The sequence below is a fragment of the Glycine max genome, chromosome 19, assembly GCF_000004515.6.
Source record: "Glycine max cultivar Williams 82 chromosome 19, Glycine_max_v4.0, whole genome shotgun sequence".
NCBI classification, from domain to species: Eukaryota; Viridiplantae; Streptophyta; class Magnoliopsida; order Fabales; family Fabaceae; genus Glycine; species Glycine max.
Genome location: NC_038255.2, coordinates 45812619 through 45883972, shown reverse-complemented (window position 1 = coordinate 45883972; position 71354 = coordinate 45812619). Strand labels below are relative to the sequence as shown.

General features: G+C 32.6%; 6 protein-coding genes, 1 non-coding gene and 2 pseudogenes across 14 annotated transcripts; 5 read left to right on the top strand and 4 right to left on the bottom strand.

Annotated features, from left to right (window-relative positions):
- Positions 1-171: 171 nt before the first annotated feature.
- LOC100780612 (probable F-box protein At2g36090) lies at positions 172-3098 on the top strand. Its single transcript, XM_014771410.2, has 2 exons — positions 172-994; positions 2998-3098. The coding sequence occupies exons 1-2, from the start codon at positions 172-174 to the stop codon at positions 3096-3098; spliced, it is 924 nt and encodes a 307-aa protein (XP_014626896.2).
- A 5303-nt stretch (positions 3099-8401) lies between these two features.
- Positions 8402-12232, bottom strand: LOC100780081 (mRNA-decapping enzyme-like protein). 2 transcript variants are annotated; one of them, XM_003553558.4, is made up of 8 exons: positions 11802-12210; positions 11689-11729; positions 11464-11513; positions 10900-11041; positions 10612-10668; positions 10124-10241; positions 9542-9997; positions 8402-9058 (listed from the first exon to the last, which is right to left on the bottom strand). In XM_003553558.4, the coding sequence occupies exons 1-8, from the start codon at positions 11958-11960 to the stop codon at positions 9002-9004; spliced, it is 1080 nt and encodes a 359-aa protein (XP_003553606.1). In that variant the 5' UTR covers positions 11961-12210; the 3' UTR covers positions 8402-9001. The 2 variants fall into 2 exon arrangements, with proteins under 2 accessions (XP_003553606.1, XP_040868608.1); XM_041012674.1 differs by having other exon boundaries at positions 9542-10241; positions 11802-12232.
- Positions 12233-13445: 1213 nt separating this feature from the next.
- On the bottom strand, positions 13446-17022 carry LOC100779543 (mitochondrial fission protein ELM1-like; annotated as a pseudogene).
- Positions 17023-17226: 204 nt separating this feature from the next.
- On the top strand, positions 17227-19720 carry CYP15 (peptidyl-prolyl cis-trans isomerase CYP15). The gene is made up of 6 exons (NM_001250633.3): positions 17227-17327; positions 17459-17554; positions 17642-17703; positions 17790-17923; positions 18951-19035; positions 19487-19720. Exons 1-6 carry the CDS (start codon positions 17253-17255, stop codon positions 19530-19532), a joined length of 498 nt encoding a protein of 165 aa, NP_001237562.1. The 5' UTR covers positions 17227-17252; the 3' UTR covers positions 19533-19720.
- An 832-nt stretch (positions 19721-20552) lies between these two features.
- LOC100779014 (probable UDP-N-acetylglucosamine--peptide N-acetylglucosaminyltransferase SPINDLY) lies at positions 20553-37932 on the bottom strand. 3 transcript variants are annotated; one of them, XM_006604582.4, is made up of 18 exons: positions 37577-37928; positions 37054-37475; positions 36061-36222; positions 35781-35956; positions 35579-35654; positions 34762-34890; positions 34520-34639; positions 34366-34434; positions 34206-34287; positions 33337-33431; positions 26903-26967; positions 25868-26066; positions 24826-25020; positions 24088-24182; positions 23842-23977; positions 23530-23747; positions 22867-22994; positions 20553-21495 (listed from the first exon to the last, which is right to left on the bottom strand). In XM_006604582.4, the coding sequence occupies exons 1-18, from the start codon at positions 37698-37700 to the stop codon at positions 21071-21073; spliced, it is 2916 nt and encodes a 971-aa protein (XP_006604645.1). In that variant the 5' UTR covers positions 37701-37928; the 3' UTR covers positions 20553-21070. The 3 variants fall into 3 exon arrangements, with proteins under 3 accessions (XP_006604645.1, XP_003553604.1, XP_006604646.1); XM_003553556.5 differs by having other exon boundaries at positions 37054-37437; positions 37577-37712; XM_006604583.3 differs by lacking the exons at positions 20553-21495; positions 22867-22994 and adding an exon at positions 23008-23165 and having other exon boundaries at positions 37577-37932.
- Positions 37933-44047: 6115 nt separating this feature from the next.
- LOC100778480 (WD repeat-containing protein LWD2-like) lies at positions 44048-45321 on the top strand (annotated as a pseudogene).
- Positions 45322-46953: 1632 nt separating this feature from the next.
- LOC100306519 (vps55 superfamily protein) lies at positions 46954-49946 on the top strand. 5 transcript variants are annotated; one of them, NM_001398485.1, is made up of 5 exons: positions 46954-47080; positions 48031-48082; positions 48958-48997; positions 49076-49160; positions 49386-49946. In NM_001398485.1, the coding sequence occupies exons 2-5, from the start codon at positions 48050-48052 to the stop codon at positions 49567-49569; spliced, it is 342 nt and encodes a 113-aa protein (NP_001385414.1). In that variant the 5' UTR covers positions 46954-47080; positions 48031-48049; the 3' UTR covers positions 49570-49946. The 5 variants fall into 5 exon arrangements, with proteins under 5 accessions (NP_001385414.1, NP_001385415.1, NP_001385417.1 ...); NM_001398486.1 differs by lacking the exon at positions 48031-48082 and adding an exon at positions 47931-47991; NM_001398488.1 differs by having other exon boundaries at positions 47931-48082.
- Positions 49947-57686: 7740 nt separating this feature from the next.
- LOC100777948 (NAC domain-containing protein) lies at positions 57687-60054 on the bottom strand. Its single transcript, XM_003553554.4, has 3 exons — positions 59726-60054; positions 59007-59284; positions 57687-58421 (listed from the first exon to the last, which is right to left on the bottom strand). The coding sequence occupies exons 1-3, from the start codon at positions 59877-59879 to the stop codon at positions 58089-58091; spliced, it is 765 nt and encodes a 254-aa protein (XP_003553602.1). The 5' UTR covers positions 59880-60054; the 3' UTR covers positions 57687-58088.
- A 10560-nt stretch (positions 60055-70614) lies between these two features.
- On the top strand, positions 70615-70715 carry LOC113000601 (small nucleolar RNA Z266). Its single transcript, XR_003265933.1, has one exon. It is a non-coding gene; the product is annotated as a small nucleolar RNA Z266 (small nucleolar RNA).
- The last annotated feature ends 639 nt before the right edge of the window (positions 70716-71354 follow it).

Genomic DNA, 71354 nt, shown 5'->3' with positions numbered 1-71354 from the left:
GTCAACGGTGGTAGTAGGGTAGTATTGTAAATAACTCAAAATGGAATGGAAGGGGCATTTGAAATCTGATTTTGACTCCTCAATCGTCCTTCTTATTACCGATTGTCCTTCTCTATATATAAGAAGTGGCAACCAAAATCTGCCACTTCAAGGCTTCAAGCTAAGCACACTATGGCTTGCATCGATAACACGGCCACCACCTCTACTGACGAAGCAGGCGGAGCCACCACCATCACCGCCGTGCATCCCGACATAATTCAAACCCACATCCTCACGTGCCTGGACGGCCCGTCGCTCGCCTCCGTCGCCAGCACGTGCTCCCAACTCCACGCTCTCTCAGCGCGCGAGCCTCTCTGGGAGAACATTTGCCACTCCACGTGGCCCTCCACGAGCTCGCCACGCGTCCGCCACGTCATGTCCACGTTCCCACGCGCGTCTCTGTCCTTTTTCTCCGACTCGTTCCCTTCGTTCGCCGCGGCGCGCGAAGGTTCTTCTTCGCGCGCACCGGAGCTGATTTCCGCTGTGGACATCTTCCACCGGCGGCGGGCGGTGCTGTCGAGAGTGGTGGAGACGGAGACGGAGTCCGACTGGTTCCGGTGCTCGCCGTTTCGAATCGATGTTCTTGATCAGAAGGAGGCAGTGGCGACGGCGATGGAGTATCCACGGAGCGAGGAAGCGTGTGAGATTCTGGGCGAGGATTTGAGGTTGAGTTGGATAGTGGTGGATCCGAATGGAAAGCGTGCGGTGAATGTGTCGAGTGGGAGAGTGGTGTCGGTGGAGCGGCACTGGCTGAGCGGGGAGGTGAAGGCGCGGTTCGCGACGGTGGTGGGCGGAGGGGAGAGGGGGACGGCGGTGGAGGTGGCGCTGTGCAGCGTGACTGTGACTTTCGGGGGTGAGATGCAGGTGAGGGAAGCGTGTCTGCAGATGGAGGACATGGATGGAATGTTCCTGAATGGTAGGGACAGTTTGGGGATTTTGCAGCGGGCATTGGAGGGTATAAGGGGAACATTACTGAAGGACGGAAAGGAGGAAGAAGGGAGGAATAGATACTTGGAATTCATAAAGAGAAAGATGGAGAGAAAAGATAAAAAAGAAAGAGATGAGAGGAGGTTGGATATGCTCTGCGTGCCTCTCGCGCTTTTGTCCTTTGCGGCTTTTTCTACACTCTTTCTCTTCTGAATCAATATACACTATCACTTCAAATTCAATAAACACAACACGGAAAAATTGTACAAAATTAATTTAACAAACTAAGTGTCAGTCGATGCTGTAATGTCGCATACTAGTTTATTTATTTAAAACAGTAATGAATAGTGAATGGGTTCTTCTACCAGCTGCAAATATTTTGGCATCATCACTGAATCTTTTGTTTTATATAGTGATAGTGATAAAAAAAAATACTATTATTGTTTTGTTTTTCTTTTGCTAATCTTCCATCACGAAACATGAACATGGCTGTCGTGAATTTTGTGCACGATAACATTTTTCAAGTGGGTTTGTTACTGATATAAAAAATATGAATTATGTTAGATGTTTTTAAGTGATCTTCTTCCTTAGCCAAGTTCCTTCTCCAATGACTGGGTGTACTATCACTATTGAAAAGGATCAAGCACGTCTTTGATATCTGAATACCACCTTCATTTGCACCGTCCACCCCTCATAGTTGGTTCCATCAAAGATTGGTAGTTTCGCTAGGATTTGGTTGTTGTTCTTCAACATCGCCATTGTTCACTGTCGTACGCCGCCATGGATCGTATAGCTTTGGTGTCAATTGTTGGAAAGGATCAAGATTTCTTGGTAGTATTTTGGAAAAGATTGAACAAGGGAGAAATAGAGTGAATAATAAAAAAATAGCAACTTCTGGAAAACAGGAATTAAGTGCCAAAAAAATCACACACACATGACAAGGGTTTACACGTTGTTTTTATATACTAAGTAAAGTTTAACCATAGTTAATTAACAACTCAATTATTATGGCTAACCTCTAATGCATTTCACAAACTAACAAAATTGGACAATTACATTTGAATTACACTACTTTTAACAATCAGAAAAGGAATCTCGATGCTTAAGTGAATGTATGTAAAGGATGTGTGTAATGGATGAATGTCACTTACTTCTACTTCTGTTGCTCTTTTTCCATTAATAATTGAGAATAACAATCGAATTGGTAACTGTCCATGTTATCTACTAAGAACAATGTGTGATCGTGGTGGTCGTCCCTGTGGATCTGTACAGTACAATTTAGAAGCTAGGACGAGTATTTTTAAACGCTGGAAAGTATAAGAATCAAGTGCACTCCATTCTTGGGTTTCGGGGTTCAAACTTTGTTTCGAGATTTAATGAATTGTACAACTCAAGTTTGTTAAAGGAAACAAACAGAGGCCTAGATGTCCCAACGCCAACGCGACACTTTATTTGTCATTGAATAGTAAATAAGTAATAAATTTGAAACTTGGGTAGACGGTGACTTTACTTGGGGTGCATGCAACCCACGTTATATTTAATATTATATTGAATGATTTAGGTTGCTTAGATAAATTTCTTTATCAATATTTATAGAAAAAATAAAGAGATAAAATCAATTAAAATTTTAAAATCAACATAATTGGTTTTTATTTATAAAAAAACATTTATTTTATTTTCTTTTAGTAAAAAATTAAAATTTTAAGATCAACTTTAGTTCATTTTAATTTACACAAAATATATAATTTATTTCACCTTTTTATTTTCATCATTTATAAATTTATAGACAAGTTACGTTAGATTTAATGCGTTGCCTAAAACTATTGAGAAAGTAAATCTGACTACCTTCATGAAAAATGTTTTGGCTATTCAACTCAGTGGCAACACGTCCTCCGTGTTCATAAACCTTTTGCAATACTCCAAAAAAAACATAAGAATAACGAGGTACATTTGCAGATCTATAAATTCTCAAATGGATTGGAAGTTGAAAGCTTTAAGCCCTCTTGAATTTCTCAATTTGCCATGCACCAGTGAAGGAGGAGGAGGTCCAGTTTCCATCCAGTTCAACTTTTTTCAAGCCATGCATGCTTCCTTCCCTGGTTATGGCTGAGCACCATAATCAGAATGCTTGAGGTCGATCGGGTATTTGTCAACTTGGTACCGAGTTTCTCGACTATATATCATTAATTCATTATATTTGGTTATCAACCTAATACCAAGGTGACAAATTTGATAGTTGAGAACAGTAATAAAGGACAAAATTATGTTTGGGATTCTCCCACAAAGTGAGTAATTGTCTCCTAACACAAGGGTTTAACGTCCAATACTAAGCAAAAATGAAAAACACACATTCAAATGGTCCAGCGATAAACAATTTTTAGATCGATTTTCTGAAGTTATATGTGACCGAAACATTTATGTATCTTTTTTTAATTATATTTTTCATTTTTTATCTATCTTTTTAATTCATTTTATATATTCTGAAAGAATGATAATATATGGACATTTTTACATGTCATTCACGCTGTCAAGTTTACTTGTATTTAATTATCAAGTTTCTTACATTAGAGTTGTACTTGTACGTAATGTACCTTAAAAACTCACTTTTGATTTTCCAAAATGTTAGGCACATACTCAAATTTAGGTGAATTTAGGTGCTATTAATTGGCATGCGGTTTCTCTAATCTCTAAGCAGCAGTGCCGCTTGTTGGGTAGTAATAGTATAGAAGTTGATTCAGGGTGTTTTTGTTGAATGCTGTATTTTTTTATTTTTTTTTTGGACAGAGAATGCTGTATTTTCTTAGTAGGATACATCTTGTACTCTATTTGTTTATTAATATAGTTTGCCTTTTTTTATATATAAAAAAAAGGTACACACTGATCAAATAATTCTAGTAGACAAATAAAGAGAGAAGAGAAAGATAAATGTATATAAGATATAATAGGGAGATAAAGATAGACAAAAATTATGAGTATTAATAAAATGTTTAGAGTAATAAAGTGTTAATATATAATCACTGTTTACGTTTACATTATTCCTTTTGTATAATAAAATGATATACGAATACTTATCCAGGAGGCAGAGAGAATGATGGTGTACCTTAGAATTCACTTTTGATGCTTTTAATCTTACATTTGACATTATTACTTTTATTTAGTCAAAGTACGTGTTAGGCAACAAATTCTCACTAGAAGAATTAATCTTATTATATTGCACATGTTTAATTAGAATAACATTATTTCTCTAAGAAGATTCATGTATCCATAGAGGAAAATAAAGTACAAAATCATTGGATTAGTTATATTTAAATGTATCAAAAATAGATTAATGAATTTTAACAAATGGTAATGATTTAAAAAACGTAAAACATTAAAAAAATAAAATGTTACCTTATTTTTTTAATATAGATTATTTTATTATATGACCAAATTAAATACTCTGTCATTTTCGATGATGGTGAGGTAATTGATTCTATGATAGTTTTGATGTAGCAAAAAAGGGTAGAAAAGTATTAAGTCAAATTTATAAACAATTTGCATAAATTACAAGTAGCCGTCTTAGCTCAGTGGTTGAGAGCGCGTGACTTTTTTTCAATTGGAAATATAGATCTGAATCATTTAGCTTTAGTTCTATTACTCTACTCGCATTTTTCTTGAATAAAAATATTTTTAAGAGTCATAAGAACTTATTCTATACACTCAGCATTTTTTTTATTTATTATTCCTTTCAAATAAAATTTTTAATTTAAATTTAAGTATTTAAATTTTAACATATTATATCGATAAAAGTGATGTGTTTTCACTTTAATAATTTATTTTCATAACCATCTCACCTATTGAATTTTATCTCTTTAAGCTTTTATTAATAAATTTAATATATATTATTAATAATACAATATTTATTATTCTAGTTAACTTTTATTTTATACATTTTATTTTAATTTCAAAATAACTATACAATGCTTCTTTAATTTTTATATAAAAATTGTATTCAAATTCAAAAATACTTGAGCAGTGTATAGAAAACATGCTAAATTAATACATTGAGTAGATGAAAATTAATTTTCACATATGATTAAAATAAAATTATGAATTTAGTTAGAATATATCAATAATATAAAAGTTTTATAGAGTCCTCCAATAATGGATTGTCATCTACGGTATGATTATTTTTTATAATATATATTTTAAATGAAATATCTAAGTTGATATTGAATTAATTAACAATGTAAAAAATATTATTGCTACATTCAATCGAAATCAAACTCTTAAAATATTCATATTTATATCTATATAATAAATTAGAATGCACAGAAAAATGACACTCTTGGTCTGTCTATTTTTTCATTAATAGAAATTATCAATAGTTTAAAATAACTTTATATCACAATTTAAATGGTTTATTATAATTAAATTTAAAATATAATTTATATATAAGTAATTTATATATTATTAATTTTAATAATATAAAAAACATTTAGTCTGTACTTTACAAACTAAAATATTAATATGCATTGAAAGAAAGAAAAAAAAATTAAAATACTTAATACATTTAGTATTTTCATTTTCTTCGTTCACTGAAGAAATAGTTTAATGTTTACATTACAGTTTTTCAGTGATTAATACCTTGTAGTAAACTAGTAATTATTAATATATATTGAAGGACAAAAAACTCATTTCGTATTTTCAATCTCTTCCTTAACAAAAAAAAATAAATAAATAAAAAAAAAAAATAAAAAAAAATATATATATATATATATATATATATATATATATATATATATATATATATATATATATATATATATTAGTTTTCAGTCTCTAAGAAATAAGAAATGTGATTGAATATCATTTAGTCCTTGTGAGATTAAATTGTTGCCCATTTTTAGTGACTCTCAGGGACTAATTATTTAGCAATAAAAATAATCGGAGACTAAAAATGACAATTTTTAAAGGGACTATAACTCAATTTAAAATTCATCAAAGACTTGAAACTTATTTAATCCTACTTTAAAATACCTTTTACTACACCGATTATTTATGTTTTTTTATTGGTATAATACTTTTTATTTACACGGACAATTTATGGAAAAAAAATAGTTGAGTCAGAATTTTTGCCACAAAGATGTGGCCTGAACAACCAGCATTTAGTTGTCATAATTCGGGCTTGTGTAACTTCTTACTCTTAGGCTCTTGGCACAAACACCCTATACTATGACAGTTTATCCTTCTGCTAACAAACAACCACAAAATTCTCCACTTGTGCTGAGCAATGCTTCTAATTGTTGTGTGCATAATGCATCTATAATCCTAATAAAAAAACTCAATTTTACATATGCGACGAGCAAGAGCTGATGAAAGAAAGATTGATGTTATTTTCCAACATATCTCTTGCTCAAGTACATTTTAATAAACATTATATATCATTATAGTCAGAGGGAAAATCGAGTATCTGGTGTTGGTGTTGGTTCAGGAGGTCCTATGGCAATTGGAATTTCACCACGAGTGTTGATATTGGGCTTTGGATAATCAACAAAGATAACACGTCCATTTAATGTCTGCAAAAAATTTCTGTTATTAGTCCTCAGTTCTAACTCAACAAAGAACAGGTGAGTCCCAAGTTTGAGAAGCAAAGGTGAATAATTTTGATAATGAAATTATAACAGAAATGCTTTTCAAAGGTTAATAATTTTGATAATGAAAGGAGAAATGTGATTTTCCCATTGATGGGCATAAAAGATTATGCAAGACACAACACTTAACCTTAGGGCAAGCTCAGTTGATGAAAAAATAAAAAATAAAAACCTCTACCATTTTTCTATTTTCAGGTTCAAAATTATGTTTTCCAGAGTGTAAGCAGTTATGTCCGATAAAGGCGATAATCATAAACAAAGAGATTTTCTATTTGGATAACTTTTCAATAAACAGTTATAAGAGAAGAAAATAAGAAGGTAAAATGAGTTTCTGCAGTGAGTTAAAATTAGCATAGACATAAGTTAAAATCAACTTTCAAAGAGGGTAGACAAGAGAGCTTCAGCTTCCACAAATAAGCTTATGCATAAAAAATTAATTATTTTAACTTCTTGTTATTTTATTTTTGTACAAGTTTTAAGTTTACCCTATTGTTCACACAGTGTCAAGAAGCTTATCATTCAGAGCAGGAAACAACAAAGTTATATAATTTCGTTAACAAGAACAAAAAGGACATTAAACAACAAAAATTAATTACACAGGTGAGGAAATTGATTTCCTTAATTTTGCTTTGTGGAGGAACAAAACATACAGTGGTTTCTTCAATGGAAAATAAAAACAGAAAGAGAGAGTGCATATGTAAGCAATTCCCCGTCGAAAAGAGACAAGATTTTATTTCTATTGGCCTCGATTATTTTTCTGACGGCAGCCATGGAATTCAATTAAACGGGATCAACATACACCCAAAGCCCAAACCAAAAGTGGCCTTTTCTGCCATACCTAGCACACTACCTTGCATTACTCATATTTCGACGAATAACTTAATTAAGTATTTGCTGTAAAAAAGAAACTTCATTATTTATTAATAAAAAAATTACATAGGGATTTATAATATTTTATAATAAAAATTATAGATTTATTTATAAATGTAATTTTAAAATTTATTGAAATAAGTTTTTTAAAAAAGTTCATTTTAACGACTTTGGCTTGAAATTTATTGATAAACTAAATTTATTGATTGAACATTTTTTTAATTAAATTCAAAATATAACCTTATTGAAAAAATGATTTAAGATTGGATTATTTTAATACTCATACAAATAATATATAAAAAATATAATTGAAGAGATGTTCCATGATATGTAGTTTAAAATAAATTATACACATACAAAAGACTATCATTTTAGTATTTGTTTGGTTTTGGTCTCAGCCTCACTGCTACTTGACTTCTGTTACATGCTAAATTGATTGATTGCATTTTAAGCCATCATAAAAAGGATATAAAAATTATTCAAAATGTCTACTTTTTTTATTTTCCCTCCTACCTTCTTTTCAAATGAACAAAAAGAAAGAAAACTAATCATTTTAATGTTTTTATGTACCTCCCTTTTTCTTATTCTAAGCAATAACAATTTTTTTTTCTATTTATTCTCTCCTCACATCAAAACAAAGCATTAATGATTATTTTTGTTCATTAATTTGCTTTTCAAGCTGAATCCTATGCCCTTGCTCACAAATAAACAAAAGTTCCTGCTCCAGCTCATAACAAATGGAGGTGTGTGTTTGATTTATTGGCAACACAAATTCCAAGATCATTAAAACGGAGAAGTATGTGAGAGCAAGCTTTTGAATGAACGTCCATTAAAGGTTTTCAAACACACTATAAAACAATGTGTCTGGCACTCCAGAGAAACAAACTTTCTCGCACTTAAAAATTTCAAAATAGGCAAATTTAAGGACTAAATTGAAATTGAATTATTTATTTATTTATATCTAACTGCATGCTAAGCATGAGATTGTATGCATCTTCATTGGTCGATAGAGGACTTGTCCAACTTAATGCAAAGACACAATCGACAGAACCATGATTGTATTTAAAACCACAAAGTACAGACAACAAAGGGTAATAAGGCGACACTGACATCGAAACACTTTTATCATTGTGAAGATACAGACGGCTATTTCTACAATACACAACAGAGTTGCAGTGTAAGAATACACAGAAGCTTCACCATTAGTTTTTTGTGCGTAAACGTGGAGCAATCGTTATATCAACATAGTGATTAAGATCATTCTTTTTGCCATTGTTTTCTCTTATAACTAGTTCACGTATACACACATAAAGTCAGTGGTGAAGATCATAGTGTATTAATGCACCATATGATTTGTTAGTATATTGTGGAATTGGCCATTACAGATGTATCGTGCAAAGTTGTGGCTAAAGCTAAAGACGGACGGATGTCTATACTAGGTTACACCTCCTGTTAGATGTGACGGTGTGTAACTACAATATACAGAACTAACTTTATATGCAGTTTCCATCCAACCTTCAGTGTTTGATTACTCATGAATGACTCACCTTCAGTAATGCCTGGAACATCATGTCAATGAATTGATCCTCCTGGCACAGGAAAATTCCATTAGAAGACAACAATTTAACAAGAAGAGAGGCATTTAAATAAAGCAAGCATTGGATAAAAAAGATAAAGCAAATCATATTTTGTTACTTCAGTTTTCTTGTAGACTAGAGATTCAATTTATATTGAAATCCTAAACATGAAAATTCTAAAGTAGCATACTGAAAAACTTATGTTAAAGTTTCTCCCTTTTCCAATTATTCACAATCTTTTTCAAAACCTCAATATTAATAATTTGGATAGATAATTAGGTGGCATACTTCCAGTGTAATAGCTAAATATTCATTAACTATATAATAGCTATGGGTCAAACTAGACTTTCTTCCGTGGGGAAGATCTCCCTTTATTTTAACCCACCCAACCCCCAAACTAAAAGTAATTGAATGACAACTTAAAAATACAATTAAATTAATAATGGTCAACACACATAAGGGAACTAAAACAAAGATGGCAAAATCATGAAATACCTGAACCAATGATAAAAGTGCATCACGGACATTATCCCTGCTGAATACAGGTCTATTTGGAGTGGAGCTTGAAATAGGGGTAAGAGAAAGAGGAGGGTTAGGGGGAGGGAAGGGTTGAAGTACTGGAGTGCCATATTGGCGTGGCAGATTCAGGGAATGTTGAACAGCTGCACTAGGTTGCACAGATGAAGAAATAGGTGGAACTAACAGTGAAGATGAAGACGTCGATGCAAAAAACGTGGAAGGCTTAACAAGATTAATGATTTGATTGCCACTCTTGGCTGTTTCAAGAGAGTCAAGAGGGAAGCCTGATATCGATGAAGTTGAATGAGAGGCAGATGGAATTTGCACAGCAGGTGCAGTAGAGAATAAACCACTAGGAGCAGAAGTGACAGTTGCAGAATGCTGTCTAAAATTTTCCATATTGGAAGCATAATTTCCAGTAACCTTCAATGTCTGCAACAATTGAATTAAAAAAATTCTAAAGCCACATACATCATATAATAAAGAGTGCAACAACGTCACATTGCAGAAGTATTCACCAAAAAGCAGATAAAATTGACATGCAACAACATTACGTACGCTTAAGAAGTTTGTATTTGCAGGATCTTCAACAGCATCAATTGCAGAAGCAGTAGCTGAAGACGACTCTAGAGGGCTTTCCGGGATAATTGACACTGGCTGAAGTTCCTCAGACTCACTATAATATATAAAAACATCAGGCATTAGATATTCAACTTTCATAAATCTAACTAGGAGTGATCATTAAGTGGAAGTAATTAACATATAGGAAGCACACCATAGTATGCAGAGCGGCCAACCCCAAAATCAATATAGGAGGATGGCCACTCAAGTTAAATAATATATACCATATACCATTTTGGGGGGGGGGGGGGGGGGGCATTAAGCTGCCGCAAATGCAAAAAAATGGTCCACAATCTGAAATTCATAGTTGCCAAAGATTGTGACACTCTACTGTGATACAAATGTGATTGATAATGATAACTAGGATTCAAAGAGATATAAATAGAGACAACTTCATATTATATAAAATTTACAAAAATCCTTACCTTATGTTAACAGGCAGTACTGTAGTTGGAGCAGTCTTTGGGTATGCATTAAGTATCCTGTAAATTGAATTTGGAAAATTATGAAGATTTATACAACTAGCAGATAAGCATCCTGCATCTCAATTTCACGGAGTATATTACTAACCAGAAAAAAAGAGGTCCTCACAGTTTAGACCAGATTGATAATAAATTAGCATCTTGTAAGTTGTAACTAAAAGTTTCAGCATAAACAAGCAAAGAAAAACACTATGAATAACTTGAGTGGAGAAAATTAATAAATTACCATACCTGTTAAAGAGATTTGCAACTTCTTCACATTCATCTGGATTGTAAAACCATATTCCGTTAACTTCTTGAGCAGCATTCCGATACAACAGGTACGGCTTTTTAAGTTCATACTCAAAATCCAATAGATTCTCCACTAGGTTATCTGTCAGGACAAAGATCAGAAAGATAGCTGTTAAAGTAGTGAATAGATAGCACAGATTCAGAAATGTGGCAATAATAAATGAGTAAATACTAAATAGTCTATGCACTTAAGGTGTAAGGACAATGTAAGGGAATTTTGGGTTATCATTCAATCACAAATTGCTACATATGTATGTTTATTGACTTCTATTACATTAAAAGTCACACCAACCATAACCTATATCTGATTAATTGAAAGTGTAGAAAATTTTACAGAGAAATTAAACTATGAATAAATTTAGCATTGCCAAAAAGTGCACGTTACTTACCACAACCACAAATAATTAGTAATAATTAGCCCCTAAACCTTTTTTTCATTTTCATCTAGTAAGACTAATTTTCGCAATAATAATAATAATTTAATAAAAAAGTACAAATCTGAACCTGTATTCCGTCGATTCATGACGATGAACTGAAACCGTGGTTGTGAATTCCTGAACAAGAACAGTAAAATCGATGAACGATCCAAGTGCATATGAATGCATCAATGCATACAACGGATATATATATATATATATAAAGAGAGAGAGAGAGAGAGAGAGAGAGAGAGAGAGAGAGAGAGAGAAGAAGAAGAAGCAGAAGAAGAGAGAGTGTTGTCGATCACCTCACCTCTTGACAACGAAGAGAGATCCTTCAACATCCTTGCGACTCTAGAACGAGTAAAACAGAAGATGAGAGAAGAAAGTGGGAAGAAGCGAAGAGAAAGAAAGAAAAGAACGAACCCACTGGTTGCTTTCGATGTTGAAGTCGTAGAAGGAGACATGCGCGGCGGTGAAGAGAATCTCTTCGATGAACGGATCGATTCGCTGGAGCACCGTGAGATTCAGCACCTTCGTGCTCTGCTGATCCAGATTCGGCGTCAATTTCTTCGTCTGAGACATTTCAATTATTTTCTCACACTAACTAGCTCGCTCAAACCCTCCAAGAACTCGAGATTTTGATTTTTGACTGGTGTGTTTGTTTCTTCCAAGACTAACGCAAGAAACCAAAAATTGACTCGCACTCACTCCAAGCAAAGAACCTATCTATACTCAAACTTCGAACCCACCCAAATCGAGTACTCGTTAAATAAAATTATGAACAATGACTCTCAAATTACAAAGAGTTTAATAGCTATGCCAATGCAAGAAAGTTTTTATAGTACCATCAAATTATAAAATTATATGATTCTTTAGGTAATTACTATAAAATTTAATAAACTTAAAAGATTGTTTCCTCTATATAAAAAATAATATAAGATTGTTAGTGCATAATTTTTTTCTCAATTATAAATACATATAATCTATGGTTGGATTTGCAAGAAATTTTGGCAACTAATTTCTTTTATATATATAGGGGTGGGCTCCCATCAAGTTGGTTCGGGTTTAAAAATACTTGGATTCAAATAGCCCAATGTTATTCATGTACTAAAAAACATATCAATGTTATTCAATTTGAGCTAGATAATTTCATTTTAATTGATTTGATTTTAAATTTAATTAACCGAACTGTTTTACAAAATTCAGTTTTAAAAAAATAATTCTGAACTGATTATAGACAAGTTTTCAAATTGCTTTTTTTTTAATTAAAAAATGATTTGGATGAAAACTATAAACAATAGTGCTGTTCATATTCAGTTTCTGTTTCGGTTACAAACCGATTCGACCCATAACACCCAAAAAGTTTTCTGCACACCCTAGGACTATGGAGTAGTAATATGATGAGATAAGTGTATATTAAGCCTGTATCATGTAGATTCATCCAATGGTAAAAAAAAAGTGGTGTGCAGTGAACCACGTGACCAAGCGATTCACGCTAGAAACATTCTATTCTAGTCATATATATTGGGAAAAATGATACACAAGATAGTCATTATAAAAATTTCATCTAAAAAAAATTATTGTATGTTAAATTAATATTAAACCAATCAAGTTCTAATGATGAAATATTGGGAAAAAAAGGTTTGGGATGAACAAATTAACTGTAAAGTTTGATACACGTAACATAGGGAATTAGGAAACCTGCCCAATGCATACCAAGATAGTATTGAAGTAGACATTTTCAAGTCAAAAAATTTATATTTGTAGACTAATTATTTTGCCTGCTTTCCTTTTCTTTAAAGCATATTCGTTTAACTTTCATTTTTTGGGATCTAATAAGTAATTATATCTATGCTATGATTGATAATCAATCTATTTGCTTTTGTTAATGTACCAAAAGTAAGCTGTAAGTTATAACTTACTTTTGTTACACAACACAAACAAATAGATTATCCTACCATAATGCGGAAAGTGGAACAAATCTATCTCATTTTATATAATTAATTTTTCATTATGATACAGTTCCTCGGCTGACAAAAAAAATTAAAAAATAAATGCTTTGAGATGTGTGCTCAGTTCTGCATGCCTAAGTGTTATGCAGCTCACATTATTCTAAAGCTCACAACAACAGTGAGTAGAAAAAGGAGAGATCCAAAAATTATTGGGGAGACCTGAACAACAAAATTCTCTTACAAGCAAAAATTGGTGAAACCCGCCCATTGTCCACACCACCTATACAACAACCTTGTTAGAGCTATCAGTAGTGACTTTTTCAATAGAACGAAGCAAGCACTCGGAAACTAAGCACAAGCCAGTGGACCTTGGACAATATTTCCTATTCAATTAGGTATCATTTACCATTTCCAAGGGAATCTTGGGAGGTGTAGGAAACCATTTTATGCGTGGATAGTCCATCCTCGCTGAGCAAGAGCAGCAACCACTTGACTGGCAGCTTCTGCAGTGTCATTCAGTGGAGGATAACTCCAGCTTTCAGTTATCTGTATTTTTGAAACAAAAGTAAGCAAAAAGTAATATTTGTTCAACAAAACATCTACCAGCAACAAACTACAGGCCCGGCAGGCACACATGGTCTGGTAGCAAAGAAGAGGCTGCTCCAAAATCTAAAAGCAGGTCACCAAATATTTCCACTAAGTCACAGGGTCATTTGTAAAGTTCTTCTAACGTTAACTACGTATATTTGAGGGATTGTATCATGGAATAAGAAACCAATTTACATAATCAGCTTTGCAATATAATCAATAGATTTATACTTCCATATCATTCAGTTAAGAGGGGAAAGAGAAGCACAAAGCTAGACACACCCAAAAAAACCCAACACATAACATTACAGCACAGTTAGCAACTCATATTCTCATTCCCAGTGAATGGTCGAGCAATCCCTTGCTCCTGCAAAGAATTTTGGAAGTCAGCAAACTTCCAAGTACACCGTTCTGCTCCAATTATATACACAGGCTTCCTGTGGTAAAAGAGAGAGAGTCATGAAACTATGCATTTCCTTTGAAAACACGAAACAAGAACTTTTTTATTTATTATTGTGAGATGGACGCTTGTCACCATTGATAATTTGGTACATACCCAGTACTGCAGGCCTCACTCAACATGCTAACTGAATCAGCAGTGATAACAAAGGCATCAGCCCAGGCCAGATGTCCCATATGTGGATTTGAACCTAAATGTAACAAAAAAAAAATGCTAGGTAATCTCTGCCTCTGGAACTGGGACTGATAAGTATATTTCTTCTCTTAAGAATATGGAAACTAAGTACCTTCACCATCCCATATTTGGACCTTTGGATTTGAGGCAAATTCTTCAACCAAAATTTTGGAGATCTGCAATACAAATGGATATTATGGATTTATTAAAACAGAAAAAGAAAGTTATAGAGGACAACTAAACTGAGGCCACCATTCCCCCAGGAAACATCATTTATACTTGCCAACACCAAAGCAGTCAAATGACCAAACAGGAGCATGCTCATGATTAGAAGCCAAAACTGATTATAACAAAACATGACTTAGGCAAAAAGATTCTTACTAATTGCATAATCTTTCATACCTTCTCAGGAGTTCTTCTGGAGAAAGATATCCTGATACTCCCACAACTCCATAGAACATTCTGAAGCATAACCACTAACTTCTTTACAAGATCCACACCACAGGGACAATTACCTGACCCCCAGCCAAAAAATAATAAAAAAAAGACTTATGATCAAGAAGGTATATAGCTGTGTGAGACAAAAGGCTTGAAAAAGAAACTTTGCATATATAACCGAAGGTAATGTGTGGAATAAAATGTTTAAGGAAAAAATATTCGGTGCAAGGCATTCAAACATTTGAAAGTTTAAATTTTCAACTCCTTCAAGGGTTCAAATGAGTCAGTATTGATATATGCAAAAATCAAAATTGACCTACTACACTTTGTTAATTTTTCATCCATGAAGTATACAAACATTTGAAAGTTTAAAACAAGCCCAACATTGGATGTAGGGCATGCAATTTCTTTCCTGCTATTAAGTATTAGGTTAGAGTCATTTCAAGGTGTCTTCAATTTGCAATGATACATAAATCAGATGGAAGAAAGGAGTTTCCAATAATACATAAAATAAATATGATTGACCAGATTTCTATTTTCTCCCACAGAAATTGACAAAACTTCATAGAAATAAAGACCAACTGACAGTATGAGAATTTTGGGCCCAGACAAAGGCACATTTTCAACCTTTCAAGATGAAGTTTATACTTTATATAACCACCATTTTTCTACATATATCAAATAGCAGAAAATCTTAATTAACACAATAAAATTTTAAATATAATGGGAAAAGCATTATAACTTCTAAGTTTCTTAATGCAAAATAAAATACCAGTAGGTCCCCCAACATTAACCACAAGCAAGGGCTTTGGCAGAGTTGCTAACTCGTCATGCCAGGCAGAAGCAGCAACCCTAAGAGCAGCAGAATCAGCTTGATGAAGCGCTCCCACAGTGAGAACCTGTAATAATGTAAAATCAGTGACCTTCAAGAAAGGATAAAAAAATATAGTATTTCAACCATAAAATGTTTTTCTTAGGCAGAGACATCAATAGCCGCCAAGCAACAACTGTACCTACCACATTGCAGCCAGGAGGTTCCCATGGAGTCACCCACCTTTGAAGAAACCAAGATATTTGTCGCTAAGCATGAGGAGTCAGAAGATAATAATCATGGCGCGGAGTAATCACAAGATCAAACCTATTCAGTTGAAATCTTGGATGTTGTATCTGTATTAGGCATCAGCAACATACATGACGTATACCTTCATCAATTACATATAAAGATAATCGATTCTCATGGGTAATAGAAAAGGGCATAGCATTAAAACACGCAATAAAGAGAAATAGGCAATTCACATTCACATCAAACCTCAAAAGAAACAAAATAACCTACAGCCTACAGGTGAGTCATTATAAATTTGTCCCGGCAACGGGTATCACAATTTCTCAAAAGCAAGCAACATCCAATATCTTTTGCTATTACCGTTTTCAGAGAAAACGGTGGGGGGGGGGGGGAGAAATGAAGACGAATTGGATTGCAACAACAAGCAAAGTGAGGTTGGCTACATGATTACAACAACAAAAGCCTTATCCTACTAATAGCAATGTTTGGAGCTGCAGCACTATGATAAAAAAAAAAATAGTTTTTTTCATGGTGAAAGTAAAACAACATTGGGTTGCATCCTGTTTTTCAGCGATACTGTGATTTTTGGTTGCTCACCATGCAACCAAACACATAACAAGTGAGGTCAGCTACATGAATTACCAATCGTCATTAGACTCAATTAAAGACCAAATCCTAAGAGAAATCATTTCACCTAAAGGTTAAAAAGTGTTCTTATTAAGAAGTTATGTATAAAGTACTTCAATAACACTCAATTATCACATTCACATGGAAGTCATATATGTTGCAATGAACAATAAAGAAAAAAGTGAAAAGTTTAACCTGAACAAGAAAAACATTTTCTGGAGCTAACCGTTTAATGGAGCTGGCAACAGAAATGTCTCGTCCAGATGCAACCACTAACATTGGACCATCCCTACGGATAAAGAGATTCTGCATTCTCAGCGCCGGCGAAGCTGTTTCCGAACACAACGGCTCGCCTAATTGCACCGTCTAGAATTTCCGGCATATTTTACATTCCCAAAATTCAAATGAGAGGGAAAAGGAAAACTTGTAATGTAGAGGATTTTCAATTTTATATGTCCAAGCCCATGTGTAAGGCCCGGCCCGGCCAGGCCCAATTGAACGGTTTATTGTTTTGTTCATATATACGATACGAGAGACAGGGAAGGAGTGTCTGGTGTGTGAGCAAAATCAAAATGTGGGCAAGCGCCGCAGAAGGTGGTGCTCCGGAGGTGACTCTGGAAACTTCCATGGGTTCTTTCACCTTTGAGGTGCTTTTGCTTTTTCCAATTTTCTCACTCTATCAAAGTTCTTAGTCTAGGGTTTTAAGTTTTTTTTTTTTAAAAAAAAAAAACACAATTAAAGGGTGTTATTGTAATGTAATGTAATATTTTGGGTTTAGCTGTACTACAAGCATGCGCCGAGGACTTGTAGGAACTTCATTGAACTGTCTCGCCGAGGTTACTACGACAACGTTAAATTCCATAGGATCATTAAGGTTTGATTTCTCCATGATGTCTATATGGGTGCCAACCTTCTGTTTGGATGATTATTCTTACATGGGTTTATGTGGTTTGTTGAGTAGGACTTCATAGTACAAGGTGGGGATCCCACTGGAACAGGAAGAGGAGGAGAATCCATATATGGGTATCCTGCTTAACCTTTTGATTAGTGATGAATGATGATTTTTAGCTTTGCTATTGTTCATGCTTATTTGTTTACTTTTATGGCAGTGCAAAGTTTGAAGATGAGATTAAACGAGAGTTGAAGCACACTGGAGCTGGAATCTTATCCATGGCAAATGCTGGCCCAAACACCAATGGTAGTCAGTTCTTTATTACTCTGGCTCCATGCCCCTCTCTCGATGGTAATATTCTCCTTCTTTCTGTTTAGAATTTGGAGATAATAAGCGTCTAAATTTAATTACTTGTGCTTGTGGATGTTTATAATTTGGAGGATTTTGAGCTTCAAAGGCTATTCTTTTTTTCAATCTAGTAAATTGAAAATTAAGCATGAACTGTGCCATGAATAGCTCTTTGTTAAAGGACAATTTGTGAACATAGTTGCGTCCACATTGTTCACAAACTGTCATACATTGATACTCAGAGTGATGAAATATCATCTCTTTCTCATTGGAAAGATATAAAAAGAAAATTGGATTCTAAATTGCATCTATCCCAGTGTCCCCCCCTCCTCCTTTTGACTTTCGTCTCAGAGATTGATCCCCATAATCACAACCATATTATGCAAATTATTCTGTCAGTATGGCTGCTTTACTATTATACAATGAAGTCTGAGGGCACTGGAGGATGTGATGATACTGATAGGCATTGGCTATTTGCAATTAACACAGTTATATAAAACCACATGGACCCGTCTCAATATAGACTATTAGCAATACTAGTCTCCCTGGTTTTTCTGCTATGTAACTATGCACGGATATGTCAAAATGGCCAGCCAAAACAAGAAAGCTTCTTGTTTATGTTTCTTCTATTTATACTTTTCTGGGAGAATACAGCTGCAAGCTTGCAAGCATATAGCTAGCTCATTTCCTCATCCAACCGCATCTTCTATTCTCTCTTGCATTAGTTTCCTTGACTAAATCGATAAGAAGACATAAAACATATGGGACTCTTATTTTCTCTTTTAAAAGTTGTTTGTGAATTCTCTAATATAATCTCTGCATTTAAGATAAATATAAGCCTAAAGTTCTACTGATTAATATTTTTATTCATTACTAGAGTTGACTCAAGTAAATTTTTAGCCATAACCTTGGCGTCAGAATGGTTAACTGATTTAGTTAGGTTGTTTAGCTTATGGTTAATTATTCTAATTTATTTCATGAATTGTCTGGAATGTCCAATATACTCAATTCCTGTTTCTTTTTCGACCAGGAAAACACACGATATTTGGAAGAGTGTGTAGGGGGATGGAAATTATGAAAAGACTTGGCAGCATCCAAACAGATAACAACGATAGGTATGTTAAATATCTTTCAAGATAAACCATTTTATATATATATATTATACATAAACCAACAATCCTGCCTGCAATTTCATAGACAAATGATGACAGACTGAAGTTAGCACCAAATCAATAAACAAGTTAGCACATTGGTATCTTAAACATGCTGATATTGGGTTAGGTATTTTGCTAGATATCCTGGAGATTGATACGATTGACAATTTTTATTTTCCTGGGGTATAGCTTTGTCCTCATGCATAGTCAATACTTGATTACTGGGAATTTTATGGCCAATGAGTGTCTAATGTAGTATGTTTTGTTATATTGGGGCTTCCATGAAACGCGGATTTTATGATCCTTTGTTCAACATGTTAAGTTAAAGCAAGGATTTTCTATGATCTTACTTTATGAAATTTTATAGAGAAAATTATTCAAGCATTTTTTTTTTCATTTTCTATTTATTCAGGCCCATCCATAACGTGAAGATACTACGTACTTCAGTCAAGGATTGAAATGAATCGCATGACATTGCCATGACGGGAAATGTTAAGACTCATTGATGAATCTTCAGAACTGTCAATTGTATTTTTATGTACTAATCACTAATACGGGGAAGACAATGTACTTTTTTTCAGGACTATTTTTTTGACCTGCAGTGTTGAGACTATTTATTACAGAGCAAGAAACTTGAACTTTATGTGGATAGCCCTGGTGCAATTTTATTCATGAACACAACGTAGAGAAGTGGTTCTCGAATGTGAGTTTAGACTTAAATGTATCTTTTTGACCTTACAAAATTATTCTTTTTTAATTTGTCAATATAAGAAAATTTATTTGTGTAATATTTGAGAATCTAAAAAATTTAACGTTTTAAGAATTTTAATTGTTTCAATTGAAATCTCAAGTTCCTGTTTGGATAAAGTAATCAAATTTCTCCATTTTAATTTTTTTTTTGTTCTAATAAATAAATAAGTTCCTTCATTGCTAAAAAAATTGTATTTGAATAAAACAATTAAATTTTCTTTATTTATAAAATCTGAGAGAAGAGGAATTGTAAAAATAATTCTGAAATGCTTGACTTTTTAGATCGAATTTAGAAATTAGACTTTATTAGTTTTAGTTAATTATTTTTTAATTCTAAATTCTTAAATTTTATTTCATAAAATATCCAAAAAAGTTCAACAAAAAAAATTATCCAAACAATTTAGTTCAAATTTTGTTAAATCTCCTTCAAAGTCACTTTCCCTTAAAATACTTCATCCAAAACATCGCAAACATTTAATTTAATTCATCAAACATGTCATAAAATTTAAAATGCCAATCCCATGTCAATATAACAGGACCGGTTATTGAATTACAAATTTCTAAACACGTCATAATATAATTCTAAAACTTCATTCTTTTTCCTCTTACTAAATAAAGAAAATATCATTTTTTTAATATTTCAAAGACATTAAGTACAACGTTATTCATATTAATGGTTTGACTAGTACTATTTTCAGTTAATCTTACATTGATTAAAATCTCATACATATTGCACCTCGTAAAATTAGAACTTTATCAGGGTTTTGTTTTAACCAACCCCCGCAGACTTGTTTTTGGGTACATTTTAACCCGGCAATCTTATATATATCCATTTCTGCTCTTCATGTGGAGACATAGCACATTGAGCCGATAAAAATGCAATGTTGAAAAGGAGTAAGAACAAACAAATTGCACAAGCTATACACAATCATTATAATCGAGGGGGGAAATATGCAACAGGCCACGGCTACCAAAAGAAAATGTAACAGACTGCAGCTCAAGGTAGCTTCACCTCTTGGTCTTGGAATATCCACTGCACCGTAGGGGGCTTTATAACTTAACTGCCTATAGCCCCCCGCCCCCAATGTTACTCTATTCATGTTAACTTTGTGTGGTGCTGTGGTTGCTTTCCAGCTTCTTCCAGCAGCAACTACAGTATATACCATGCAACCTAATAGTACAACTATTGTAATGAAGTTCAACATCCTTGAATCGCTACAAAAGGATTCTCAGATGGAATCCAACTTTAACTCGTCTTTCCTTGTTTACTACTGTGATTTGATGACCCGTCGTTTTCTTCGCAACTGTGTATGTTAAGCTTTGACACGGGCCTTGTTTTAAATCCATTGGCCTTGACAGATCCAGGACTGTCCTCCCTTGAGTTTGCAATCCTTGTTGGCTCAGAATTCTTATTTGACAGGTCACCGGTAGCAACTTGCAACAATTCCATGCGTTTCAAAGATGGAACATCTCCTCTACAATACCTGTGCCACATATTTCTGTATGTTGACTCTAGACCTAGGATAAATTTGGCACCATCACAGAGAGGGGACTTGGACATGAGATTTCGCAGACTCATTCTCAAATTTTGTAGTGCGGAAATGTCAGAGGCCAACTGCTGAGCCAATTCAACATATTCATCTTCATTTCTGGCAATCAAATGCTCCAGTCCTGGATTATAATAAGTGAAATATTTAACAGTTTTGCTGGTGAAGCAAAAAATGCAAAAGAAAATGAAGCTTTACAAAGTACAAAGTATTTAGCAGACTGACTACATATCCAATACTCTCCCAATAAAAACATGAGGAAAAACAATCACGTGCTGATCAACAGAAGAAAAAAATATCTACATAAGAATATTTTGTGTTTGGTTGAGAGTTAGCAAAATTGATTTTGAAGTAATATGATTTATATTTAGATATTTTTACTATAAAAACTAGTAGTAAAACTTAGTATAATTTTTTTTATCTAATGCAAAAGCTACCTAAAGTAGTCAGCAAAAAAATAAAACTACCTAAAGTTGTTTCAACTCAAAATCAATTTTGAACCCAAAATAAAATTTTCAACATGGAACCAAACATGTGACAATTTACCTGAAATCAGATTAACTGATATTTCAATGTGATTTTGAAGAATCCAACGTGAAACCAAATGCACTATTTAGGGATTCAGAATTCAAAATTAGAATTTTTTATTTAGGATTGTTTTGTCTTCAAGTAGTGTTAGATCAAATGTTTTTTTGGGGTTTCTATTCTCCTTAAAAGGAAAACTTAGGCCAAACACATTTTCTTAAAAACTTACAAAACATAATTTTTATAAAAGAAAAAGGGGAAAAGTAGACTTTTAAGAAAAGCTGAGTGAAGGAACTTTTAGAAAAAAAGTTGGTTTCTCTTAATCTCCTCTCTCTCTCTCCTTGCTCCACTCTCCCCTCTCTTCCTGCACTTTTTCAGGTCAACTCTTTTAAGCTAAAAGAAATGAAAACTGTCAAATAGCTTCTACTTTACTTTTAAAGCTCTTATTTTGAGCTTTAACTTTAAAATAGCTTTTAAGTTTTACGAAAAAGTTAGGCTAAACACAACCTCAATAGTTAAGAAATTTATCTTGGGGATTTTTCTTTTCTTTATCTTTTAGATTTTTTGGATAGATTTTATTGGATTTGATCTTCTTTTTCTTTTTAGATTTTGTTGGTCTACGTATAGACCCATACCTTGACTGGTTTTTGGCTATTGAATAATATTGATTTCCTATTAAAAAAGTAATTGCTATTTGAGTCAAAGCTCTCCGTCTTAGAGGAGTAGTACTTCAATTTTATTAGGACAGTACCCTGCCAAAAGGAGTACTCTTGGACTTGTTGTCCAATCTGGTCCCTATTCTCTAGTTGATCAAAACAGAAAGAAATCAAAATAAACTCATAATCCAACAAATCTGCATTCAGTAATTGGCATTGCACAGATGAAATAGAATGATTATAGTACAAAATTCTGAAGACGTAGAAGAATATGCATAAATTGACAATAAACAATATTATGAAGAGTTTCTTACCAACTTTGCTAAGAAGACTAACACCAACATTGTGCGCATGTACTGATCCAGCCATAGTGACACATGGAACTCCCATATATAAAGATTCACATGTTGTTGTTGTTCCAGCATATGGAAATGTATCCAAACTACATGAAACAAGGCATAAGAGTTTACACTGGGCATTGTGAGACCACACAAAGTGCATAGCATCCTTTTATTGGATTTCAGAGATATATGTAGCATTGGCATCCATTTTTCTAAAAATACAAAAATTAGAAACTTGATCATGAAGATTAAACCCACTGCACGCATGAAACCTATGATAAAAAAAAGAAGAAAGAAGCATAAGCTAAATCAAAATGAAAGTAGTTTTCTCAATTATCTGTTTAATATGCAACAAAATAAATAAAAAGATATATTTCTAACATATTAAACAGCTTATATTATTGCAATTTGAATAGGCTAGAAGAACGACCAAGTAACCAACTGATAACATTGTAATATGATGCAGTTCCAGTATGGCATAGCCACAGCCCATATAACATGACATACATAGATAAATGGAAGTGCTATTAATAAAAAACAAGACATGCAATCAACACATAAAATATGCACACCAAAGAAAATCCGAGTTTAAGAAGGATCATTAAAAATTCAAGGAATACAATAAAGAGATATTACCTGATGTCCATCAGAGAATAGGCTTGCATATGATCATGGTTAAGAAGAATAAGGGGCAGAAGATCAACACGTAGTGGTTCTAAACCTAACTGCTCTAGTGTTGAAAGGAATATCTGTCGCACACTGTCACTGCAAAAAGGTTTACATTTTACCACAAGGCGGGAATTCGGAATTGCACACAGTATCCTCACCCAAACCTGCAATACCTTGGGTGTAATCTGAAGAAATAGAAGTACACACATCAGGGGATACATGACTAATTTGTTCTTGGTAAACAAAAGAAACACTTAACATGTTCGACATAATTGATACCTTGGCAAGATTGTTGAAACTACCAAATGTGACAAAACCATTGGAAAGAGCAGGAGTTGGACAAACAGGACCAGCCTCCAGGGAAGGGGTGTAACAAAGGAAGCATTCTGGCAACCTAACTAACTCCTCAACATGCCTGTAATTTAAGACAGGTACCATAAGAAAATAACCTACAATAAGAATTATATAAAGTGTTCTAGTATAGGTCAATGACAAGAAAGTACAGAAGTTCTTGAAGAGATCTACTTCTGCTTTGTTTCAGGAGGGTCTGCCAGTGAATCAGTGATTCTATAATCAATTGTAGGCAATCCTGTTGTATTGGGATAACCAATCCAAGTCACCTGCTTGCCAAGCAACACAAGTCACAATTTTTCAAAGATAAAATAAATACATAAAGCATAAAATGATAATGAATGTTGTTAGGTATGATGCATATACCACTTCATATCACCAGCTTGATAACTAAAACTTTCGTACTTCATACATACATTGAGATCACTATATGTAGCATTGAAACAAAAAGCAAAGATGAAAGGCATATATACTTAGTAGTTAGTAAAGGTTCAAAGTTAATTTACTTGATGTGTGCATGTGTACGTAAGAATGTATGTATGTAAGAACATCTTCAGGATTCTCGCCTTCCAGCTCATCGATAAGTTAAATATTAACATGTCCAGGGAAAATAAACTGACTGGTTGCTACTAGCTAGGATGAACTAAAACACTTCTTAAGTCTTAACCATTCAATTTGGAAAAAAAATTCATAATAATTCACAACATGGGAGAAAATGACAAGTTAACAATCATGCTGCAGCTTCCAAAATTTCAGCTTCACAAAACAAACATCCTACTAAACAGAGGTTGGAAGGAAAACATGGATAAAAGAATAAAGTAGCTAAGGATAAGATAAGAGTTATAAGCTCAAAATCAAAGAGATCACATCTATATATAAATATGCTGAAGTATAAACTTAACAGTAACACACCTGAATTGGTGCAGGTCGGCATGCCATCATTCCCAATTTATTGTTTGCAGTATGTCCAGTAAGTTCTACCAAAATATCAACTTGATCTTCTCTAACCATGTTGGCAACCATCTTTTCATCAATTCCATAAATATCTTTCCAGATACCACCCTTATTTACAACTTTCTCTCTAAATCTAATGGTTTTTGAATCTGCCTGCAATATCACATGAAAATCAATTCCAAATTATATGCAAGAATTCAATAAATGAAGAAAAGAGGAGGAAATAAAGAATGTTAACAATAACGAAATGTAAGCTATTCAAAATCTATAAACGTGTAAATTATGATAATGTAACCAAAGTCGGAATGTTAACCCAGCTAGCCACTAGTGCTGAGCTAATTTAAGTGTTTCTAGATAATTGGCTGTTTGGTAAAATTGTTGAAACAGCTGATTCAAAAGAATCCTTTCTTGTTTCCTCAAAATAAAACTGCTAAGTCATACTTAAAAGATAGGATAATCAATATCAACAAAGCATGATGAAACTTTAGTTGCTTAACAAATATTTGCTCGGTTAAATTCTGAATATTTTAACACTGTATAAACTAACAAATCAATTATGATTGAAAAAAAGGAACCAGAATGGGAGGCTTTTTCTCTGTGAAATATCCAAAATTAAGTTTCAAGCTTCCATTTTAAATTTTGTTTTGCAAGCAGGCAATATATCATACACTTGTTGCATGACAAATCTTTGCTTAGTTAAAATTCAGAATATTTTAGCACACTGTATAACCTTACAAATCAATTAGGATTGAAAAAAGAAACCAGAACAGAGAATGAAACCTTAAACCAATTATGACCGAATACTTATAACTTTTTAAAGTTTTTAGCTGGGAATAGAGCTGAATTAATGTGTGAATTTTAAGAAAACATGAGAAAATACATTGTCAATACTCAATAGCATAGAGCAACAATCACATGCAGGGCAGAAGCTTTGAAAATTGACCAAATGCATTAATATAGTTTATATTGCAATTTGCACATGTGAGTCCACAATTGATACCTTGACAACTGCTGAATAAACAATCACTTTGAAATTGGAGTAGTCATGATAGACAAGAGGCGCTTCTATGAAATATGACACAGAATGAGTAAAATAATCAGGAGATACATAGCCTATCACTAGGGGCCGTTCAGGATCTTTTGAGTTGTCCCATGATGTGTACTGTGAATATAGTCTCATGAATCGCCTACCCCAGTCCCTGCATGGAAACATTTGTTTGTTTATAGTTTCCAAGTTACATATCCTATTTTTGCACATAAAGTAAATTTCTACACAGGAACTGTAAATGTTACAAATTATGAATTGGTAAATGAAATTATCCTTCATTCAATCCATACCACAAATAAATCAATCACACAGGAACCGTTACTCCCAAATTCAACATAAAGCAGCATATACTATTAAATATTAACTAAGGTTTATATTCTACTTAAAATAGCAAACTACTATTCAGAACTCTTACTCATCCTGCTACTCTTCTTATCATACTAGTAGCTTCCTTCTGTGTAAATAGACATGATACAGTTCACCGCACATTGACTAGTCCAAGGGATCTCAAGAAATGTCCCATACATTGCATTCAACTTTAGAAAACACAAAAAAACATTTTCTTCAAAATTATGCTAACAAAGTATTTTTGAGCTTAGAAGTTGATAACCAGAAAATATTCCATCTTAACAACGCATGACATATAATTGATCCCTATATTTAAAACAATTTTTTTTGTCTTCAAAACTTAATCAAGGTCTGACTCTATATTATTGCTTTTATTTCCTAATAGAATCTATCCACAAAAGGATTTTACTCATTACTCAATACTCACTCATGCTTCCATCATAATTATAAGTACTGGACCACTGCTAATAATTGGTACAAACTATGCATACATCAGATAATGACTTATGGTAATTTTTTTCATCACCTGAGGAAGTTACATATGTCATTAAACATTTATGAAAAATCGATGAAGTTTATTAAACACTACCAATGATCAAAATTTAAGTATAAAAGAAGTTCATTAGAGAAAGCTGCAACCTGTGAACCTCAAAAAGTGTGTCATCATGTCCTTCCTCTATGTAATTCATTGCAAGCAAGCGATTCTGCATATTACAGTGCATTAAATGAGACATCAAATACGGAGGGAAAGAAAAAGCTCCAACGATCAAAAGTGAGATAATTTTTGCAAAGGACAAAATCCATTCATCCACCACCCATTGTATCAGAACTGATGTGAATATGACAAATAAACATTCAAATTATGAGCAAGTTATTTAAGTTTGAACAAAAACAAAAATGCTACTCTTATTCTCAATACCACTAACAATAACAACCAGCTGAAGCTGCTGAACTACCCTTTGTCATATAGTTCAAGGATATTCCCTACTCTATAGAGTGCAGGCTCCCATCATCAACGAATAGATCAAAGACAATTATGGAACAAACAAAAGAGGCATCCTTTTCTAAGTTCAATAATTGGACGGCAAAATTGGCTTCGGCAGTATCAGTATATATAATGTCCTGCTTTAAAATCCTAAAATCCTCTGTCAAAATTTAAAAAATTAGAAGCATAATTCCAGTAGAAAAAATATTAAAAGCATATAAAAAATGGAATATGAGACATATTCAGAAGATATTGGTAGGGTTGGGGGAAACGGTAGACATGGATGACGACACGGAGGACAAACGCAGGCTGGACAGAGCTCGGGAGCTCGTTAAGACCCCATGGAGCCCGACAATAAAGCACACAGTTGACGTCCGAGTGTTTTCAAGTGTTTGTAGTGGAGGAGTGTGGCAGCGGCGATAATCACTACCGAAGAGGTAGCGGCAGTTTCAGTAGATCGTCGGAGGAAATAGACTCCGACGACAGCCACCTCAGGAACCTTACTCCGAGATCGACAAGTTCTCTGGAGAAGGTAGGCAACACGCAAGACCCAACGGCACCGGCAAAGGCAGCTGAGCCACGCAGGACCACCGACTCGCGCACCACCGGCGAGGTCGACCTTGGAGTGAGCCTATTATCCAGTGGACAAGGGAGCGCAACCACCCACTGGGTAACGCTATTAACCCGCAGATCCTACGCAGCCCTTCACAGGTCACGTCAGCTGATCAGATGAGGCTGGTAGGGCATGAGGCAACGGTCACCTACCTTCCTGACAAAACATCCAAACAAGGAGGGTATCAGCGTGACAGGATCGCAAACCGTGAAGCCAAGGAAAACCAAAGACATGAGAAAGGAAAAACTGAAATAGGAGAAGCACTGGGGCGGTAGAGTCACGGACGGCATCGGGAAAAGAAAGTTGTGACGTGAAAGCAACATGCGAGGTGGCAATCACACAGACCTTGCGTCTCGGAAGTGAAAATGCTGGAGTTGAAAGTTGCAATAGGCAGGAGACCTAGGTGGCAGAACAAAAAAAAGACTCAAGTAAGGAGGGGGATAGCATTCACGTGGAGGAAGGTGGGCCCAATAAAAAGGTGGGGTTTTCTAGTTACACCCCTACACAGGCCACACAGTTTTTGGGCCTTACTCCACAAAATAGCAACGGTGGATCTGAAAGTGGTTGGCAGGTATACTCGAGACAAAGGAGGTATCAAAAGAAATTAAATATGGGCCATCCTTCGTATACTTCAGAGAAAGACACAGAAGCAAGAATGGCCAACTTGCATCCTCTTCAAATAGAGGATTTGACTCATCATGGGCCTGCTATCAACACTAACACTGCCCCGAATCTAGAACCAGCACCACACAATGAGGCCAAGAAGAAATGTTGGAATCACAGCAGACGCAGGAGGTTATCAACATCTGGAATATGGCTAAGCAATTGGGTGCTACAGGAGGAGATGCACAACACATAATCATTGAAAAATTAAAGGAAATGGAGAAAAGAGACAAGAAGGAAGCAGAGAGATTGGGAGACACTAGCAGATGCCCATGAATATTACATCATACAATGTCAGGGGTTTAGGGAGGGGAGTAAAATGGACAGCTATTCGAAGATTGATCAAGAAGGAGAATGTAGACATGGTATGTCTGCAGGAGACAAAGAAAGCATCGATTGATAAAGTTATGTGTCAATCAATATGGGGGGAAGCTGAGGTTTGTTGGGAGTTGCAACCTGCTAACAACAAAGCAGGAGGCATCTTGTGTTAGTGGAGTGAAAGGACATTCAAGCTACAAAGGAAAGTCATCGGCAATGGTTTTATTCTACTTACAGGAGAATGGATTAGGGAGGCACAGCAAGTCAACATAATTACTATATATTCCCCAAGTGAAATTCAAAATAAGAGGTCATTGTGGGAGCATATAAGGCAGCAGAAACACTCACTATCTGGGGATCTTTGGTGTATTTGCGGTGACTTTAACAGCATAAGGGAACCAGCTGAAAGATTTGGCACAAGTCAAAGGGACCCAGGGAATAACAGCATCAAAGAGTTCAATGATTGGATAGATGATTTGAAGGTTGTTGAGGCACCATGGCTGGGAAGGAAATTCATCTGGGTCAGACTAAATGGGACCTCCAGGAGTAAGCTTGACAGGTTCCTGCTCTCCCCTGAATGGCTGGACAAATGGCCTGCAAGCACTCAAATCAATTTACCCAGGAATTTTTCAGACCATTGTCCAATATTGCTTAGGTCTATATCCGTAGACTGGGGTCCTAAACCTTTTAAGATTCTAGACTGCTGGTTATCAGACAAATCTTTCAAAGAAACTGTGCACAATTGCTGGTCCTCTAATCAGCAATCGGGTTGGGGAGGGTATGTTCTCAAAGAAAAAATAAAGAGACTCAAACAAAGGCTGAAATTTTGGAATAAGGAGAGCTATGGAGATACCTACAAGAAGGTCAAGAAGATTGAAGATGAATTAAACAAAGTGGAGGAGGATTCAATTCAAAGACAATTATCTAATCAAGAGGAGATGAAAAGGAGACAATTACAAGAAGCTCTATGGGTGGCTGCACAAGCTCATGAACCGCTATTGAGACAGAAGGCAAGATCAAGATGGGTCAAGCAAGGAGATTGCAATTCACGTTACTTCCACTTGATGATGAATGCTAATCGAAGGCACAACTCTCTAAAGGGAGCCATGATTGATGGAACTTGGATTGATGACCCATATAAGGTGAAGGAGGAAGTTAGATCATTCTTCTCACAAAGATTTCAAGAAGCAGATGAACACCGACCTAGGCTGGATGGAATCTGCTTTCAGTCAATCAGTCAGCAACATAATGACATGCTGATAGCTCGCTTTCAAGAGGAGGAAGTAAAACAAGCTATATGAGATTGTGGGAGTGATAAAAGTCCAAGCCCTGAAGGAATGAATTTCAAATTTATCAAGCAGTTCTGGCAACTAATTAAACCTGATGTTCTTCGTTTTCTAGATGAATTTCATGTCAATGGAGTCTTCCCAAGGGGCTGCAATGCATCCTTCATAGCTTTAATTCCCAAGGTGGCTGACCCTCAATTCTTGAATGACTACAGACCTATCTCACTAATAGGTTGTATGTACAAGATTGTCTCTAAGTTGCTGGCTAAAAGAATGAAGAAAGTGATGTCCTTTATTGTAGATGAGACCCAATCTGCATTTATTGAGGGAAGACATCTACTACATAGTGCCCTCATTGCAAATGAGGTGATTGAAAAGGCCAAAAGAAGTAGTAAACCTTGTCTTGTGTTCAAAGTAGACTATGAGAAGGCTTACGACTCTGTGTCTTGGGATTTTTTGTTGTATATGCTGGAAAGAACAGGATTCAACTCCAAATGGGTCAAATGGATTGCGGGGTGTCTCAAATCTGCGTCTATTTCGGTTTTGGTCAATGGCAGCCCCACAACTGAATTCTTCCCTAAAAGGGGTCTGAGGCAAGGGATCCACTAGCACCCTTCCTATTTAATGTGGTAGCTGAAGCTTTGAATGGGCTGTTGAGGAGAGCTAAGGAGGAAAATTTGTATAAGGGCTTCCAAGTAGGCTCCAACACTGTGGATATTAGTATCCTACAGTACGCAGATGACACAATCTTCTTTGGGGAGGCAACTATGGAGAACGTTAAAGCAATTAAAACTATTCTGAGGACGTTTGAACTTGTGTTAGGCCTAAAAATAAATTTTGCAAAGAGCTGCTTTGGAGCTTTTGGTGAAACAGATCAATGGAAGCAACAGGCAGCCAAATATTTGAATTGTGGATTGCTGACTTTTCCTCTTGTTTACCTGGGTATACCTATAGGGGTCAACCCAAGGCGACGACACACGTGGGATTCCATTATTCAAAGATGTGAGCAAAAGTTAGCAAAGTGGAAACAGAGACACATATCCTTCAGGGGGAGAGTGATACTAATGCAATCAGTGCTAACATCGATTCCTATCTACTTCTTTTCTTTTTTCAGGGTACCTAAAGCAGTGGTGGATAGGCTGGTGAGAACACAACGTCGATTCCTGTGGGGAGGAGCAGCTGACCAAAATAAGATTCCATGGATCAGTTGGGACGTAGTGTGCTTACCAAAAGAAAAGGGAGGCCTGGGCATCAAGGACATCAGCAATTTTAACCTTGCATTGCTCGACAAATGGAAGTGGAATCTCATGCAAAACCAAGGAGAACTATGGGCAAGGGTATTAGAATCCAAATATGGTGGATAGAGGGGTTTGATAGATGCAACTTCAGTAGCCCATGAATCAATTTGGTGGAGAGATCTAAAAAAGGTTCTCCTTCATTCACACCAGGGGCAGCTTATCCAAAATGGGATGAAATGGAGGGTTCGAAGTGGAGATAAAATCAAATTCTGGGAGGATAGGTGGTTAGGTGGGGAGGATACATTGGCAGGAAAATATCCTAGACTTTACCTGATATCATCACAGCAGCATTAGCTTGTTCGACAGATGGGAAGTCATAAGAACATAGGATGGGAGTGGAATTTCACCTGGAGAAGGCCACTGTTTGACAGTGAAATTGACTTGGCTGTCAATTTTCTAAGAGAGGTTGAAGGTAAGGTCATTCAGCAACAAGGATCTGATGAGCGGGAGTGGACTGCAGACTCAACAGGCCAATATTCAACATGTAACGCATATCAAATGTTAGATGAGGAGGCAGCTGCGGGAAATCAAGAGGAGTGCTTTGTGGAATTGTGGAGATTAAAGATTCCGAGCAGAATAGCAGTCTTTGCGTGGAGGCTACTTAGAGACAGACTGCCTACCAGAAAAAATCTGCAGAGGAGACAAGTGCAGCTCACAGATACGCTTTGTCCTTTTTACAGAAATGCAGAGGAGGGTGCATCACATTTATTCTTCCATTGCAGCAAAATCCAACCTATTTGGTGGGAAACCATGTCATGGCTGCATATAAAAGGAGCTTTTCCTCTAATTCTACAACAACATTTTCTTCAACACATAGGTGTTCAAGTTGATGGTGTAAGGCTCAAGAGATTGCACTGGTGGTGGTTAGCTTTAACATGGTCTATTAGGAAGCTCTGAAACAGTATAGTGTTCTCTAATGCAACTTTCAATGCTAATAAATTGTTTGAAGATGCTACATTCCTCATTTGGACTTGGCTAAGGGGTTTTGAGAAAGATTTCACAATCCATTTTAACCAATGGTCAAGTAGTGTTAGTCAAGGTTTTTGTATCAGTAGAGGCTAGAACAGTTTGCAAAGCAACACATGTAAATTTCAATTATATACTTACTTTGGTTCTCCTTTAGACTATGTTTGTCTGACTGTGGAACCAGTAGTAAGGTATACTTTATATGTGTATATCAGTACCCCTGGTACTTCATTTTATATAAATACAATATTATCTTTGCTGATCAAAAAAAAAAATGGGACATTTTGGTGCGTTTAGTTGGGACTTGGCAGGAAAGAAAATAGAGAGGGGGAAAAAACATGGTGTATTTTCTTCTATTTGGCTGGAAAGAATGTGGAAGGAAAAGTTGAATTCTATAAGAAACAAAAATTCAAAATTTTTCCTTCCACTTCTCTTCAATTCAAATTTCAAACTTTTCTTCCTTACTTTGTTTCCACCTAACCAAATGGGCCATAAATCTTAATAGACTACGCAGGGCTGCCACTTACTAAGCAAAACAAAAAATCATTACAATCTAAATTCTAAAGGGATGTCCATACCCATCTTTCATGGATTCCTGAAATAGTCAATGCCCTTCAAAGGCATAGCAAATAATTCCTAAAGGGTGAAGGATCATGGAGATCTATAATTTATAACCTTAGATCCCAAACTGGAAGCTCACTCTCAAGCAAGAAAACATAACCAAAACACTCTACATCACAGGGACCATAATATGCTTACATAATAGGCACCAACACAATATATCTAGCTTAACATGAATCCCGGTTCAGATATCAACCAATTCCTAATAGAAGACAGGTCCGTAAGTTATAGTGCTGTGTATTTAATGTATGATCGCATTGCATGTATCTAAACAATTTACAGAACACAAACATGACAAAACAATCATCCATTATGCACCACACCTGGCCAGCATTTCGAGAATCAGGATCAATCTTAAGACATTGCTCATAAGCATTAATTGCTCGAGCTATATCACCAGCATCCCTATAAAGAACTCCTGCATAACATCAATAGAAATGATAAGCATATGGTTAAAGATGTGCTCAGAATTTCACTGCCATATCCCAGACCAATAAATCATTATTTTGTAATTAAATATAAAGGAAACAACAATGAAGAAAAACCAAAGAAAGCTTTTTTTGGGGAAGGAGGACTTGCAAAATCCTCCATGGATCAACATAAAGAATACAAACATAAACAGTTACATTTTTCAAAACTAGTCACTGTAGTTGGAGAGTTCAAGACCTTATAAACCCTATACTAGAATCTCATCAATGACCGATTCAGAAATTTTATGCTGTGGGTGTGGGTGGGGAGGGACAATATTCATATAATGGATTAACTTTTTGTACTAGATTTCAAATTATAAGCACATTGTAATTATACATGTATATTATATTGAGGAAAATTTTGAAGTTTGTGGGGGCAGTTGCCCTCAAACTCCACCAAGTAGATCCGGCACTGAATCTCATAATTCCAATGTGGGACCAAAGTTGCATACCTTGCAAGTGGATCCAAACATAATAACATATCGCTACAATGTTTTCAGGTTACATTAGAAGATAAATGACCATTAAACTGATTCTCTAAAAAAAACACTCACATTAATCATGCAATCCACATCTGATCAAAGATGAATAACCTAGTCTAAAATTATGCAGGTATGTTGCCATTCATAAACTAGCACAACCTTGACTAAGACAATAACTTCTAAGTGCAGTGAAACCACAAACAAACAAATAAATAATAACCAAAGAAGAGATAAAAAGACCTAGGTTATTGTATGCCTCTGCATATGTTGGATTTGCAATAATAGCTTTCTCAATCATACTTGCAGCAGCATCCACTTTACCCTGGAGAAGGAAGAAAAGATAATCACTTACTGAAGATATTTAACAACTCCAAAATTCAGGAATTGTGCAATACTTAACCTGGACAGTGTATACAACACCGAGGTTATTTAACGACTGTGAAAAATTAGGTTTGATTGACAAAGCAAGCTGCATAACCAAAATAATAGATTGTGATTATAACTCTATGCAGTCCAGCAATAGTGAAACAAAATGACATGATCATCACTGTTACCTGGTAGCACTCTACAGCTTTATCAAGGTTTTCACGATCTTTATATATAACTCCGAGATTGTTACAAGCTTCCGCACAATGGGGATTGAAGTGAAAGGCAAGTTCATAGAATACAATGGCCTAAATAGTATATTGAATTTCACCCAATATAATCAGAACAGACTAATATGCACGTGTGATGTATCGTAATAAAATGCATGCAAAGTGTGGGTAAAATATAGGCATGTTTGTCCTAGACATACCATATCAAACTTAAGCATCTCACCATAAGCAACCCCAAGATTATACATAGCATCAGCGTAATGCCAGTTGTAATACAAAGCTTTCTTATACAAAGTCACACCTTGGTTGATGTCCCCCTCCAATTTAACCTATGAACAAAAAATAATTATCTCCATAAGATAGAAAATGAAATGATCCAAAGATGTCATGGTATCTCATTAAGGATGAGAAACAAGGAGAACAACAAAACAGAGCATGAATAGGTGTACTTAAAAGGGCAATGCAGTGCACAAGACTCCCACCACTGTTAGGTTTAGAAGGGCCAATGTATACAGGTGTAGAGGCTGTTTCAGTGATCAAGTTACAAGGAAGCAACTTACTGTTGTGCCAAGGGAATATAGGAACATTAATTGGCAGGTAGTAACTTACTGGTCTCAAACTCAAGCCATAACTTCAAAATTTACCAAAATTGCTTCTCAATTCCCAAGGAACAAGGAAAATATTTGCATTTCCTCAAAGCCCCTTTAAAATTAAGCTGACACAAGTTAAAAGTGTCAGTTTTTAAGCAACACACCCACTGTTTCCACCCCTACCAGGCACACAACTTTACATTGCATCAGATTCATCTTTTTAAAAAAACTGACAATCTCCATAATGAGAAGTTTATCACTACTGCATTGAGATATCAACAATAAAATGCCCCTAGACAAGTTTTATACAAAAACAAGGTGATGAAAGTATCTTACCCTTTAGTTGAAAAAGAAAGAGGACATCCAAAAAAAAGGCTATTACAATTTGAAAAACAAATAGCATCATGTGGAATTTCAGATGTGTCACCTTTGTTCCCAAATCTGTTAATGCTATAGCCATATTATTCTTTGCAATCTCAAAGTTAGGTGAAACAGTTAAACACCTGCCACAAAACATCAATTGATCATAAGACCCAACAGTAGAAGTCAAGTCATTAAAATAACAATTAACAAATACATGCAAAATTTGGTTCAGAAAAAGAAGACCTAGCTCAAGATACATAGAGTACCTCTCATAACAAGTAATAGCCGATTCCAAATCACCGCGATTTTTAAAAATCACACCCATATTGCAATAAGCCTCGGCATAGACTGGCCTCTCTGATGCAGCCTTTTCATAGAAACTGAGGGCTGTGTCATATTGCATCATTTCAGAATAGACCACACCAAGATTATAGTATGCAGGCTGTAGAGTCCATATAAAATAAAACATATATCATGCAAACAGAAAGCTAAAAAAATTAAATGGGTTTAATAATAAAAGCAAAATATTCAGAGTAAGAGAATTACAGCATAGTGCGGATCTACTTTGAGGGCCTCAAAATATTTTTGAATTCCATCCTGAGTGTTCCCTGCCAGCTTTATGTTGGTACCAATATCTGTTAAAACAATGGCAAGGCATTCAGCAGCTGCTTTGTATGAAGGATCCACTTGTAAAGCCTTCTGATATGACTGTTCCAAGTAAATCACTTGATTAACAGTGATAAATTCCACAGAAATTTCAACTTCTACAAAACACTAGCATGGTAAAGATCAATGTATCGCATGATGAATAGTAGATGACTTTGAATCATGAGATACATAGATGAATCAGTGTAATTCTGTGTCATTGATGTGAATCAAATGATTTACCAATTCATTAATTTTTCTGTTTTTTTTTTCTTTTACCAATTACAATTCTCACTAAAAATTGAAAGTCTGATAAGCCCAAATTGTTAAATAAAAACTACTATATGCTCCCTATTTTCTTATTCAATTTCTCTGTTAGTCTGCTTTCATTCTTCTGCAAAAAGCGCTTCACTCCAGCACTCACTTATTCTATGCACTCTGTTTGATAATTTGAAATTTCGTAATTTATATGATATAGTTCAATCTATTTTTCATCATGTCTTTGAATATTACAGTTTGATACAATTTACTATTAACAATTTGAACTGCGACTGAAATTTAAGAGCACAGCCAAGTCGTATAACAATATTTTCAGTTATGTAGCAGAAACTGTCATAAATATCCAAGTTCAACAAATACTACTATTTCTTCCTGCTAATGTATAACTCTTACATTCAATCGAACTACAACTATGAGAACTTCATAAAAAGCACATACGCAAGGCACAATAAGACTCTTCTCATAAACTACAAACTTAGAGCTGCATTATACGCCACAGTGAATCTACTACAACAAGCAGCACATTCACACCGCCAACAGTTGATAATATCGAAGAAAAAAAATATAACTACGCAACAATTTCAGCATAGAGCTGTGAAACAGTGGTACGCATACCTCAGCAGCCTCCACAAGGCGACCCTCGTCCTTATGCAGAATGCCGCAATGCGTTAGAGCACAAGCATTTTGAGGATCCACCTTGATAGCCTCAGAAAAACTCTCGTACGCAAGCCTTCCCTTATTCTGCATCTGAAGGCATATTCCTTTTCCAATGAGCGCCTCTACATTTGCACCATCACTCTCCAACACGCGCTCGTAGATAGCAAGAGCATCAACAAACTTGTTCCTCGAACGCAAGACGTTCGCGTAAGAAACGCTGTCGTTCCCTTCACAACCACTATCACTAACAGAAGCCTCTGCAACTTCCACAGAACCGTTATCGCTATTTCCCGCTAATTCCCTTTCACTCCCGTTGCCGTCACCATTATCCGCCCCTGCCATCTGCACAAAGAATGTGACGGAATTCGCAATTGAAGCGACTACGGCAACAAAATTCAACAATCACCAGTGTGAGACTCGAGCAAAATAGTAAGAATTCGTCAACAGGAAATTAATCGCAGTGGAAAGTGAAAGAACTTACCCAAGCGAAGGAAAAAGCAGTGGAAATGAAATCGGGGAAGGGAGGAGAAGATTTCGAGGAAGAAATTAGGGTTTTGAAAGTTGGAGTGAGGGAGCAGAGTGAATGAATAAGAATAGCAGAGCATAAAGAGAGAGTAAAACTAAACTAAAAGTAAAGCGTGAAGAACAACGCGCGCGTAATCGGTTGTGAGAGATGGGAGCATTGAATGGGAGTTGGCAGCAATTGTCTCTCTCTCTCTCGGCCTCCAACAAGACAAGTTGGATGTGTGCCAAACCCAAAGGCCCACCTTTGCCTCGCTATAACGTTCAAGCTTTCTTGCTTTTTCTCTCACCAAGGATGCACTAAATCATCACATGCTTTTGTTGCGTGTGTTTTTACGGTGAATAACCAAATTGGTCAGGCTGTTGCATTAATAATTTGATATATAAAATATAAAAATATAAATTTAGTCCTGAATACATAAAAAGTGTAACGAATTATAGGGTTTTTGGATTTAGTTAGAAACCCTCCCAAGGACAGCACGTTCAACTCGATCCTTTTTCTCACAAGTTTGTTTGTTCGGTAAACTTGGGATGCGTGCAAATTAAGGTTCACTAGAAATTCAAACCCACAATTATTTTATCATTAAATTTTAATATTTAATAAATAATTTGACAATAAATATTATTTTTAAAGAGTCATCTTGATATTAAATTAAAAAATTTATGGATTAATTTGTTATTAAAGTATTTATAAGATTAATTTATCATATTTTTTTACATTTAGGGTCTAAATTTAAATTTTTATTTTTCAAAAATTAATTTATCAATGTCTCATAATTTTAAGGACGAATTTGATTTTTTATCTTTCTATTTTTCTTGAGCAAAAGGAAATAAAAAATCATGTGAGTATTGAAAAATTGTATTGCTTGTTTATAAAAAAAAATTACTTTTCTTAGTTCCAAGATGATCGTTAAATTAGATTATTTTACCTATACTAAAAAAATAATAAATAAATGAAAGATAATAATAATTTTATAAAATTAATCTTATATTATTATTATTTCTTTTATATATGTTGTTGTTTATCATTAATATTATAAGATATATAAGTAAAAAAATGTTAAAAAAGTTAAAATAACAATTATTTTTGGATAATTTTTGTCTTATATGATAGTTATAATGAGACCAAGGAGTATCATTATTATTAGAAGGAATATTAGAATGTTTTATTGGAAAAAAAATAATTTTTATTAAAAATATAATAATAATTTAATTAGTATTTATTTTGTTGGCAACTTTGTTAATTAATGTTTTTTAATAAAAATAATAATTTACAAAGTTATAATGATAGCAATGTTTAAAAGATAATGATAGTAATATATAGATGTTTAAAAGATATTATTCGAGGGGTAGAAACTAATAAAACATTATCGACCAACAAATGAGGGCAAGAAGTTGATCGTAAAGAGCCAAATGAGGGTACATCATCTTGCAAGCTAGATTGGCCATAAAATCTACCTACACCTCCATTCGCTTCTCTATAAATATGATAACAACGAACTTGCCAATCCAGAGAAAGTATTTGACGAATCTCCTTGACAAATCTCATCTCCCAGTAATATGCTACCGTGAACATCACCATATCTCTAATTAATCACTGCTTCTAAGTCAAATTGCACTTCAATTGCATGAAAAACTTTACTCCTAGCTAATTTTAACCCTTTTGAGAATTCCCCACAAAATAGTGATGTAGGCAGTGGTTTTATCAATGCCCTGGCATAACCACGCAGTTATTTGCTTGTGTCATCACAAATAAGACCACCACACCCCGCTAGGTGTACCTTGCAATCCCCTACGAATTAAGAGTTACCCAAGCGAGAGGAAAGGGTTTCCACTTGACATGGATAATAGACTCGACACACTGTAGCGTAGCAGTTGATTTCTACTAAGCTTCAAATTCACATAAGATTTTTACTGCATAATGGCCAACTCCCAAAATCTTGCAGGCCTAACAAAATATTGTTCATGATGTTAAAGGTTCATAACTCATCAGGGGTTTGAATTAAGCACTTTGTAGAAGTTTTTCAAAGCTAATTCTGTGAGAGCCTTTCGAAAAACTATTTCAAAAGAAAATACAAAAATAATTTCAAGAAACCCAATTCCTAAAGGTCATGAAAAACAAGAGAAGAAGGTGAGGAAAATGATTGTATTATTTCTCTATTGTCCTTCATCATATGATAAGTTCCTATATACAAGCATCACGCAAGGATGCTGCCAAAAATGAAAACAAAAACAAAATCGAAATATCTAATAGAAATTGGATATTTCATAGACAAACAAGAGACAACACATTTTTCCTAGCCACTAACATTATGCCAGCTTAATAGCTCTAACGGAATTTGTTATATGAAATCCACTGCAATGCTTCATTCCTATCATTCCCTGACCCCTCAAAAAACATATTATCCTCAAGGTGATGGGTAACTTTTATGAGGTGACGAATCCAAAAGGACATGGTTCGTTGGCGAGTCATCATCTTCCTCTGCAATCAGCAAGAAAAACTCGGAAGCGCACTTGTGACCTTTGTGGTACTTCTCATCACAACTGAAGTAGAGACCATTTTCGCAGTGCACTGCCAATTCCTCCAACGACATGCGTTTGAAGGATATGGGCGGTTGTTTCGGTGGTGTAGGTAAAAGGGGAGGTCATGGGTTGAAGTTCGAAGCTCATGGCGACAATGGGTCAGAAGGAACGGGGAAGTGGGGCTTTCCGTAAAGCATCGGACGAGAGTCACTAAGTTTCTCTTCCTACAGCCGAGCCAGAGCTGCCACCTGAATTAATGTGAGAGGTTGTAATGCTTGAACCTCTCAACGAATCTTCAGAGGCAAACCGAAGATGAAACAACTTAGCAAGAAAAGTTGCAGGCAAGCCAATGATGTAGTTAGCCAAGGTTTCGAAATCCGACAAGTAATCATTGACAGAGCTGTGTTGCATCAATTTGAATAGAGTTCTGGAGGGATCCTCATATGTTGACGGGACAAAACGAGCCTCCAATGCTTGAAGGAGACCAGACCATGAGGTAAGCTGGCCATTGCGGGTCATCCACTGTAACCAAGCCAACACAGGTCCCTCCATGTAAAAGGAGGCGATGGTGAGGCATTCATGGTTTGAAGTGGAGTGATATTAAAAGAATTGGGTGATCTTGAAGATTCAACCCAAGGAGTATGACCCATCAAAGCGCGACACCTCCGGCTTCATATGGTGCGGATTCAGAGATGGAGATGCAAAGTGTAGGTGTGCAGAAGAAGATGAGGAGTGGTGGTTGGTCTCGAGAAGGGCCAACTTATGCAAAAGCTCGTCAAGCTTTGTGGACATATTGTTTTGAGTTGCAGTAAGGGCTAGTTGATTGGCGATAAGCTTGGCGATCAATTCAGTCCATATGTGATTTGGAGCAGGTGGATTCAGCCATGGAAACTGATAATTGCGAAATTTGAGTTTAATTGATAGTCAGTTTTGGCTAAGAATGAAAAAATTTCTTCACTTTACTATTATTTTTTATGAAATAATGAAGAATTTAATATCATTGTAATTTTTGACAAGTAGGATTCAAAAGAAGGAAATTACAAGTGCTTTAGAGGAATTTGATGCAAAAACTTGAAAAAAAAGTTAAAAAAGGAATAGCTCGCTTAGCGCCCAAGCCACACTTAGCGTTCATCCTCGCTTAGTGGGCAAGCTCAAGCTTAGCGTGAAGAAGACCCACGAAAAAGCTCAAAGGCAGGCTTATTGCGAAATCTCGCGCTAAGCGCATGACCGCCTTGCTAAGCCCAGACGTGTTACGCTCAGCGTGTGATCAACCCGCTAAGTCCAGAAGGGGCGTGCTTAATGTGAAGTCGCATGAATTTTAAGCTACCTTGAGCCTATAAAAGGAGTAAGAAGCAAAGGAAAAAAACACACCGAAACTCAGAGCTCTCTATTGAATACACCCCAAAGCCTGAGCATCTCTCATAGGGGAAACCTTATCTCTTTAGACATTTTCCATTCTCTTCCTTTATCCATTTTCTTTTTTTCTTTCATCCACATTAGCCTCTAAAGTATAAAGTCTCTCATGGCCATGAGAGGTTAAACCCTCTATTAGGAGCTTAGCAGCTAACACCCTTGTAATGTTAACTTTTTTTACTATCTATTACATGTAATTTCTGTTTTTATTGTCTCTTTTCTGCTTTTCATTTTATTGCATGGTCTGATCATCCATACATTTTTTTTAGGGGTTATACATTGGGAAATGATAATTTCTAAAGAATTGAGAAAGAGCATCTAAACAACTTATTGTTAGGGATAGAACGACTTTGTTTTGCCTTTACATACATTTTTATACTTCATGCAATTTATTATTTAATCTTTGCATAGAAATTTGAGAGAAAGAATAGATAAATTAGGTTCTTAAATTGGAATGATATTAAATATACAAAAACATTAATATTACACCAAGGATAGTTAAGCATGTTAGGCCCAACATATTTAAATTCTAAAATTATCATTTGCATTTAATCTTGTTTATTTTATTGTTCTTGCCTTTTAATTTTGAATTCTTTCTTTCTTTTCTCTATTGCAATTCTTTATCTTTTACTTACAATTTGAGTATTTATTGACTCAAGTATAAACAAAGTTTATGTGAAATTGACACTCAAACTTCTATTTTAATTTTATTACTTAGGATGAATTGGTGCACTTATCAATTTGTTAACAGAAACTCAATCAAAACGTCATATGTTAGGTGTTAGGTGCAGAAGACCAACTCAAATATGGATCCTAACTTTCGGGGATTAGGGACCTCCTAGAAGGTGAAGAAAAAGATTGTATTATTTTTCTAGTGTCTTTCATTACATGATAAGTGTTTATATGTAAACATTATGCAAAACGAAAACAAAAAAGAAAATAGAATGGAAACATTTAACAGAAATTGGATATTCCATAGAGAAACAACAGACAACATATTTTTCCTAGCCACAAACATTCTGCCAGCTCGATAGCTCTGATGGAATTTATTATACGAAATCCTGTGCAATGCTTCATTCCTATCAACTGTCATAAATATTAATTATATATTATGTTCAATATAGAGTGTCAATATTTCCTGATATGCACGGGTTCTTACTTTAAAATAGCCAGGTTGGATTTTGGCAAAATCACATGTCTGACCAAATAAATCTAATTGAAGAGTAAATTAAAGTTTTTTATTAGTTTTCATTAGTTTATAAGGGTGAGTGAAAACAAATCCAATTGCCCCTTTAATTTCAATGCTTATTGTTAGATATTCTCATATATATCTCACAGCTTCACAATATATCAAAGTTGTCTTATCACACGAACAATTTGATTTTACAAACGTGTTTGAATTCTTGTTAGAACAAATTGTTACAACAATTCCTGAACAACATACTATATAAAGGCTGACTGAACTATTGAGAAGAAATGATTGACAATGAGTTTCACCTTCCCTTCTATGCACATGCCGTCGTGATTGTACTGCACAAAGCTAACACCGGAGGCTTTAATTTTGGATCTCTCAGCAATGTAAGCCCCTTTTGTAACTCCTCTTTTAAGACAAACATATTTACTACATAGTATTTTTCTGTTTGTCTCTTATACAAGTAGCTAATAATTAACTGTTGAAGAGTTCGTTTTATCTTTTAAAAAAATTCATTTTATTTTTTTTATTTTCTTTTCCTATAAATGTTTCTAAAAAAACCTAATCAATTAAGCATGTCCATATATGATCTACTTCCATCTTCTATAGCGGCTCATAATATTTTCAGCCTCTATCTTGGTTTCTTTAGTCAAAATAATCATCAATCACAGTTATTAAATATTGTAACATTCTTAGTTTCTTAACGATTTCCTGTTTCTATTTTCAGTCTAGTTATTAAACATACACACACTTAAGGACATCATTAATGTTTCTTAATTTGCCAGAAAATTAATTGTGTGCTCTCATTAATTTGGAGTAGTAAACGTTTTATAGATACCAAACTTTGTTCAATACTCAAAGAAAGAAAGAGAGAAATGTACGAATGATATGCAATATAATATTGTTTGTAAGAGAAAAAAGAGGTGTTAATAAAGTGTTTGATTTATAAAAATGTCTATATATTATATATAGGTCTTTCGATCATTACATGGGATTTAACATATGGAGCAAGATTATAAATAATACTTAATTTACACATAAATTGTGCAATATCATACTATTAGGATCGAACTAAAATAGTTGGTTTGGGTTAGAATAATTGTAAAAATTAGTTTTATGTTGAAAATTAGTTAGTTTGTTAACCAATTTTCAACATAATTAATCATTATTGTTCTAATTGAAACAAACTAAAAGCTAGTTATCTAATCCTATAATATATATCATATATCTAATGTAATAAACCATAGTTTAAAACGAAAACCAAAACCGAATTTGTAATCTGCACATGCCAATTAATCTACCATGCAGAAGTTATTACTTGGCCTTTCCATGGATTCCATTGAAGTTAATAACTTTACCATGCAAAGTCATACATACAGAGCCAAAGCAAGGCGTGCACACCACGTTGCTCAGTGGCTAATATCCTCTCTAGCATGGTCAATGCGCCGCGACAAAAGCCCCCGCTTTGCCATTGGTAGTTACTTGGAACACTACACCAACAAGGTTGAGCTTGTCCATCACTTCAACCACGACACGTTCAACTTCACCTCCGACCCTCGTTTGGTGCTCAACCACCCTTACGAGGTGACACGAATCCTGACCTCGTTGCCACGTCAGGCGACAACCTAAGACTATGAGAAATCCACAAAGACCAAATTCAACAAAATCCCCTCTAGTTGGTAACAAAGTTAGTGACCACTCGGCTATTACCTCCTTTGATTGGGTCGTGTTTGATAACCTTTTATAGCCAATTCTAGGGTACACACAACATGCACCATTTGGAAGAACAGGTATGTTTGGATAAATTTTTCTATAAACATTTTTAAAAGAAAAAAAATGAAATAAATTTTTTACAAATTAAAATGAGTTATTTATTAATTAATTAATTATTATTTAATTTATAAATACCCTCTCATTTTTAAAAAAATTATATGAGACAACTTCTATAAATTAATTAATAAATAACTCATTAATTTATACAGAAACTCATCTCATTTTTTTTCCCTTTTTTTTCCCTTGAAAATATTTTTGTAGTAGTGCAGAATCATTGAGATGGAAGCCACAAAGGCACAATTATAAAGAAGCGTATGACATTTCATGGGGTGGGTTTGATGATGTCTTTGCTTCCGCGTAGGTGATGGTTCTGTGAGGGTGTTTGATTTAAGAGACAAAGAGAAATCGACCATAATATATGAAAATGCAGTGCATGGTTGTCCCTTGCTTCGTTTGAATGGAATAAAAGTGACCCAAGGTTCGTGGCCATGGTCAAGCTAGACAACAACATGGTGGTGATATTGGATATTAGGCGACCGACCACACCATTTATGGTCCTAAGTAAACATATAACACGTGTTAATGCTATGCCATGGTGTTCCCAGATTCTGGAAGACATTTGTGCTCTCTTAGTGATGATGCAAGGGCCTTCATTTGGGAGGTGATGGACATAGGGTTCTCTTCAGGGAATGGTTGTGATGTGGTAGGCTTCATCAGTTGAAATCAATCACGTGCGTTGGTCCCCAGTGCAGATGGATTGGATTGCCCTTGCTTTCTTGAACTTACAGCTACTCAAAGTGTAATTTTTGTGGCTTTTTTTTTATGCCTAATGTGCTAATTGAAATAATTAACTTAATAATGTTAGAACATCTAATTTTAAATATTGCATTTGAGATCGATTGTGCATTACTATCTTTTTTTTATTGTTTAACGTTCATTGTTTTTCATATAGACACGTATTTAAAATAATAGCTTACAAAAATTAAAGCAACAATAGATGTTGTGTCAAAATGTATTGTCACGACTAGCTAGAAAGTAACTATGATCCTAAAATTTCAGTTATAACCTTAACACCTTAAAGAATAAGAGCATGTTTGGTTCTCCTACGGGCAGCCTCAAACATGCTTTTAAAACACAAAACTTAGTTTGGACAGATGTTTGGCAACCCCTGAAAGTAATTCATCCATTTGAGTTTTACTCCAAACTACGTTTATCTCAAAAGCTAATGAGGGCATGCTTTTTGCTTTTCAGTTTCGGTTGGCTATGCTTTAAGATTTTTAACTTTCAATTTTAACTTTGTCTTACTTCAAGGTAATTTATCGTTAGAAATGTTCTAATAAAAGTAAGACTATGATTAAGTTAAAATAATTATGCACCGTACCAATTAATTAATGTACTTGATAATCACTTAAAAAGTAATGTAAATATGATGAACTAGAAAATAAACTTGTGTTTTGCACAATGAAAAAAAAGGATTGAGAAATAAAAGAAAGTAATTGAAAGAGAAAAATGAAAAAAAAAAATGGATCCCACTGCACCATAATTGACACTTGGCTAAATAAATTGGTGGTTGAACAATTTTACTATATCTATTAATGATATCATAAACTAAGAAAAGTGATAGAAAAAAAATCAAAAATGTCAATTATTATTTTGAAGCAAAAAATATCACCACCTTCACTGTATCAGTTAAACATTCTTAACCAGTGTGTGCTATGATACGAAATCGTTACAACTTAATCAATAATTAAAGGATTTCTGGTAAGAAATACTTATAGTTTGGACCCCAAAAAATTAAAAATCTTAATATTTTTCCCCTTTTCTCTTTATGTGCATTTTCCTTATTATTCCTGTGAGGAACCAATTTTTTCTCTCTCTCTCAAGCATGCAAAATTACTTTTTTTTTTATCCTTATCTATATATTTTGATTTTTTAATTGTTTATTCCTTTCATCTATTTTTTTCACCCCTTTCTCTGAATTGAGTTTTGACAACTTTTATAAAATAATTATTAATAATTAAATTAATCCTAATTCACAATTTAAATTATTAGGTATAAAAATAAATAACATTGACCGTATAATTTTTTTACATGATAACTGTTATATATGTTTGTTCATTTTTATAATAATTATTTTGAAAATTATATATAAATAATTTTTAATTGACTAACAATACAAAGCTTTTACACGAATAATATATATACCTATTAAAATATGATTTATATATTTATTATAAAACTCAATTAAAATAGAATTTACACATTTAAAATATTTAATTTAAAAAATAATCATATAAAAATAAATATTTTTATGTGAAATACACGTTAAAACCTAATCCTAACATAATAAATAATAAATTATAAGATGACTAAAATTTATTTTCTTAATTGTTTCGTGCCCCCGTTCTATAACGGAAAATAGCTCGAAAGTGGAAGGAAAAAGGGAGGGTCAAAATTCCGCCGGAGAAAATCTTTGTTCGGTATTTGCAATCGGGAGAGGCGAGCGAGCGAGCCGGCGAGCGACATAAGGTCCCTTCTCAGGCATGGCGATGACAGTACACGGTACGTGCTTTCTGCTCACACTCTCCATTCTCCACTTCGCAATTCTCTTTAGTACTCTAATTAGGTTTCTTTACAACAAACGGATTAAACTAAACTCACTCACAATTCGTTTAGGGTTATAAATAGTAAATTCCCGTAGCAATTCATTGGGTTCCCGACAGATTAATCAAATTAGGGCATACAAAGAAAGACTCGCCTCTCTGTTAGGTCGCTTCGTGAAGATTAATGAAATTGCTCAAGGAACATACAATTCCGCAGACGGGTTTTCGAGTAAATTGTTGATTTTAATCAGTACGGGGTCCAGGCTGTAATAAAATTGGAAATTTATGCTGCTCACGTCATCGACACTTGGGTGATGCTTGTAAATTTGCAATATTAAGTTCAAGTCCAAAGAAGTAAGAATGTAAAACACATGTTACAGTTTAGCTTGGATGGTAAGATTAGAGGTTCAAATTAGTCCCCTGCATGTGTGTGTCGCAGATCGCCATCACCCCCAAGGGATTTGGCTTCTCCAAAGTGAGAGGAGTGCATTTTAGAGGATATAACTGTTAATCAAGAGTTGAGAGACTTCGATAGGTATACATATACATATTTAACAAACTATGAAGCTGTTAAAATCTCTAGTTAATTTTTTAATCCAGAGTTAGTGTAGCTAAATCCCACTCGTTATATTTATTATCATTTATTTCATTTGTACTTTTGGAGATTATACTGCTGTGAAATGTTGTAAAATTTATGCAGCACTTTTTTTTTTTTAATTCCTCACTGTATATGATTTTAATCATGTTACTGACTCTGTCCTGTATCTGATTTACAAATTGGTGTTCTGGGACTGTTCTCATCTTTACAGTGTAAGTGTAAAGCTAAACTCTCTGAGTTTTGTAGCATGATTGATTATATTCTAATATAAGGTAAATCAACTTTTAACGATCTCTTTCCTGGACTTGCAGCCTTGCTGGGTTGGCTTTTATGTTTTCAGCTAGCATTTTGCTTCAGATTCTGGTATGTTTTTCACAATGAGACTAATTGTGTTTGCCCTAAATTCTTGAAATGAAATGAGTAATCTCTGTACATTTTCCCCCTCTCACAATTATGTTTCCTCCAACTTTGGTTTGGCCAATTTTGAAGTATTATGTTTGTTTTTTTTATTATTCTAAGTTTAATTTTGATTGATTGATGGGGCACAAAATGGAATGAGAATGGTTGTAATTTTAAAATTTAATAAGCTTGCATGAATATAGGACAAAAAGGATATAGAGAGCATAAATATTTAGTGAAGCAAAATTTACATGAAGTAGCACTCTATTGGAGTCTTGTGAGAGTGTGAGACTATGATCACATATGGGGAACTTTTTAAATTCTAACACGATTGTTGGTGGGTTATCTAATCTTTATGTCTTGGATTTTAAATTTTATAATTATCAAATTTGAGTGGAAGAGGAGAACACGTTATTGCCTCAGCATAATTTATGCAAGATAATTTTAGAGACACTATTGAATTTGTTTTTTCTTTTCTGATTACTTAAACTTGGAGGTTTCAAGGATGTGTATGGTAAAAATAATTTTATGGAATGCATAGTGAAGCCTACATTCTATGGGCCAAATTTGGGTTAAACACTTAAAACAGTGAAAAAAAAGATGATTATGTGTTCAAAATAGATATTTTTTATGATGATATGGTTGATACATGATCCAATTGAAATATTGAATGTGAATTCCATAGTATAGATATTTTTTATGATGATATGGTTGATACATGATCAATTGAAATATTGAATGTGAACTCTATAGTGGTTCATGACTCATCTGATCTGTTGAATGCACATTCACTTTCAAGTATTAAGTGTGTTCCATTTGTTTTCTATTTGCTGTGGCAGGCATGTGCAATATATAACAATTGGTGGCCAATGTTATCAGGTAAATTATAGTTTTTTAAACTGGAATGTCTTGTATATTTGTTCAGAAATTTTAATTGTAAGAACATTGTACCTGCAGCTCTGATGTATGTGCTGGTTCCTATGCCTTGCTTATTCTTTGGAGGTGGATCCACTCAATTTCTAATGACCCGTGATGGTGGTGGGTAAGTATCTGTTGCCATTTAGAGCTCAGAAAAGTTCTCTGATTTTATGTAGAAACAATATCCATGCAATTGGCTTTTGCGTTACTAATATTCATATGTATACATGTATGTGATGGGTGTTGCTTTTATATAAACCTTTTTCAATTTAATAAGAATGCAGGGGCAATTTTATTTAAAGATTACTTGTTGTCAATTGTGAATGTAATACCTGATATTATGTTGCAGTTGGATAGATGCTGCAAAATTTTTGACTGGAGCATCAGCTGTTGGGAGCTTAGCCATTCCTATCATTCTCAAGCACGCTCATATGATTGAGACAGGCGCGATGCTCATTGAGCTTGTATCATTCTTCATATTTATATGTACTGTTTTATGTTTCCACCAAGCCAGCCTTGATGATGATTGGTAATAGCGAAATCCACAAAGTTCTGACATCCTGCTAGTCATTAGGGTTTCTTACCCGTAAAAAGGGAAACCAGATAGTGAAACTTACGACATCCATGGAAAAATAAATGTATGTTCAAACCTCTGTAAAGCTCTCCTGTAATTTCATTTTTTGTCAATTTGTATTCTCGTTAAAGTAAGATATTTGTGGTAATTTTGATTTTTGGAGAACACGTGACATTTGACTTCATTGGTTTCTATATTGTTCATAAGGTGTGTATAACGTTGTATAATAATTCTGTTAACAACACTATGTATATGTTTCTGCACACACAAATGCTCTTGTACACGACTACACGCAGATGAACCCATATTTGTGGTTATACGATTACTTTTTATAGTCATATGTTATCCTTTATATTCATCTTCCCTCAATTTCTGATAAATTAGGTGTGTGAAACATTTAAGTAGAAAATGTCTCTTTAGATTAAACCAATTAAGGATAGTTCAAAAATTTAGGATTGGCGTGATATATCGATGAGCGTTTGCTGGACGTCGTGTATGTTGGGGTTGGTAAACAAAACATGACATGACAATTTTTTTCAGAGACTGATAAAATTAAGTTGTTGTGGACTAAATAGAAAATATAAGGTGAGATTTCCTTGATAGTGGTATGCAAATTACAGTTGCTTTTATTCTGGAAGGAAATAGTTCTATGTTTTCAGGACTTGGTCTCAAGTCGGTTCACCAATTGATTTTATGAGACTTGAACAGCTTATGGACTTGGTGTAGAATGTGGACCACTTTGATCACAGCCTTTGACAATAATTTTCTCTTACAACATATTTTAATCCCAGGTTTAATTTATGTACAAAAATCTAAGGTTTAATTATCCTTTTAATTTCTCTAAAAAAAGTATCCTTTTAATCCCTAAAGTTATAATAATTTTTTTTCTATTATTTCCTATTGTTTAAAACATTTCATTTTGGTTCATATAATTATAATTTTTAATCCTTTTAGTCTTTGCCAACTAAAGTCGTCCGATGTCCTTACATCCAATGCTTTATAAATTGCTACAAAACTAAAATTGGCATTGTAAAACAAAAAAAAAAAATAACTGCCATAAATTTATATAAAAAAAAGTTTCTAACCCATCTTTGTTATCCTATAATCCTCAAGCTCTAATAAATAAAAACAAAAACATAATTGCATTTTGGTCCCTTTATTGTTGTAATTTTGCAAATTTTTGTCCCTTCAATTTTTTTCCATGAATTGATTGAACCTCACACTATTTTAATTGTACAATTCTATTTCATTTATTAATTTTACTTTGATAATTAAAAAAAATATTGACATGACGCTCTTACATTTGCATGTTAAAATATTTACAATGATGTAACATTCTATACAATAATGTTTTTTTTTATTCAAAGACAAATTTACTTACGATCTAGTCAATCTATATTGAAAATAAAATAATAATATGCAGGAAAAGGAACATGCGTATGCTTGTTTTCATAGAATTCGAGTAGAAAAATGTATAGGAAAGAGAATTGGGGTAGCGAACAGAACTTCTTCCACTAGGATATACTGTACTTATAAGCGAAAAAATGAGAAAAGAGAATAAAAAGAAAACCCGAGTCCTAACATTTTGTTTTCTCACTTACGAGACTAATTACATTGAAACAAAATGAAAATACTATTTTCAAAACTACATTTCTCATTAAGGTATGTAACAACATTTATTTACATGAACTATTATTATTTTTTTATTTAGCAATGTCATGAATATAAATGTTAATATATATATATTTTATCTAAACCACGTTATCCTCCACTAAAAAAAAAATCTATTTGAGCTCACACAAAAAATGTCAACATCATTAATGTAAACAATTGGAGTAATGCCTTTGTAGTAGGTGGCAAGTCTAGCATGCATGTGGAGTAATGCCCTTGGTTTAGTCTCGGGAACTTTTTGGAGTAAATGGGGTTGGGGCTGGTTGGTACCATGCATGTAGGTCGGTCACAGTTATTTTGTTGGGAACTCTTTGTTGATCATTGTATAACTCTTTGTTACATGATGTTTGATTAGTTAATTAAAAATGAATGGACGATACACGATATGTTCAGGAAGATTAACTAAAAAATTAGTTAAAAACTGAAAAGTTATCTTATATATGAAAGTTAAAAAATTAGTTTATTAGATCATAAGTATTTTTAATATTAACTATTAAAGTAATTAAAAATATAAAATGATAAAAAAATAATAAAATTAATATTTATTTAAAAGGATAAATAGAAAATTAGTTAAATATATTAAGATAAAAAATTAGAAACTAAAATCTAACACTTTAAAAAACATTATTTTAGTTAGTGTTTTAAAAACACAAAAGTTACTAAAAAATCGTTTAATATAATCAAATAATTTGTATTTTAGTATATTTAAAAAAAAATATAATTATACTAGTTTTGGTATCTATAAATGAAGTACTAAATAAATTTAAATTTATATATATATACATACGTGATTTATGCACATTGTAAAAATAAATTTCAATCTAATAATAAATTTTAAAATAAAATTATTTACTTAAAATTTATTAAATAGAATAATAGTTAATGAGAGACCTGTAATTTGATCCTGTCCCATTATTTTTTTTAGTGAACCCTAAGTATCCTGTCCCATTATTATTTATTTTCATTTAATTGGTGGAGAGACGGTCTAGTGCTGTACGTCATCAATCAACACACTTTACAGACTCAAGTCATATATGCAGTTACTTGGAAGCTACTTAATTAAATGAATATATATATATATATAGAGAGAGAGAGAGAGAGAGAGAGAGAGAGAGAGTCTCATTAATTTAGTACGTAATGAATGATTTATGATTTATGTCTGACGCTTTGATTTATTGAGTCCAACATGATGATTTCAACGCGTTAATACACTCTCAACTAGCAAGTGATAGCATATTTCACTTCTTCTTGGTCCAGCATGCAAGTGCAATTCCAACTATCAATTCTTCCGGTCAGTAATCGAGTTTTGAATTATTAGTTTGCATTTTCGCTATATTTTCCAACAATTATTCAACCATGCTACTACTATTTTACACTAGGTTTGTTTGGCTTGAGGGGACTTCCTCGTACTTGCAAGTGAACTGAATAACTCTAACTATTCATATTCTCTTTGATTTCTAATATAAGAAAAAATAATTTTATATTGATTAAAAATTAGTTACATTAATTTAATTTAGGAGTCATTTTTTTCTAAACTGATTTTTATTAAAATTTGATGTAAAAAATTTAAAAAAAAACTTTGCAACGAAAATTGTATAATATTGGGTCAGTGAAATAGATAATAGCTGTTTGGTTCTACGTTCCGAATGTGATTTTCCATGTTTAACTAAATTGAATTAATGTCAATGACACTTGTCGCACGTTATTCCTAAAGCTATATCTATCTAGTTTTGTTTTTGCATCTTTCGTGATTTTTGACCTGGTTAAATAATCTGAACTACGTCTTATATGGGATATCATCAGAGACGCACTATGTGTGATTCAATTAGTAAATTTGTCAAACGAAAAAACATATATACATTTTTAAGAATATATTTTATTTTAAATGAAAAATTATATATTAGACTTTTTATTGTCAAATGTAACTTTTTTTAAAAAAATATGATTTTTTTACTTTATAAAATATTTCTATTGATGCACTTAAAATTTATGCTTTAGTAATTGTTTTAACTTGATTGATAGGAGGGACCTTGACCTTGACCTTGAGGAGAGCGAGAGTGAACGAGATGTTTCAGTCAACACTATCTATAGTAGTAAGTAATGAGAAATTCTTTAAGCGAATGAATGCTTTTCTTGGGGACAAATAGGATCCAGTACTCTCTTTTTGCAGCCCTTTACTTGTACATATATATCAGAATCAAATATTCAAAACGTAACGCGTTAATGGATGAATGTCATGTTCTATGTTATCCCTAGCGAGAGTTTGGTTGGGTCCTATCCAAACCCTAAAAATTTGATTATATATGGCTATGATAGATGAGTCCGTGTTAGATAAATCCATGGTTGCTATTTTTTTTAGAGACTTCCTGGTAGCTTCGGAAATCTGCACGTGATCATTGTGACACTATATATATTACGTTGTATACAATTGAAAGCTGCAAATTTATTAAAAAAATTATTCTAAATACTCCTTTTTTATTTTGTATGCAGGGGCGTAATGGAGACACATTTGCTTTTGTTATTGTTCTGGCTGCCAATCTCATGTCATGCACATTTGTACAGTATCGTGGTTTTGCCTTTTATTAATGCTTCCTTTGTTTTGAAAAGACTCATGTTTTAATATTTAATATATATATATATATATATATATATATATATTGATGTTTTTAGTTTTTAATGAGATATTAAAACTTTTATTGTAAAATATTTACTCCAAATAAACATCAATTTAATGATTATGTCAATTTTTACGTAAAAAAATAGATGAAAAAAAAATATTTTATAAAATTAACTTTATATCAATATTAATTCATTTATTTTTTTTTCTCATCATTAATAATATAAGTAATATATGTGTGAAAACATAATTAATGTTACATTGAAAAATTTAAAATGACTATTATTATATGATAATTATAATAAAACGGGAGAAATAATATATTTATGGGAAGTAAATATGTTTTGGTATACTTGATTCAACAAGTAACTAATTTATTGATGTTCGTAGTCTTTATGGAAAAAAAACTTTCAACACCTCAATGGAATAATAATTTTTAAGAAATTAATTAAACGGATTTACTATTTTATTTAAGAAAAAAAATAAATTTATTAATTTTTAAAATAATTATCTTAAAGTAATTATTTTAAATAATAATTTATGATTAAATGATACTGTAAGAATATTTTACACCATTAACGCATAGACATTAAACTCAATAAAATATGTGTTATAGAAAGTATACTATATTAGAAAATGTGTTTGTAAAAAAAAAAATATTAGAATGTCTTACTTGCTCAATTAATATTTTTTTATAAAATGATAAAAGGATCAATAGGAGAATTTGTGGTAACATAACATTACTTTTCAATAAATACGTAATCTCAAATATGCTAATTGACGTATGTGCGTACTAAAGCAAAAACAAACAATTTGTGACGATAGCTAACTCTAAAAAGTAAAAGCCTCAAAATTCAATGTGCCATTGTTTATTGCATTTGGCTAATACTTGAACGCTTTGTTTGGTAGCATCCAAATTAGAAAAAAGTATGGAAAGGGAAGAGAAGTGAGATGCGTTTATGAATTTCTGTCGTTTGGTATCAAAGAAATAGAAATGAAAATTTTAAAATCTGTGTGGGGTTCATACAAAAAAAATTCCACGATTGAATGCAAAGAAATTCGGCTCTTATGCATCTTCCCTCGTGAACTTCACGCAGTGTTGCCTTCACTCTCTCCCGCTAATTGCTGCTTCACTCTCTCACGTAAGTAGAATCAATGGTGGAAGTAGACATGGCTTATTAGTGTGGAGTACAAATGTATTCAAAAGATCATGCAATTGCAATGTGTTCTCAAGCATATAATCGATTAATTAAGGGGAAAAAAACAAATTCGACCAGGGATAAAAAGGCTGATTATTTATATGGCGTGACCATATAATTAATTATACAAAATTCCTTAATTGATTATATATGGTGCATATAATCGATTATTTGGATTGAAATAGTAAAAACATGAAGGGTAAAATGATATTTTCTTAAGGTACTAATTTCTTGTCTTTTCTTTCTTTCAAGCCAAGCAAACTGAAAATTTATTTTCACGTACTCTATTTTTCTTCTAATTTCTCTAAAACAAGCCATTCATATTTTCCCTGCATGTGTTTTTTTATTTTGTTTCTCTTATCAATCTCCATTTATTTTCTACCTATTTCTTCTTCTTTATTTCCTTTTTCTCTACCAAAACAGCTTAATAGTGTAACCCGCAATTATTTTGACACTTCCATACCCCAATTGTAGCCTACTATTTCGACCAGATAGAGGTTGTATGTCAATCCATTTATCTTTAACATTAGCAATCCTATTGATATTATGGGTTGTCATCATTCATAAATGTCCCCACTGCATTAAAAGTTCGGTGGTCCTTAAGGTGCTTACTTCTGTTTGCTGGGGTAGAGTTCAACACGATTTGTCGTCAAGTGGAGCTAGGTTTTAGGGTTTTGAGATGCACCAAGGACCATTAATGACGTTTTTTAGGGAGGTCAATCCATTAGCTTCGACAAAATACATATTTCCAATAAATTTAGAAAAAGAAAAAAAAAAACTTGATAGACTTTTTAGTGTAGAGGCTTCGGGTCTGTGTCCAAGTCAACGCCGTTCCTTCGTCTCCAATTAATATTGTCCATTTTTATTTATACTTTTCTATTCACCAGTCACGGATTGGTTGCATTTGGTAATAAATTTTCTAAACTGAAAAATAACTATAAAATATTTCACAAAAAAATATATAATCTATGTAAGATGCTTCGAAAAGTATTATAAATGTTTTATATTTAATAAAATGAGAAAAAAGGAAAAGAAAAAAGTATAATAATTTCTTGGTTTCAAAAGTTGTTAGAGGGAAATCACAATACATTTTTGTGAATAATTTGAAAATTAAAAAATAGAAAAATTAACTTGCAATCATAACTGTTAAAACTAAGCTAGTCTGCTTGGTTCGACGATCTTGGTTCAACGATCATATTCATAGACTTGACAAGTACGTAGTCTAATTCAATAATTAGACATTCATAGGATAAATCAAGCGATAAATTACAAAAATAAAACTTGAAAAACGCAGTAGAAATATTACCTCTAAAAAAATCAAAAAGCTGATTATTACAATTTGTAAATCAATAGGTCTAACGTTATTAAATGATCCTTTTCACACTATAACTAGGTTGCACACGAGTCATAAATTTAACATGGTTGCATATTTTGTATGAAATCATAAAAAACAACAACTATACTTTACCCATTTCAAAAAAAAATATTAATAAAAATTGAACACATGTAACATGAATTTTTCAACAAGCATCCTCCCCTTGATAAACATTTTAATTTATATATCATCTTAAAAGTTTTAATTTATTTTCAACCCTTAAGATATATGATTTTTAATATCTATCATTTTTTTCATAACCAAAAGTGATGAGATTAATCCTAAAGATAATTGAAGTAGATTTTATCTCTTCTAATAAAGTATTTTTCATATGTATAATCAGAGTATCAAATTATTACGAAGATATTAGGGAACTCAATTATCTCCATCAATTATGGTAGATGTTTTGTTATATCTATCATTTCTATAAAAACAGAAAAGTATTACTTTTCCATTAACACCCTTATTTATTGGTGTCTTTTTCAGTTATTTTCTAATTCTTTTATGGATATTTTGGTTATAGAACATTTTGTTATGATGATAATTAGTGTTATTAATAACTTTATAAAGATATGTATGCTTTCTTAAACTAAAATTTAAGATAGAGGAATAGTTATTTAAAACTCAAACTGTTCTATTAAATTGATTATATATGATTAAATAATGAATAAAATTTTCATAAAAAAAAAGTAAACTAAAACTTTACCAAACCTTGTTACACCTTTTTTTTATGCATACATAGAACGACTTAAGACATGCAAATAATTCCCTTCTTTAAAAAAAATACATGTAAATGATTCCCTATTTAATTCTAATGGAAAGAAGAAAAAAACTTATGTAAGCATTTAATTCGAAATAAATATAATTAAGTATATGAAGATTAATTCATAAAATAAAATTTTGGAATTGATAAATATTAGTTAAAATATATTAGAAATGATTTTAAACACATTATTTATTATTAATTAAAATATATTAGAAATTACAAAATTTTAATGAAAGTTATGAAATAAGAAAATTGACCATATTTTTTTAATTTCTAATAAATTTCAGTTAATAATAAAAAATATGAGTTCAAAATAATATATTAAAAAGTGTGTTGCTAAAATTTTAGAAAAATAGTTTATGCTCAGATTAGTTCAAACTCAAATAACTAGTTAAATAATAATCCTACCGAATTTTGAGATTGTACATGATATCATGTCTTTTTAACCACTACATCAACATTAAAAATAAAAAAGATATCATGTACAATCTAAAGAAATTACAAGGGTCGGTGAAATTTGTTTAATATTAGATTGTCGTCGTATGAATGAAGAATTTGTTCAAATCTTTGATTCCTAAGGATTTGCATGAAGACGGGGAGATATTGGTACCATAGATCACAAGATGAAGACTTTGTGATAATTTATCAGACAAATTAGCCACTATACACAACTTTATAAAGCTAGCAAGAAATCTAACAAATATTTAAAGTAGTTGTTCTGCATGCGGTGCGACATACACAATTAATTAACATAACCTACTACTTATTCAGTCATCGGTGTAGCTGAGACTTGAGAGTCAACTTTGTTGTAGCATACCAACAAAGCACAGATAGATTGGATTGGATGTGTTCATGGTTCTGATCCCAAGAACATATCCACTTTCTCCCAATCCAAAAAAGGGTCATCGTTGTTGTCAACATCCATTTGAGTAGCTTCCTCACCGTGAAGAGGGGGTTGGTCATGGTCTCCGGAGGAAGAGCTCTCTGCTGGTGAACACGTTGCACTTCTCTCCACCATTTTATGATGATAATCATCATATGATGTTGAACCCTTTTGTTGCTCTTCTACATTTTGAGCACCCGAATAGCTTTCTGTGTCCCTCCTTGGCGGTGGTCGTCTATCAAATGCTGTCAAACACTTTGATTTTTTGTACACTCTGCATAAATTGAATTCCTTCCTTAGCTGCAATTAATATATAGTAGAATCAGAAGGTTAGTTATATTAAGAAGTGCAACTATATATGATCTGTATACAATATATATATATAAAACTGCACTGTCACGTAACAAATATTTAAAATTGCACTGCATCCATGAAATTCCATGCTATATATATAGTATATACTATATAATTCAAACCTAATTGTTCTGACTGAATGGTTGATTAATTGTAAGTTAATTATCGACTGAGAATAATATTGAGTACTATGATCAATTTTTTTAATGTACGAGTTAGTTTCGTACGAAATACTTATGAAATATCACGATCGAGCACAATTTATTTTGGTTTTTATTATTTTATTAGTTGATAAAATTCAGTGAAATGCCTCTGTGTCAATGCATTCGTAAGAAATAAAAATGCTCAATTTTTATTTTATTTTTTTGTTCAGAAGGGTGCTCAAATTCTGATATTTGAGAAGAAGGAAGAAGAGAATATGGAGAGTAGAGAAGATAAACCTTGAAGATTTAACAAATTAAATTAATAGGCAACTAATTAAAATGTAGCCAACCCTAATTCTTAGACACACGTATAGTAAATATAAGGTACCGTGGGACTAGAGGATGATGTTTTGATGGCAGTGTACTCATTCATCTTCCAATCGGTTTTGGTTCCGTTTGGAGCTCTTCCACTATAGAAAACCATAGTCCTTTTAATTCCGATGATGCGATTATCCGAAGAATAAACATGATTAGGAGACCCTGTTGCCTTCCAGTACCCTGTAGTTGTGAGACGCTTTGGTCTCCCTCCTCTCGCTTCACTCTCTTGCCTCGGAATGAAAAAAAACCATTGCTCCGTGTCTCTCATACTTGCCTCTCCTGAAATTTCTGCAATTCAACACCAAATAAAAATATATCAATGCATCTATATCTTTGTTTCAGTAAATCATGTTTAATATCAAATATACCAGTCAGTTACGCAAAACTAGTGTATATCTATATATCTATCAATATTAATTTTATGAGCAATCTTCATGAAGCCAAAAGGACTGTATATCCTTTTCTCCAATCTTGATCACAGAATAATAATATATCAACAGCATTTACGGTATTACAGTCATTAAGAAAAATTAAAAGAAAAGTATGTAACCTTAAATTATCCAGAATGTGCTTTGCTTCTATATATATGCAATAAATCAACTTGTACCATAGCTTTCAAGTCAAGCTCGATTTTGATTGAAAGGAAAAAAAAATTAGAAAAATGAAAAGAGAAAGAGGGAGATGAGGGAAATATATATGTATATATATATATATATATAAGATTTTTACGTGGGAGTTCAGATGGGTTGTAGTCGTATATATCAACGACTGGAATAACTCGATTCATGTCTTCCCTTTCTCCTTCAAGCTTGTTGTGAAGATAGAACGAAATCAGCTCCTCTTCTGTGGGGTAGAAACGATAACCTGGTGGCATATTTTCCATCTTTGATCTCACTTGTGTGCCGTACAAACAAGGAGAAATTTTTCTTCGTTATTGGTGAAGACCAATTCTCATGAACTACACGATCGTGATGTATTTATATACTATATAGATCATCAAGTGCTAGTGGCTTCGGAGAATCAATGACTGAAAAAGTTAGGCAAAGGTACTAAAAGACAAATGGCGTTCCGAGTGAAATGAAGAAAAAAAGAAATTGTATAAGTGTCATTTGGTTAATTTGCTAGGAAATTTCCACTCCACGCGCTTACACCGTTGTCATTGTTTTCTGTGTCCGTACACTGCCTTTTGAAAATTCAGATGTTGCTTGGCGCATTCCTTTTCTTTTTCTTTTTCTTTACCCCTTTTCTAGTTGATTTGTTATATTAAGGTTTAAGGATTTAATTGGCACCTCAAGATGGAAGTGCACTTTTAGAGAATAAAGGGTGATAATAATCATTAATTTAAAAATAATAGTTACATATATTATCTTTAAAAAAATATTATAATTACTTTTATATTTTGTTATATATATATATATATATATATATATATATATATATATATATATTATTTTATCACAAATTTTGCTCTTAATTTTTGAATTAACAATTATTATTGCACTTTATTTTCTAAAGTGTACCATCACTTTAGAGGACTCAAATTCAAGGTTTAAACATATTTTTAATTCTTTAGGTTTCAATTATTTTATTTTTTTATCTTTTAAGTTTGAATTTATTTTTTAAAATGTTTTTTTAATCATTTTTCATAGAAAAATATCAGATTGACTTTGGGGTAATAGGATTTTTTTTTGGAGCAGACTAAAGAAACATTTTCTGGCTTTTTAGAAGAATATTTTTCAAAATTGAAGAGCTAAAAAAATAAGATTGAATATGAGGATCAAAAATAAAATTGACCCAAATTTGAGAAACATAAAATACATATAAGCCTCATATTAATATATTTAGTGTGCTAAATATTTAAAAAGAGAGTTTTAATAATCATAATAATCCTACCAACTCAAACATAATCATCTCTTATGAAAGATACTTATAATCTATAAAAAAAAAGTTGTAATATATTATTTTACATAGATCAAGAAAACTAATAAATGGATAAAAGATAATAACAATTTTACAAAATTAATCTTATTAATATCAATAATCCATATATAGTTTTATATTGTTCATAATTAATATATATTATAAGGGGTACATGTGAAAAAATAATAATTAATATTACATATTTTTTATATTATTATATTATATTTTCATTTGAATTCATTTTATTTATAACTCAAGTCACAACGACGTTCAACTTCAAACTCATAATTATGTGGCTGTGATGGGTGGGTTTTAATTGTGGCAAATTTTTCGATATAGGCTCCTTTTCGAAACTAATTTTCGATATGGGTCTCTTTTCAAACTATTTCCTGCATGGTGTCGTTTTTTACGTAAAAAGCATACATCGGAAAAGCCATTGGCGAGTTTAGCCAGCCTTTGACACGTGCGATTTGAGCTCCACGGGACTCGCCAATTTGACTGGCGAGTTGAGCTAGGTAAGTTGGCTAGCGTTGCAGAGGGTTGCAGACACGGGACAACTTTTTCAGGTTGGGAATTGCCAATAGGACGGGCGAGTTGTGCTTTATTTGGAATTGCCAGTAGCACTGACGATTTGCTCATGATTAGCTGCATCAGCTTTAAATAGCCTCCATCTTTTCACATTTGTTGTGCGCTCATCATATAACGTGTGCTGAAGTATTGCCAAGTTCTCAACCCTTTAATCAAATATCTCGCTTTCATATGCTTTGATTTTTTTTTTCATTTATTAACATTATATTTATGAATTGAATCCACACAAAAAATAAAGAGAAAAACATGCTTATGAACAGAAATATTTTTATAGTTCAAGCACGTAGAAAAGTTAACTCTAAAAAAGACTTCCTACATGAAATAATATTTTAAAGGATTTTACAAATAATGCTTGCGAAGATACTGGGGTCTAAGTTATTATACAAACTTTTGTAGTTTGCTTATATTTACTTATGATATTTTTCTTTGCTTTATTATTTCTACATTTAAATAAATTTGTTGAGTGTGACATTAAAAGATACTCAAGTATGCATGAAATATAAAATTGGTTGTTTATAATATAATATAGATATTAGTTTCGAAAGCAAATTGATGTTTAAAATTATATTGTGATTTCATAAGCAAAAATACTAATGTTGTGTTTGGTGGCAAAAAGATAGCAAAGAAATGGAGGAGGAATGAGCAAAAGTGAGTATGTTCGGTATATACAAAATATGAGAAATAAAAACTGGGCAATTGAGTAATGTTTAAAAAACGCATAATAGCTAATCAATGAGCAAATCGTCAGTGCTACTGGCAGTTCCAAATAAAGCATAACTCGCCAGTCTCACTGACAATTCTCAACCTGAAAAAGTTGTCTCGTGTCTGCAACCCTCTACAACGCTAGCCAGCTTACCTAGCTCAACTCGCCAGTCAAACTGGCGAGTCCCGTGAAGCTCAAATCGCTAGTGGAGACTAGTGCCACGTGTCAAAGGCTAGCCAAACTCGCCAATGACTTCTGGGAGTTGCATGCTTTTTACGTAAAAAAACGACACCATGCAAAAAATAGTTTGAAAAGAAACTCATATCGGAAATTAGTTTCGAAAAAAAACCTGTCAGGAAATTTGCCTTTAATTGTAAATCATCCTTGGTTACTTTATATTTATATTTTCATATTAATATTTGGTAAGCTGGGAAGGTGGTTGAATCTTTTTGGACAGAATCTTTTGTATATTGGTTTGGGTATCCTTTATACCTTACACATATTAATACAATTATCTTTGCTGATTAAAAAAAAAAAAAACTTCAACGCATAAGCCATGGAAAAAATATAATAAGGTCCAATTATGTCTCTGAAAGTTCCTTATGTCATGAATTAAAATTGAAATTTAGTATTCCTTATAGTTGCCGTTGTCAAGAGGAATGTATAGCTATTATATTCACACTAAACATGCCAACAATTTTGAATATATAAGCATTGGAATTCCAAAAGAGAAATTCCATGTGTGGATTACTTTTGTATAACTTTTATTAATTCAGTAATTTTATATCTTATTTTAGCGATCAAATTCTAATATACTCCTATAAAAGTATTTTTTTCTTATAATGTTAGTTCATAAATATAATTTTGTATGGAGAAAATTAAACCCTTCGTAGATATTAAAATGATAGCAATACACAGATACATAAATCTATTAGAGGGGTTGAATATTTTATTTCTTTATAACCTTTAAAATGTTTAAATTTTAATAAATAATAGTTTTTAAAAACATTTATTATTTTTACACATAAAATTGAAATAATTTTTTATTTTAAATGATAATAATCTTAACCACTATTATAATAACAACAAACACACAATTAATTTTACAATTAATTTTACACCAGTTATCATTTTAATTATTGTCTTAATAACAACAAACATTACTAATTTTCCATAATTTTATGCTATCTAACCTTAATCAATATTATTTTATATCATATATAATTAGTTTTTTTTATGAGTATCATATACAATTAGTTTTACACATGGAAAGATTCAGAAATCTATCAAATGGGAGGCTATTTTTTTCCTTTATAATTATTTAAATATCTAAATTTTAATAAGTAATTATTTTTAAAATATTTTATTTACTATTTTTACACATAAAATTGAAACAAAGTTTTATTTTAAATTACCTTCACTGTTATGATCAAAATAACAAACACATAATTAATTTTACACAATTTTATTATCACCTTAATCATTACAATAATAATAACAAACACAAACTAATTTTACACTACCTAATCTTAATTATAATAATAACATACATAATTAATTTTATACAATTTTATATTAATTAACTTACATATATATATATATATATATATATATATATATATATATATATAATAAAAAAAAAAACCAAAGAAGAGGGGGGAGAACCTGCCTACCCCTCTCCATCCATATCTGATTTTACATAATTTTATACTAACCAACATAAAAATAAATAAAAAGTATCAAGAGGGAGGAAGCTAAGCAGGGAGATTAGGAACCCTGCCTCCCTCCTTCCAGATCGGTCAATGTTACAATTTTGGGATCATTTTGATTAACCTTGGCCCCTTAAAAATAGATGGAATGAGAATTTTGAACTGTCTAAATTCAAACCAAAGGACCAACTACAAAGTCTGTACAAAAGGAACAGACCTAAAAATAGAATTAAATAGTAACACTAAGTAATTTCCAATTTGTCATGAATGGCGTTGCATTCGTGGGAACAATCCAATAAAAAGAGGAATGAAGTCAAGATAGTCAAGATTACTTGACCTTCTTTCAAGTTTAGAAATTAATAGACTCATCCACCACTTGCGCGCGGGTTCATCGTGGAACACAACTCGTTTCGATTACGTGTGCCTTTAGGGCTTTAGCACGTTGAAACAATTCCATATATACGTCCATAAAGAGTAAATACTTCAATTATCTCTTCGTTAAAAACAATTATATTTGAATTGAGTAAGATAATGATAAAGAGTAAAGTTCTTTTTCTTAGTTAATATAATTTTAGAATTAAAATTTGAAATCAAGACTATTCATTGAATTATAACAATCTAATACTAGTTAATCCAGCGCTCGGTTGCTCATTATGAAAAACCAATATAGCAGCTAATATATATCGACAAATCATATTCATATTCCATGTGATTTCTATAAAAAAAATTACACGATATTTTAGTCTTTTTAAATTTTTGTAGTAATTTATTGAATTATTCAAAATACTTATATTATATTGTGTATTCCTACAATAAAAAGTTAATTTAACTAATAAAAAAAGAGAAATATAGTGTAAATTGTTGTAGTTTGATTGGTATACAAAAGGCAAAGTTTCACATTTTATATCTTTAGCTCATTGGTTTATATACCATTTTTGTGATATGAGCTCTTAAAATGTCTAGCAAATGATGGAAGTCTTATGCACATGAGTTTGGGTCTCGTGGGTTTTCTGTAGTGTAGATCTACCAATTTATCACCCTCCCCTCGTGTGTGATAGTTAGGACGTGTAATCTTTAATGCCCCACAAACGAACAACATCTTTGTTTTCTCTTCTCTCTGGTTCTCTCTCTTTTATTTTTCTTGCCAATTTTGTTCCTTATTCGTCCAGGAAAAGCCTTTATATTTGGGGAATTTGTGCATTACGCATATAAATATTTTTGGATAGTGTGTCTTACACACGTCTTAGGTCTATATCTTGCTCATTCTTACCTCGTAGCTTCTACATCAATCAACCACCATGGCCAACATAAATTAATAAAGAAAAGGCAATTACTATCTCCATTCTTATATGAACGACTTTTTTTAAAAAAAAAAAAAAATACTTGTCGTTTTTTATAAGAGCTTCGTCTCAAATTATTTTATTATTTTTCATTAAAATATTCTTAATTATTTTACAAAAACTCCTATAGATTCATAAGATAATATTGTTCTTTCTTAAATGCGTAATACATATTATTGGATAAAAAGTAATTAAGTGAAAAGACTTAGATAATGAGATTCAATAGTTTTTAGGATTATATCCCTTGGATCCTTTTTGTTGTACATTGACTAATCTCTCTTTGAATCCTTTTGTGCTTACACACTTGGGACTAAGGAATTGTGTACCCCTCAAATCCTAAAGGTCATCCATTGGCAGACATCTTCCCGCATTTGTCCTTTTTGTGCTTTTATATGGGTCGAATTTGGCCTATCAGTGTCGACAATCACCAACCAACCTTTTGATACTACCCATCAGGCACGTTGCCATATGCGTCACTCAATCCTTAGTTGTTAGGCAACCTTAACTATCTCCAATACATACCTGAGAATCTTGGAATAACTAATAACTCTTGTACAAGTATCAGATTGGTCAATTACAATATATTTGTGTATAAATCCTAGGACTTGACCTAAGTGACAGACGAGACTTTTAAACTTGAATGCTTCTGGATTAGGTCTTCTTTCTTTGAGACACAACTTACTTAGATGAACAGGATAATTGAAAACAATATATATATCACAATTGTTATTAACCTCAATGCTATTAACTAATTAACTTTCTTATGGACAATCGGGTCACTCTACCGGGTAAACTGTATCAATTAGCTCTTCTAGCAAGGCCGTGCGCGATGGAGACTTTGCTTGTAGAATAAGTTCTTGAATTAGTTGGTTAGTATACGACATATTAAGAGTTGTAGCTTCAAGAGAAACATACCATAATAAATTATGGTTATAGTACAATAAAAGGAAGGAGTATATATATATATATATGAACATCGCGTAGTAAAAGTAGTGCGATTTTTCACTTTTAAATATTAATTCACGATTACCATTTACAGAAAGCATGGACAATTGGAGCAAGTAGGTCAATAGGCTAGTAAAATAATTCATACCTTTCACACCGTTTGATGTTTATAGCGAAAGCGTGCATGCAGCTGGCGCGAAGGTAGTCGCGTGACTCGCGTCTGTCCCTCACATATGAATTGACAAAACACTTATTTTCTTCGCCAACAAGTTATACATTTAGTGGTCTAAAATAAGAACCACAATTTCTGTCTTTGAACTTTGAAGAAAGGAACCTGACCTTTTATTATTTTTTACGATGCTTAGACTCAATTAACCACATTCTGGATTTGACTCTTGTTAGTCAAAGATTGAATTTAAGTTATTGAATGGAAAATTAATAGCTGAAGTTTAAATAGCAACAACTTATAATCATACCTTTGCTTGCATTTCATCGTAATCTCATAACACTCACAACTGCCTAAATACGAGCTCCTAGGGTTTTTCTCTGTATTTTTTTCTGTTCCTAATTATTTTTTGTGTGGGTAGGTGGGGCGACTAACCCGAGTTAGCCCGGAGATATTATTGGGCCAAACTTTTTTATACAATAATTTGGCTGAATGTGAAGGATATCAACACTTGGACTAAAAAAGAAGCTGACACAGTAAGCAAAGTAAAATGTGAAACCACCTGAAAGTTGAAACCAATGTGACAGTTTGTTATTGAATAACAATGAAAATTTATTTATAATATCAATGCATACACCATTTGTTTATGAGAAAATAATATATGCACTGCTATGTAGAGAGTTTTTATATTGTCATCTAATAAAAAAAATGTAAGTTAATTGAATATTGCAAAAACTATTTAAAAAATATCTATCATAATTTTTGTATCGGTTAACAATATAATTTTTTTTCAGAAATTAAAATAAGTAGTGACGAAAAAAACTCTTCGAATGCAATTTATTATCTCTTTAGAATTTTTCGTATATTTATATACAATTAAATGTAATTGTATATTATATAAATATAATACGATTACAACGTTATATAAATAGTGGCGAAAATCAATAAAATAAAAATAATTGTTTACGGTTAGTCACTACTAACTTAGTTCTTGGTAGAATATTTTTGGTTCAAAAATGTTATTAGAAGAGAGTGGAGCTTTATTATTTATTTATTTTGGGTGTCGATCACGGCTCATGGGCCTAGAGCCGAAAATTCTTCGGTACGCCAACTATGGCCTATATTAATTCGCAGAAGAGGGTTGGCTGTTGCAATCCTTTTTAACCTATATAACCTCACTATTTTTTCTTTCATTTTTTTTTTTTTGTTAACAATATCTCTTTTTTAAAAAATCAAATTTTGAAACCATTTTTTGATTACAATTGAATATTGATGCCTGAAATTTTGTTTCAAAACTATATTTAACTAGCATAGTAGTACCTGACTTGCACGAGTATTAAATTTATATTCGATAATTTATAATTATTTAATAGTGTTATAATTTTGTAATATATTATTAATTATTTTGTATATTTTTTAATGAATGTATGTGTTATTATATCAAATTAAGTGTTATATTAAATTATCTCTGAAAATAATCATCCATTTAAAATCAATCATTCATTTTAAATTTTGATATACCAAAATAATTCTGCTTTTAGATTATTTTTGTAATGTCTTAACTTTTGAGAATTTGTTACATTAGAAGAAAATATGAAAGCATAAAATAAACTATAAAAAATAGATTGATGATAATAAATAAAAAATATTACATTAGATGAAGAAAAAAAAGATGAAACTAAAAAAAATTATTTACAGCAAAGATATATTTCAACCAAGAGAATTATAGCAATTACTAATTTATGTGAAACATAAAGATCACCAAATATTCAAGTATTGTCTCTTCTCACAAAGTTTTCTTTGTATGCGTGACTAGAAATCAAACCCCAAAAATGAAAGGGAATTTTTTTAAAAAACAAACATCATAAAGATCATCTTAAAATCAAACACCCATACAAGAACGTTAAAAAGTATCATAAATAAAAACAAACATTTAAAACATCTTAATTTTATGTTTGAAAGGGTAAAGTAATATAAAGAAGGTTATTATATCTCACCATAAACTAAAATATATGTGCATATACCATAACTAATTTTAAAAATTAGTTTTCTTAAAAAAATCAATGGAGAGGTTATTCTTTCTCTGCAGTAAAAAAAAAGCATTTAAACAAAAAATATTATATATGAATTAGAATATGCAAGACAACATAGTTTATTAATAAAAATGAATTATAATATTATATATGAATTAGAATATGTAGCATAACATAATTTATTTGTTAATAATTAATTAGTTAGACAAAATTAATGATAATAATTTAGTTTATATATTTTTTAAAGAAAATACTATGAGTAATATTCATGGAGTATCACGATAAAATAGTTATTTACAAAAATAAAATAATAATTTAATAATGTCCTGACAAAAATAGAATGAATAATAAAAAAAATACAATTGGCTAATATAGTAGAATAAAATAGAGCAAATCAAACACACACTTCATCAAGTTTATAAATATTACATGCATATCTCTTTTCTTAAAATACATTTTTTTTTATCCTTTGATCGATTCCATTAATTAACATTGTTACTGTATATGTGAAAGCTCAAAATTACCCTTCACAATTCTAAAATCCTTCATTTTATTGCTTTCCCATATATTTTGAAACCCCCAAATTAAACATTCCAAAATGTTGCAAGATTTTTCGTGAACTATTCACAAATTCTTTCTAAAATTGGTCCTTTTAACAATTACAATTAACACAATAAATGATGCAAGATTTCCTTTCAACCATTCATAACTTCCTTCTAAAACGAACAACTTTGTCTTCATTCATGCAAATTCTCTTTCATGCGTTCCATATCCATCTTCATCCAACAAACAAAAACATTAAAACAAAAATATAATGATATAACATTCTAAATTTGGGGAACAATAAACAACAATAACACCCAATATCACAAAACAACACCTAATGACCCACAATAGAAACATTTAGCCCAAAAAATGCACCATATAGGTACAAAAAGAAACAAAAAAATGCACCTAACTATGAAACAAATTGTGATTTGGTCAAGTTGTGAAACCTATAGTACAAAAACAAATAAAACTCATGATTCATGATCAATAACTCATGAACGCTTTAAGAAATCAAATAAGGATATGAAAAAATTGATTTGACCAATAAAAATCAAACAAAAACTAACAAAGGCATGAAATCCCTCTAAAATGTATGATTTAAATATTTGATGGAGAGAAGACATGAATATTTTTGTCATAAAATTTTTCTTAAAGGACCATGTGACTATTATGGGTAAACGGAATCAATGCCATCACTGAATAAGAGCTATTACCGTAATTAGAATTTCAAAATAATGAGTGTTTGCGTAAGGGTCAAATATGAAAGAAATACAGGTGTAATATATCTAAACTTTAGGGATTGTCTGTGTATTTTACCCAATAAAATATTATTTATTTGAACGAGGAACTAAATTGATATACATCATTTAATTGTAACTTTGAAGAGAATAAATATAAAATTATCATGTGACATTATCTCATAAAATCAAACCTTCTTTTGTATAAATACAGTAGATAGATAGTAGAGATGCTCCGTAAACTAATTTCCAAAATATTTTAAAATTTAAATCCTCGAAAATATTTTTTAAACTTATTAAAAAAATAAAGCGTTAAAATAAAAAGGAGCCGAAAAGCCCATATTCCATTCCAGAATGCAAATTTAGAAACCTAAATCAGTTCCGGCCCAAATAGCTAAAAAGGTCATACCCGGAAGCCGAAGCGTGATTTAGAAAAGCCCAATAAGGGTAAACTCGTCTTTCAGAATATCAACGAGACTATATATTCTCCTCATCGGTTACTAGGGTTTATCCCTTATCCTTCTTCTTTCGTTTCAGACAGCGTTGTAAGATCTGTTGTTTTTTGGAATATGTCGGCGCTGCCCTTAAGATCGCCTTCCCTATTCCACGATGGAAGCGTTTTGAGTCATAGCAGCGGTACATTAACACCCCTTGAGGTTTCTCTTTAGAGTTTTCCTTTTGGGTCCTCTTTTCTGCCACCTTGTTCTTCTAATCACGAGTCATTGATACCTATCTAGGTCACTGGAGTTTGTATCTCTATATGCCAATTGGGCTTTTGCCCTCTTTAGATTCAACAAATGAGACTTCAGCTCCTCTGACCAGGCCATTTTTGTCGGGTGGGAAACACTTGTACAACACATTTTATTTGTTTTAGCTAAGGTTTATTACTTCGTTTTGTGTTTATTTTTTCATCTCATTTGAAGAAAACGGAAGGCAAGGATGATGATTCAATTAGATGTATGAAAGGAAAGTTCCTTTCTGAATTCAGAATTTTGAGGCATATCCATTCATATATCTGACTTGCCTAAGGACCATCATATTTCTGATTTCTTGAAGTTATCTAACCATGGCGCCTTAGCGTTTTGAATATCAGAACCTGCAATACCTTTAGCGTGCATATTTTTCTACTGTGATATTGCTTGCCTTTGCTTCTATACTATAGTTCTATTGACTGTCTTTAGATTTTTATTTATTTACTTTTTAAAAAAGAGAATTTTATGTTTTTATTTTTACTTTATAAAAAAATAGAATTGGTTTAAATATTTTTTTCAGAAACCATTAGTTAATTACCTATTATTTTAAATAAGCCAGAGACATTTACTTCAATTTAATTAATTTCAATTCACCTATACAGGTTGGAAATTTTATCATTTATTTTATTTTAATTATTTTTCATTTTCAATTTTTTTAAGAAGTTTCCTACCTCACTTTAAAAGTCACGTGCGCTTAAGTTGTTGGCATTTTTTTATTACTCCATTAAAGTAGGCCAAAGGCATTATATTTAAATATTTATGGGGATAATGACCCCTATAAAATAAAGAGGCATACACCCCGACGGTGAGGACTTTAAATAAACTAAAGGATGACCAAGTCTATTAAAAAAATTGATTTTAGTCTTTTTTAATTTTCAAAAAGTTCATATTTTTTTCTTTTTATTTTAAAATAGAA

Excerpts from the sequence above, each read along its gene's own strand:
- LOC100780612 (XM_014771410.2), top strand. The coding sequence starts at position 172 with ATGGCTTGCATCGATAACACGGCCACCACCTCTACTGACGAAGCAGGC. Across the intron at positions 995-2,997 it reads TTTGCAGCGGGCATTGGAGG|TGAAGGAGGAGGAGGTCCAG; the intron begins GTATAAGGGGAA and ends GCCATGCACCAG.
- LOC100780081 (XM_041012674.1), bottom strand. The coding sequence starts at position 11,960 with ATGTCTCAGACGAAGAAATTGACGCCGAATCTGGATCAGCAGAGCACG. Across the intron at positions 11,730-11,801 it reads ACATCGAAAGCAACCAGTGG|AGTCGCAAGGATGTTGAAGG; the intron begins GTTCGTTCTTTT and ends TACTCGTTCTAG. Across the intron at positions 10,669-10,899 it reads GTTGCAAATCTCTTTAACAG|GATACTTAATGCATACCCAA; the intron begins GTATGGTAATTT and ends TTCAATTTACAG.
- CYP15 (NM_001250633.3), top strand. The coding sequence starts at position 17,253 with ATGTGGGCAAGCGCCGCAGAAGGTGGTGCTCCGGAGGTGACTCTGGAA. Across the intron at positions 17,328-17,458 it reads TGGGTTCTTTCACCTTTGAG|CTGTACTACAAGCATGCGCC; the intron begins GTGCTTTTGCTT and ends TTTTGGGTTTAG. Across the intron at positions 17,924-18,950 it reads TCCATGCCCCTCTCTCGATG|GAAAACACACGATATTTGGA; the intron begins GTAATATTCTCC and ends TTTTTCGACCAG.
- LOC100779014 (XM_006604582.4), bottom strand. The coding sequence starts at position 37,700 with ATGCTCTGCTATTCTTATTCATTCACTCTGCTCCCTCACTCCAACTTT. Across the intron at positions 35,655-35,780 it reads GCTATTACTTGTTATGAGAG|GTGTTTAACTGTTTCACCTA; the intron begins GTACTCTATGTA and ends GTTTTGTGGCAG. Across the intron at positions 34,640-34,761 it reads AGATGCTTAAGTTTGATATG|GCCATTGTATTCTATGAACT; the intron begins GTATGTCTAGGA and ends TATACTATTTAG.
- LOC100306519 (NM_001398485.1), top strand. The coding sequence starts at position 48,050 with ATGTTTTCAGCTAGCATTTTGCTTCAGATTCTG. Across the intron at positions 48,083-48,957 it reads GCATTTTGCTTCAGATTCTG|GCATGTGCAATATATAACAA; the intron begins GTATGTTTTTCA and ends TTGCTGTGGCAG. Across the intron at positions 48,998-49,075 it reads TTGGTGGCCAATGTTATCAG|CTCTGATGTATGTGCTGGTT; the intron begins GTAAATTATAGT and ends TTGTACCTGCAG.
- LOC100777948 (XM_003553554.4), bottom strand. The coding sequence starts at position 59,879 with ATGGAAAATATGCCACCAGGTTATCGTTTCTACCCCACAGAAGAGGAG. Across the intron at positions 59,285-59,725 it reads CAACCCATCTGAACTCCCAC|AAATTTCAGGAGAGGCAAGT; the intron begins GTAAAAATCTTA and ends GTTGAATTGCAG. Across the intron at positions 58,422-59,006 it reads CATCATCCTCTAGTCCCACG|CTAAGGAAGGAATTCAATTT; the intron begins GTACCTTATATT and ends TATTAATTGCAG.